This window comes from Lolium perenne, chromosome 1 (assembly GCF_019359855.2).
Source record: "Lolium perenne isolate Kyuss_39 chromosome 1, Kyuss_2.0, whole genome shotgun sequence".
Lineage (NCBI taxonomy): Eukaryota > Viridiplantae > Streptophyta > Magnoliopsida > Poales > Poaceae > Lolium > Lolium perenne.
The window spans coordinates 113522508-113594596 of NC_067244.2; positions in this window are offsets into that span (position 1 = coordinate 113522508).

Consider the following 72089-nt stretch of genomic DNA (forward strand, 5'->3'; position numbering starts at 1 on the left):
CGCCCGGGACGTGGTGCATCTCGAATTCTCGGGTTCGCCGGCCGAGTCAACGCAAATCCCCACCGCCGAGGGATGTAGGGCCCAGATGGCAGCCTCTCTGGCATTGTTTTTTTTTCGATCGCGCCATCTCGTTCAACGCTCTCCGATCGAGCCGTTTACGATGCAGGATCATGGGTCCCGCATGTCATCCTCTATGAACCAAAATTCTTTCTATTCTTGGATTTTTTTGACACCCTGATTTCTGGCTACTTCCTTTTTCTTTTGATCCCTTGCCGCCTTGGAAACGTTGACACCGCTGTTGCTAAATGGGACCCGCATGTCATCCTCTATGTGCAATCAACTTTCTTTTCTTGGAGTTTTTTTGTACCTCATATTTGGTCACTTGCCTTTTTCTTTCGATCCCCTGCCGCCTCTCAAACGGTGATACCGCTGCTGCTAAATGGGACCCGCATGTCATCCTCTATGTACTATAAAACTTTCTTTTCTTGGATTTTTTTTGGAACCTCATATTTGGTCACTTGCCTTTTTCTTTCGATCCTGTGCAGCCTCTCAAACGGTGATACCGCTGCTGCTAAATGGGACCCGCATGTCATCCTCTATGTACAATCAAGTTTATTTTCTTGAATTATTTTTGGCTCCTGATATTTGGTCACTTGCATTTTTCTTTCGATCTCATGCCACGTTGAGGACCCTGCAGGCTCATGGGACCCGCATGTCATCCTCTATGTACAATAAAATTTCTTTTCTTGGATTATTTTTGGCTCCTGATATTTGGTCACTTGCCTTTTTCTTTCGATCCCGTGCAGCCTCTCAAACGGTGATACCGCTGCTGCTAAATGGGACCCGCATGTCATCCTCTATGTACACTCAAGTTTCTTTTCTTGAATTACTTTTGGCTCCTGATATTTGGTCACTTGCCTTTTTCTTTTGATCTCATGCCACGTTTGAAACGTTGAGGAACCTGCTGGCTCATGGGACCCGCATGTCATCCTCTATGTGCTATAAAAGTTTATTTTCTTGGTTTTTTTTCACCCTCTGATTTTTGGCTATTTCCTTTTTCTTTTGATCCCCTGCCGCCTTGGAAACGTTGAGTAAGCTGCTGACTCATGGGACCCGCATGTCATCCTCTATGTACAATCAACTTTCTTTTTCTTTTGATCTCAAGCCGCATTTGAAACGTTGAGACCGCTGCTGCTAATTGGGACCCGCATGTCATCCTCTATGTACAATACAGTTCTTTTCTTGGATTATCTTTGGCTCCTGATATTTTGCCACTTGCCTTTTTCTTTCGATCTCATGCCGCCTTTGAAAAATTGAGTAAGCTGCTGGCTCATGGGTCCCGCATGTCATCCTCTACGAACAATAAAAGTTTCCTTTCTTGGAGTTATTTTGACCCCTAATTTCTGGCTATTTGCCTTTTTCTTTTGATCTCCTGCCCCCTTTGAAACGATGACGACGCAGCTGGCAGGTCGGTCCCACATGTCATCCTCTGTGAACAATAAAAGTTTCCTTTGATGGATTTATTTTGAACCCCTAATTAATTTCGGGATATTTCCTTTTTTTTTTCCTTTGATCCCCTGCCGCCTTGGAATCGTTGAGGATGCTGCTGCCTCATGAGTCCCGCATGTCATCCTCTCAGAACGGTAAATGTTTCTTTTCTTGGATTTTGTTTACCAAATGATTTTTGGCTAATTTTTTCTTTCGATCTCCTGCCGCCTTTAAAACGTTGAGGACGCTGCTGGCTCACGGGTCCCACATGTCAGCCTCTATGAACAATAAACGCTGAGGATGCTGCTGCCTCATGGGTCCCGCATGTCATCCTCTTAGAACGAAAATGTTTCTTTTCTTGGATTTTGTACCAACATATTTTTGGTTTATTTTTTCTTTCCATCCCCTGCCGCCTTTAAAACGTTGATGACGCTGCTGGCTCATGGGTCCCCGATGTCAGCCTCCCCGTACAAGAAACATATGATATCTTGATTATTTTGCAGACAATAAACAGTGTATTGCGCTCTGAGCTATATCAAACGAATAATTAAATCTTTATTTTTACATAAAAAAAACTTGTATGTTGAATCTCCTTGTTTTTTTGTCTTTGCGAAGCATAGGACTTTCCTATTTTTTTTAGAAAATTCGGAACTTTCCTGTTTTGGAGTGGGCTGAAATTGTACGAGTCAAAAGGCCCAGCAGGATAGTTCGAAGGCCCAGATGTCCAGATGCAGCCCAATTGAAATCTTTCTTCTTGGATTTTTTTCACCCCCTGATTTTTGGCTACTTCATTTTTCTTTTGGTTCTGTGTCGCCTTGGAAACGTTGAGACCGCTGCTGCAAAATGGGACCCGCATGTCATCCTCTACGTACAATAAAATTTCTTTTCTTGGATTATTTTTGGCTCCTGATATTTGGTCACTTTCCTTTTTCTTTCGATCTCATGCCACGTTTGAAACGTTGAGGAACCTGCAGGATCATGGGACCCGCATGGCATCCTCTATGTACTATAAAACTTTCTTTTCTTGAATTATTTTTGGCTCCTCATATTTGGTCACTTGCCTTTTTCTTTCGATCTCATGCCACGTTTCAAACGTTGAGGAACCTGCTGGCTCATGGGACCCGCATGTCATCCTCTATGTACTATAAAAGTTCATTTTTTTTTTCACCCTCTGATTTTTGGCCATTTCCTTTTTCTTTTGATCCCCTGCCGCCTTGGAAACGTTGAGTAAGCTGCTAGCTCATGGGACCCGCATGTCATCCTCTATGTCCATCAACTTTATTTTCTTGGATTTTTTTGACCCCCTAATTTCTGGCTACTTTCTTTTTGTTTTGATCTCAAGCCGCATTTGAAACGTTGGGACCGCTGCTGCAAAATGGGACCCGCATGTCATCCTCTATGTAAATAAAGTTTCTTTTCTTGGATTATCTTTGGCTCCTGATATTTTGTCACTTGCCTTTTTCTTTCGATCTCATGCCGCCTTTGAAACTTTAAGTAAGCTGCTGGCTCATGGGTCCCGCATGTCATCCTCTACGAACAATAAAAGTTTCCTTTCTTGGAGTTATTTTTTACCCCTAATTTACTGGCTACTTGCCTTTTTCTTTTGATCTCCGCCCCTTTGAAACGATGAGAACGCTGTTGGCGGTCGGTCCCACATGTCATCCTCTATGAACAATAAAACTTTCCTTTGATGGATTTATTTTGAACCCCTAATTAATTTTTGGATATTTCCTTTTTTCTTTTGATCCTCGTCGCCTTGGAATCGTTGAGGATCTTTGCTGCCTCATGGGTCCCGCATGTCATCCTCTCAGAACGATAAATGTTTATTTTCTTGGATTTTTGACCAACTGATTTTTGGTTTATTTTTTCTTTCCATCCCCTGCCGCCTTTAAAACGTTGACGACGCTGCTGGCTCATGGGTCCCAGATGTCAGCCTCCCGTACAAGAAACATGTGATATCTTGATTATTTCGCTCTGAGCTTTGCAAACGGATAAATTAAATCTTTATTTTTACATAAACAAACTTATATGTTGAATCTCCTTGTTTTTTGTTTTTGCGAAACATAGGACTTTCATGTTTTGTAGTGGGCTGAAATTGTACGAGTCAAAAGGCGTCCAAAGACGATAGTTCGAAGGCCCGAGATGGCAAGATGCAGCCCAATTGAAAAATATCTTTTCTTGGATTTTGTTTTGACCCCCGATTTACGGCTACTTCCTTTTTCTTTTGATCCCTTGCAGCCTTGGAAACGTTGAGGACGCTGCTGCTAAATGGGTCCCGCATGTCATCCTCTATGTACAATAAAATTTCTTTCTTCGATTATTTTCGGGTCCTGATATTTGGTCACTTGGCTTTTTCTTTCGATCTCATGCCGCCTTTGAAACGTTGAGGAAGCTGCTGGAGCATGGGTCCCGCATGTCATCCTCTATGAACAATAAAAGTTTCCTTTCTTGGAGTTATTTTTTACCCCTAATTTCTGGCTACTTCCTTTTTCTTTTGATCCCCTGCCGCCTTTGAAACGTTGAAGACTTTGCTGGATCATGGGTCCCACATGTCAGCCTCTATGAACAATAAACATTTCCTTTCTTGGAGTTATTTTGTACCCCTAATTTCTGGCTATTTGCCTTTTTTTTTTCTTTCGATCCCCAGTCGCCTTCTAAACGTAGAGGACGCTGCTGGCTCGTGGGTCCCAGATGTCAGCCTCCATGGACAATAAACCTCTCCTTTGTTGGATTTATTTTTAACCCTAATATATTGGCTATTTCCTTTTATTTTGATCCACTGCCGCCTTGGAAACATTGAGTAAGCTGCTGACACATGGGGCCCGCATGTCATCCTCTATGTACAATCAACGTGCAAGATCTTCGAGCGAAAGAGCTTGTATTAGTGGGACTCATATGTCAACCTCTATGTACAATAAAAGTTTCATTTCTTGGATTATTTTGAGCTCCTGATATTTGGTCACTTTCCTTTTTCTTTCGATCTCAAGCCGCCTCTGAAACATTGAGTAAGGTGCTGGCTCATGGGACCCACATGTCATCCTTTATGTACAATAAAGTTTCTTTTCTTGGATTTTTTTACACCTGATTTTTGGTCACTTGCCTTGACGCTGCTGGCTCATGGGTCCCACATGTCAGCATCTATGAACAATAAACCTTTCCTTTGTTGGATTTATTGTTTACCCCTAATTTCTGGCTATTTGCCTTTTTCTTTTGATCCCCAGCGGCCTTTGAAAACGTTGAGGAACCTGCTGGCTCATGTGACCCGCATGTCATCCTCTATGTACTATAAAATTTCTTTTCTTGGTTTTTTTTCACCCTCTGATTTTTGGCTATTTCCTTTTTCTTTTGATCCTCGCCGCCTTAGAAACGTTGAGTAAGCTGCTGACTCATGGGACCCGCATGTCATCCTCTATGTACAATCAACTTTCTTTTTTTGGAGTTTTTTTACCCCCTAATTTCTGGCTACTTTCTTTTTCTTTTGATCTCAAACCGCATTTGAAACGCTGAAACCGCTGCTGCAAAATGGGACCCGCATGTCATCCTCTATGTACAATAAGTTTCATTTCTTGAATTATTTTTGGCTCCTGATATTTAGTCACTTGCCTTTTTCTTTCGATCTCATGCCGCCTTTGAAACGTTGAGTAAGCTGCTGGCTCATGGGTCCCGCATGTCATCCTCTACGAACAATAAAAGTTTCATTTCTTGGAGTTATTGACCCCTAATTTCTGGCTACTTCCTTTTTTCTTTTGATCCACTGCCTCCTTTGAAACGTTGAGGATTCTGCAGACTAATACAAGCTTTTTCTCTCCAAGATCTTGCAAGTTGATAGATTAAATCATAGAATTATTAGGATATGTTTTAAATTTCAAATCCACTTTATGAATTATTAAAAATACCGTTATCCATGTGGGTATGGAGCGATCAAGGATTTTCATATTGGGCATGAGCAGTTTCAAAAATTGGAACCCAATAATTCAAAATAAATAAAACAACTTTTATGTATAATCTCTGCGTTTTTTTTTTGCCATTCATAGGATCTGTGTTTCATTAGAAAAGGGCCGAAATTGCATGAGCAGAAAGGCCCATTTGTAGTTATTGGGCTTCGACAGCCGGAGCAAGTAGGCCGATAGCAATTACCATGTAGATGGCCGTTGGCAACCCAAAGTGAAATATTGGGCCCAACAGGGGAAGACTGAACAGTACTATTTTCTAATTGGAAGGTGGTACATGGCGTAATCCTGCCAAAAAAAAGATGGACACGGGTTGCTGAAATTTGCCCATCTGCGCCTAATATCGCCGCTGCGGCTCCGCTTCCGCCGCCACCGCCATGCCTCGTCTCGCGTCGAGCTCGCGGTACTGCCGCGTCTCGGGCACGGGGTACCACGGCGTCCGCGCGCGCCCCAAAGGTACGTATTACGCGGAGATACGTGACGGCGGCGAGCGCATCGGCCTCGGCACCTACGAGACCGCGCATGAGGCTGCGCGCGCGTACGACGCCGTGGCGTGGCGGCTCGGGCGCCCGCAATCGTCAATGAATTTCCATGACGTGTGGACGCGCCAGCAGGCCGAGGATCTCGCGCCGCCGCCGTACATCGTTAGACAGGAGGAACAGCGCCGCCGCCGTGAGACGGAGCGCCGTTTGCGCATCTCCGAGCGGGACGAGCGCGCGGCGCGCGAGTGGGTGGCCCGCTTCCCCGAGGACGTTGCCGCCGAGAACGAGCACTTCCGCAGACGGAGGGCGGAGAAGGCGACGAGGCGGGCTGCGAAGAAGGAGGACCGCGCACGACGGAGGGCGGAGAAGGCGACGAAGCGGGCCTTCATCGAAGCGCAGCTCGCCGGGCCGACCACCATTGGCGAGGACGACCCCCGTTGGATTGACCTCTTCTCGTCGGATCCGGTGTCGGGCACGACACCGGACTCGTCAGATGTCCGAGTTTTAGTTTAGTTTTATCGCACTACTTTGTAAAAATATGAACTACGGAGTATCTATCAAGCTAATTTTATCCTATTTTATGTCTATTTCTAGTCTTTGTTTGATCTTCTGTTTTACTGCACTCTATTTTTCATTATATTCTGTTTTTGGCGCTGCATTTATAGCGCCTCTGAAAATACGCTGTTTCAGCCCTGCATTTGGCCGCCATAGTTTGCAGCTTCCGGTGAAGCTATTGCCGGCTCCATGCGCAGCATCAGCCCACAGCGCCAAAATATAGAGCCACTGCTGGAGTTGCTGTAATATGTTTGTCAGCAGGAGCTTACCTAATTAGTGAAAAAGATGTTCAGCGTGGGATTCGAAAAAAAGATCTTCATGTTTTTTTTCCTAGCGATCCTAGTTCGGACTTTTGATTGTGTTGGCTAGTGCATGTAGCTTGACACCTGTATTATGTGATCCTGATATGAGGATAAGAACACCTTCAGCTTGCATTGCTAATGGTGTCTACTGCAGCAGTGGCGTACCTTCAATGGAGACTGATGCAAGAGAGTTGGTACTGGTGAGCCTGCACTTGACATCATCGTGCCACCTGAAGTAGGTGGTGTATTGGGATTAGACTGATAAGCATAGCACCTTGCAAAGAACAAGATGATGCTAGTGTTGGTTAACGTGATTTTACGCCAAAAGTCATGTATGCTCAACAGGTGCCGTACCTAGTTTGGATATTGTGTTGTTACCCTTTTGTGGTTTGGTGTTTGTCCAACAGAGAAAGCTACTCTTTTCCCGTGTAAGTGTTATTATGTGAACAAAAGTTGTATGTAAATATATATCGGTCAGAGAACCAAGATTGCATATTCTTGCCTGGTTATAACACATAAATCATAATCTATACCTAATAATAAAGTACGAAGTGTTTCCGTCGTTTGGTACGGTTTGGTTCGTCCGTCTTTGGTCGTCGCTAATCTTTGTTTCGTCAATCGGCCCAGAATCCGTTCGGGTTACGATCCGATCTGCCGTGGACCATCCATATACAAAGCCCTGGCCTAAGCAGGCACGTCTGTAGTATGCCCGCTCCGGCTGCAGAGTAATCCATCGCGAAATCCTCCCCGGAAATAAAAGCCACACGCCTCAAGCCGCAGGAACGCAGGCGAACCTCGATCGCTCAACAATCCAAGAAGGAGCACATAGCATCGCATCCTATTGGGCTTCTGTGCCGACAAAGCAAAGCTAGAATTCGCATTGCCTACGTGGTCTAACATGGCATTGCGATTGGGGACATATAAGCGATCGAGCAATCCAGCCAAAGCAATTGGGAGATATGGGGCGGACGCACAGGACGGTCGTTGTCCATGGAAGGCACCAGCTAGACATCCTCGGCTACAACACAAGGCGGAAGTTCGGCGCCGACAACACCGTCAAATCGTGCAACTTCGACGACGGCGGTTTCACCTGGTGTCTCGCGGCTTTGACACGAGCCTGACAAAAGCACGAGGCTTAACCTGATGGCAATCTCCTTAGAGCGTTGCTCTCGCGTTGTGCCAAGGCGACCTGGTGGCGGCGGTGGGGTCGTGAGCTGGATGGCAGCGGTGCCGATCACGAGGGCCTAGCAGCCTCTCGTGCGGTGCAGATCGAGCAGGGCAAGTTCGGCTCGTCGGTGGAGAGCGGTTTCAGGAAATCAGCTACTGAACAGATTCGACAAATCAGGACACACGAGGAGGAACCAGCTCAACCGGGCATTATATTCAACTTGAGATACGGCCAAGGTGATGTTAAGAGATTGCTTCTGCTAGCGACGCGTTTTGCTGATCGGAACTGATCGGAATCTTTGTAAATTGTCCGTGGTCTAAAGTACTACAGGTCTTCGGCGGAAAGCAATCATCTAGAATTATTATCGCAATCCATATAAGCTGGCTAGCCATCCCTAACTTTGCCTTTGCCTGCTGGTCCTTGACAGGAAGTATTCATCAAGTAGCATACTCAATCAATTCATCAGCTAGCTAGCCAACCAGCTTTGTACATCGGCAGGCTCCTTCATACATACTTGTGAATATACTAATTTTGAACTCTGACGTGTTTTATTAAATTGCTGATTTTGTGTTGTTCAATGAACTAAGATTTCACTACATGTCGTTCTCGAATAATCTTCTTTGCCGAAAGGTGTAAGGTTTTACATGTGTAAGTAGGAATTGCGTTGATGCTTTGTTCAAAAAACATGACAAAGCAAGTGTCATATATCATTTATTCATCAATGAACATATTCCGACAAAGGAGGTATATGATGGTATGTTCAAGACCTCAACACTTAAAATTCAGAACGTTCAAGGTGATTTGAATTTGAAATCTTCCGAATAGGTAGATATTTCTTCCTTCATAAGTAGATATTCCATACTACTCAATTTCCATTCTCATTTGTTTCCAAGGCAGCAGACTCAGGGCGAGACGGCGGGTTTCCGGCTAGGTGGGAAGTTGGGGGCGGACTCAGGGCGAGACAGCGGGTTTCTGGCTAGGTGGGAAGAGGGGGGCGGACTCACACGAGATTGCAGGTTCCAGCCAGGTTGATGGAACGGGGATAGACTCACAGCGAGACAATATTGCTCATAGCACTGGCAAGTTTATAGTAATTGATTGTTGATATATAATTCAACATCATACAACTTGGATACAGGTCTAGAAACTTAGCATTTTGTGGTGTGGTAAAAATGCATCATTTTGAGTGGACATGTTCATAAAATATAATCTACAAGTACATGGCCAATAACCTTGCTTTTCCGCAGCAACGCGCGGGCATTGTCCTAGTAACAATTAAAGAGAAAAGGAACATTTGCCTTTGCAATGTGATTGTGCCAAGTAGATTAGACAACCAACTACAAACATTACAGGTCAACAGCCAAACGCATGCGAAAGTCCTAAGGTAAGCTCCATAATACATGTTGAAACCAAAAGCCTAGAAACCATAAGAAAGGTAGCTCCACATCACAGTTCCACGACAGCAGCATACTGATCATAAAACATATATCAAGTCAGGACAGCTGCACCACTGGGTAAGCATCCATGGGGTCTGGCTCAAGAGCAAAAACTGTGTGAATGCTGCAAAATGTGGCTCTTGCCTCACCCCACCCATACATCTTATCATGGAACCTTACCAAATCAGCATGAATCATCTTGACATAAACATAGCTCCTCTCTCCATGCTAATGGGATTGAACAATGCGCCAGTTGCAGTGCTTCAGCTTGTCAAACAGTATGCAGGAGATGACGAAGCATGCTGGCTGGTCTTTTGTAGTGACAATGGCTTGGAGTAGCTGGTCCTGTGAACCACCCAACTGGATCTTTAGAGCTTGAAGGACAGTCCGTGCCATATAAGCTACCGTTGCTGACTCCAGCTCGGGTTCAGGTGAATGACAGCTGACATCTTGTCCTCGAGATGCAGATCCTTCTTGATCAGATTCAGCGGAATCATCACCACTACTTACAGGTGCATCAGGTTCTACAGAAGGCACATCAGGTACATGCTCCAGTTCATAGGAGTTGGGTGGGACAGCACCGTTTGCTGAAATCTCTACAATACCAGCTCCAGGTAGACCACCAGTCTCTACAGAGGGTAAACCACCAATATCCACTTCAGAGGATTCTCGTGGCATGACACCTTTCGCTAGAGGCTCTACCCTACCAGCTCGTGTCCACCACTAGTCGATCTTGTGGGCATAGTCATCACGGGTTCTACCAATACAAAACCTCCTTCGGGTGGCGTGGCAACTTCGGGTGCAGGATCATCAGTAGCAACTCCAGCATCAGCACCAGTTACATCGGTCTTGACAATAGGTAAACCGTCTTGCTCCAGTTCAGAGAATTCCCGTGGCACGACACCGTTCACTAGAGGCTCTACACTAGCAGCTCCAGCTGCACCACCAGTTTCTACAGCAGGGGGTAAACCCAATCCACAACCTTCTTCATGTGGCACGATGATGCCAGGTATAGGCTCATCAGTACTGTGTCCACTCGCATCGGTCTCCATAGACAAGTAAACAAGGTGGCATCGGAGGTTTAAAAGGCGGCATGCCATTTCACCTTTGTCATCAGACAATATAGAGTTTTCTTCAACTCTATGTTTCTGCAATAATAAGCACATGAACAGAAATTAGACCAGAGCATCTAGCCATCTAACAGGGGCAGCGGCAAAACAAGCGTCGGTCCATATGTTTACCTTGTCATCTGGGATATCAGAACACACAGATTTAGAAGTCATTTCACATAGCATCCGCTTTTTCGTTCCTTCCCCTACGTCCATCTGGAATAAGTAATACTATTGATCACATAAAACTAATTAATCAAATATATGCATATGTTGAGAAGTTTGCATGGCAAATTGTGGATTCTGCTTTTATCACCTACGAATCTTCGTTCTATATATTTACCTTGTCATCTGGGATATCAGAAGTCACAGAATGAGAAGTCATCTCACTAAGTATCGGTTTTTTCGCTCTTTCCCCTCCATCCATCTGCAATAAGAAGTACTATTGATCACATAAAGCTAATTCATTGAATATATGCATATGTTGAGAAGTTTGCACAACAAATTGTGGATTCTACTTCCAATCACCAAGTAATCTTGTGAGAAATGCATGATCAAGATATGTTTCTCCCTCTTGATCGACATCTGCATCTCCATTAAGACTAATCATCATGCGATGGTGCTCTTCAGAAGAGCGCATACACTTCCAATCACCAGACAAGCAAAAAATTGTTGATTCTAGTAATGCTTAATCAGCAGTGGCCATGGAACGACCACAGATCGACCAAGCAAAAAAAAATCATCAGCCTACTGACCACCAGACAAAACAAACTAGGCCCATACATGGCCTCACAAATCATCATCAAACGTCGATCAAACTAGCAAGTTTGAACATGGATTACTAATTTATTTTCTGATAAAGTGAGTATATTAATATCGAAAGATATTGATTATACTGAGCCTCTGCAACAACGCAATACCTTACTGGTAGTACGGATGCACATGGATTCCTAATACTCCCTCTGTTCGGTTTTAATTAGTCGACGCGAGGGAGAGAAGAAAATGAACTGTCGATGCTTTCAACTAGAGTCAATTAAATACGAACGGAAGAAGTACGTAGTAGTATTGACAAATATACGGATCTAGTCTAAAAACAAATTGGCATGTAAATCCTAGTAGTCTACTAAACTAGGATCAATACCCTAGATTAGGGTTGCAAGCGGCGTCCGCGAATCGTCCCACAAAGCAGAAAATTAGAGCAAATAGTGGTTGAGATTAGAGCAGATTTAAAGCACTCGCACTGAAACTAGCTAGCCCGCTACCCACCCCGCTTGACACCCTGCCATAGTTGTGAATCTACACCAAATATTCAAACAAGGATGAGCAACCGCCAATAAAATTTTATCCGCACATCATCATCTCTACCATACACAAGGGTATGGTGATTTCACATACAGCCATTGTTGCCGCGGGACGAGGATGAGTGATGCGCCGCGGAGAAGGTGCCTCACGCCTATGTCGCCGCCGCCGTCGAAGAGGAAGTCGAAGCCGCGCGATTGTGGTCCGTCGCCGATATGGAGGTGGAGCTACTAGGGAAGAGGTGGAGGTGGAGGTGGAGATGGAGATGGAGTGATGGTTTGTACTAGTGGCGGCCGGTGAGGTAGTTATAAATACAGACTCTCTCTCTTTTTTGGCAAGGAATGCAGCTTCTCTTGGAAGGCAACGAGGCAACGCACTCCAGATTTCGTATATTACTATAATATAATATGGGCGGAGAAATTTAAACGCATCTGTGTTGTGTTGTCAAATGAATCACCAGGATTTGCTTTTAGTACTCCAGATTTGGGCGACCCAAGGAAGTAGAGATAGTAATGTACACCATCTAGCTGCACGCTATCAAATCAAATAAATGGTCATGCCATTTACTTTTAAGATGGTGCAGCAGTTATTCTGACCAAAGAAACATGCACGTCTGCTGATTATTTTGATAGTACTACTACGGAGTAGGAGTAATATTTCTGATGGGTATACATTTACCGTCCGCTAGCAAAGATTGTTTGGCACATTGTTCTTATGGATTTCAACATCACACCCCTTAATAATATTAGTAATCAATGTTTGGGCAATTAATTGAGTGTGTTAATAAAAAATTAAAACCCACAAATCCAACTGTACTATTTTTAGGGCCATATGAAGGACAAGGAATGATTTTAAATGCCATATGGAGTACCTCCAACCATGTGAAATATGGTTCTGTCATGCAGGTGATACCCATGGCTTCGCATTGGATCCGTATGTTGTCCTACATACAGTCAACTATGAAGTACCACGATTTGGTTTTTGGGTGCAACCGGCTAGAGAATGATGCACGGGTTTGTACAGCCAGTACAATTCACATTAAGATTTTCTGATAGGATGTTGATGTGTATATGTAAGAATCATACACTAGAATGTCTTCTATGTTTAGATGGCTGATCTACGTTTATACTTTCTGTGAACCATGAGGTTAAGACCTTTGTACTGTAATAAAGATTGCTAAATAACAGTATATATGTATGCCTCTAGGGACACTGAAACAGCCAAACAACCATGCATGTGTATAGACCGTATTTGATCAAATTACAAGAAGCACCTGGGTTCATGCAAATAACATCAATTTATCACCTAAGTACATTAGCTATAAATAGTTAAATAGGAGTCAAGACCAACTGAGCTAGCTAGTAGTATGATCCTACTATTACATAAATATCCCTAACTCTGATTGTCTTTGTTCCAGTCCAGCGCATTGGTGTAGCTTGGGATGAACCAAAACCACGTATGCCAGTTGGCCGCTGGACCGCTGCTTGAGAAAGAGATGCTTTGGTGGTCTTCGCCATTTAGAATGAAGCGGAAAATTTCTTGATGTGATGTGTCAAACTGAGAGCCAATGGCCTGAGGCGTGGTGTAGATGCAGTTTCTTCTTGTCAAATATCCTGGGGGAAATGTTGCACCACCCACTGGCATGAAAATCGGATAGTTCAACCCAAGGAACATAGAATAGTCTCCAAGATTAGTAACGCTTTCCCACGGGTTGGCTGGAAGTAACCGACTAGTGTCATTTGAGAATACCATGCAGGTATACCCCGAATAGCTGTGAACAGCGCGACCGCAATGGACAGAAGGGATACTATCATAATAAGTTGGAGCACCGTCAGCGTCAAAATCCATTGCGCCACGTGCATAGACCAGGAGAAGTCTAGAACGATCTTGAGATCTTGCCAGCCACCACGTACGACTATTAAAGTCAAAATCATCATCGATATCAAATCCAGCCGTCCACGGAATGAATGGAGCAGGGAGCACTATAGGACCTTGAAAAAGGAAAGAACACGTCACATGAAAATATATTTCATGATTTATCTACTAGTGATATTGATTTGATATTGTAGATGCCAATACTAGTACTTTATAAAATCTTGGTCGAACATAAGATGGTTTCAAATATATTTCGAACATCTTGGTAAAACTTCATATGGATTTAAAACATGTTCCCCAAAATATTGGTCCAAATTTTAGATGGTTTGAATATAGTACTCCTTATTCTCTAGAACCGGGGGAATATAAACAAATGAAAGTCTTTATCAATATTGCATGGCACCTTTATTGATTCTATTTCTACTCTACCTTAAATTTTCCAGGGAGTAATAATAAAGAAACTTAATTACTAGGGGGCCTTTTTCCTACGGAACAACATGCACATTAGACCATACTAAAATTCCTATAGATGTTAAATTCTATAAGTATATATGTCCATACCACAAGAGGGTTATGGTGTGCGCCTATGGAATTCCTTTAAGCCAAAAGATGCCAAGACAGTTCAGCAAATAAAAGGTGAAATGCTATATAAGTTACGTATATGAAAAAGATAGGGAGAAAATGTTACCAAATTGATTAGGATCCCATGCATAAACATTTCCATTCTCAGTAACGGCGAACACAAGTTGTTTATGTATAATTGCATCGCAAAGATATGGCGTCGTTCTCAAACTGGTTTTCAAGAATTATCCATGTACCAGGATATTCGCCATTGAGGTAGGCACTTGCAAAGTCGTAAATAGCGTCAAGTGAGACAACTGCATACGACCGAGCAGCTGTAGTAACTTGGCAAAAAGCTATATTCTGCAGTTGAATAGCATCACCACGATACTTGAATATAAGTGGATTGCGTGTGGTTTCAAACTTCTTCCTCAAAGATGGAAGCTTAATCTTGCGATGAGTGTAGACATTGAGGAGGTTCCACTTGCCTTTGGGGCCAACCATGGCGATCCAATCTCCATTGGCGCCTGCCCGCTCCTCATCCTTACCGTGTGGCATTAGGCAATCATAGGAGAACCTGTCCAGCGGCACTAGTTTGCACTTGCTGTGCACCGGCAAATCCACCTTGAACTCCCATGGTTTCTCCGCCGGGTCACAACAGAGAACACACGGAAGGCCAAACGGCTGAGAAGCAGGCAGAGTGGTACTGTATTTGGCTGACTGAAGAATACTTTTGGAGGAACCGACTAGGGACGCGGCGGTGATGGCGTCGCACTGGCTGATGAGCACTTCAAGGGGGCCTTCCGTAAACACCTTGTGAAACAGCCCAGATCCACAGACCCTGCTCGATTTCGACATCGCAATGAGGCAGGTGGTACAATGGGGTTGGGATTTTCTTGGGAGATTTACTGATTCGAACTTTGGGAGAGAGATGGCGATCAATGGCGGCAGGTGGGGGTTTGAGTTGGAGAATAGAGGCTCTCAAACTGGGCACTGCTGGATAGGACGGGAAAGCGCCATGGCGGAGACGCAGGCGCGTGCTATGGAAGCTGGGCGGAGTGGGGATAGACGACGGAGGTGAACCGAGACGCTCCTCCTCTTATGCATATACTGCCTACTGCAGTTTCGAGGAGAGTGTGAATGTGTTCAAAAAAAGAGGAGAGTGTGAATGTGTTCAAAAAAAGAGGAGAGTGTGAATGTGTTCAAAAAAAGAGGAGAGTGTGACTGTGACCCGACACCCGAGTAGGAGCAGACGGACTATAGGAGTAGCCCCATCATTGCAGTCCATTAATCGTGCTTCCCACAATAAATAAGTGAAACGTCCCAGGCTTGTGTTGTCTAATCAAATCGATGGCCATGTCAGTATTATGGTGAACAAATAAAACAAATACACCAACCTCGTTCTTTTTGTAACGTACACCAACCTAGCAAGGCATCAACCTTCTCGCCATCAACTAGGACTCCGTGGCTCCGTCCCACCAAAGTTGTCTCAACTTTGTAAAAAAAAAATACATCTATCCATCTAAATTTTAACAAAGGTGAGACACTTTTTGTGGGACCGAGGGAGTACAAAAAAACTTTACTACTCCATGCTAGTATCGGCCACTTTTCGAAAAGTAATTCAAATTTCAACTGAAGGCGTGCTATTTTATGGTCCTGAAAATTGCCAAAAAAAAATACAACCAAAAAATGCAACAGATCCATGTTAAGGGGGTACACCCTACGCAGTATACATTAAGAAACTTCGAAACTTCAGCGACCTTGTAAGAATGCCCATGACAGTGCAGTTTTACAAATTAGGAAGAGACGAAATATGAATTCAACCAAAGAAATCTAAACGAATCCTTAGACAATAGCATAGTTAACACGTTCAGAAAAAAATGATGACTCCAAAAGAACAACATTAGCAATAAATACTCCATTTTAGTTTGAACTTGCAGTCACATACATATACTAGTAGTACTGCCAAAATACTATAATACTCCGAGCTGCATTCTAGCACTCCAACTAGCTAGCTAATAGTTCTGGAGTAGTAGTACTACTATACAAGTCCAAAATACATCCGAACGAACCCTACTTCGAACTAAACTACTCCCTCCGATCTTCGAGTAACTACATTGCAGTATGACTAAACGAAGATTATTGTATAACCTTCTTGTTGATGCAAACGCAGATAGGCAACACACGCTGCCCTCCATTCTGCTTGGCGTAACGGGGCGGCACCGCCAGGAAAGAAGTGAGCTGCTGCAACATGATCGAGCTAGGCGTCGGGGAGCTCGTCGGCTCGATTACCGCCATCAAGGTGTCCGTCGAGAGGTCACTGATCCCAGCCGGCGCCGGCGCCGGCGGACCAATCACCAGCAGCTGCGCCTTGTACATCGGAAACAAGCACGCGGCCGACCTGATGCACACACAGGACACAATGGTGGTCGGGCCGAGCGCGCCAACGGTGATGGCGAACACGCTACCGTCTTCTTCCCCACTGCCGATGAACAGGTGTCCCCGCGGTTGTACCGGAACACGAACTATGCACCAGGCGGGTATGCCATACTGGAACGTAAACACTGGGATGGAGTGGGATGCTTGGAGGTGTACCAGGAGCTCCCGCGGCGGGCCGGTGAAGCTGCAGCCGGTATTGATGGCCTCTGTGCAGCCGCACGGACCATGCGGGCACGCGATATAGTGCTTGTAGGACTCCGTGGAGGCGACCAAGCACTGGCAGCCGACGCACTTGGCCATTGCCCCAGATCGATTCGGCGGCGGCAATCTTGCCCCAGATCGATTCAACGGCGGCAACCTCGCCGGTTGCTCGCACTTCTTGCACGGGTTCGGCGCAAGCTCGCCGACGCAGCACCGATAGCCCATATGACCGCCCTTGCACTGCACGAACAACGTACGTGGCATCAGTTGTCATTAAAATTTCTCACAGGTGAACCTAAGAATGAAATCGGAAGGGAGCGACCTTGGATATGGGGGGTTTGAAGGGCAGCAGGCAGAGGGGGCACAAGAAGAGGGCCTCCTCCATCTTCAGAGAAGAGTGATCGGGAAAACGAGAACGGGATGGGTTCTTTTTTTTATACATGCCTTGGAGTGGAGTATGGATACTACTACTTATAGGAAGAACTTCCTTGCTAAGAATCGGCGTCGGCCGTACGCAACCATAGATGCACCAGCGGCTCTGCAGTTTGTCAAAATAAAAGGACAGAGCTGCAGTGACTTGAAGTCTCCAAATCTCATTGTGACTTGGTGCCACCATCTACCAACCATTTGAGATCCAACGTTCCAAACTATCTCTTATTTCGAACCTAAAAACAAAAATTATTAAGAAAATTATGAAAATAATCCAGTAAAATGTAGATGCCTTGTTCTAAAATCTGTGAATATTTCATCCCACTCGGACGACTAGCTTGTGATTAAAGAGCTTTTTACGTATACGAGCACAAGTTTAAACTAAATACTCCCTCTGATTCATATTAATTGACTTCAATATGGATGTATCTAGAACTAAAATGTGTCTAGTACATCCATATTAGAGTCAATTAATATGAACCGGAGGGAGTATATATTTGCTCACAAACCTTTGATTCAAATCGAATGAAACTTCACCAAAATATAAATCGAAATATGCACGATTAACTGGAAGTTCTTGAAATATTTCTGAGCAATTATAATAATTATTTAGTTTAAATTCTAAGTCGATCGCATACATTGGATCTGAGATGGATGGTGGATGGTGGGACCAAGTCACTGTGAGACTTGGAAGTATCAAGTCAGTGAAGCTCTATCCCAAAATAAAAGCTTCGTGAAGGGGGCAGTTTGGTTCAAAAAAGAAGACAATGCCAAGCAGTTGTCAAACAGTACCCATATAGTCAAATGTACTCCCTCTGATTCAAATGAATTGACTCAACTTTGTCTAGATATATATGGATGTATCAAGTCACTGAAGCTCTATCCCTAACTAAAAGCTTCATGAAGGGGAAGTTTGGTTCGAAAAATACAGTGCCAAGCAGCTGTCAAATAGTACCATAACGTCAAATGTACTCCCTCCGATTCAAACGAAATGACTCAACTTTGTATTTTGCATGTTAAAGGTTTTTCGTAAAACTTGGTCAATCTTAACATAGTTTGCCTTTCTAAAAAAAGATATAAGCCCTAAGGCTCCTTTGATTCATAGGATGGGAAAACCATAGAAATATGAAAAACATAGGATTGAGATTTAATGGCTAGTTGAATCATATAGGAAGATGAGTTGTGTTTGATTGTGCCAAAGGAAATTTTCCATGAGGTATGACCTAATGTTTTATTCTTATAGGATTTGCACTGCAAGATTCCTGTAGGATATGTTCCTATGAATCAAACAACTAGTGTGGGGAAAATTCACATGTGATCTAAATCCTACATAATTCCTATACAAATCCTATATATGAATTTTAGTTGTTAGGTCACTTAAAATGACTTCACTTGAAGGGTTACATTTTTGTTTTTTCTGAATTAGTAGTGATGCCTAACCATATATATACGTAAACCAAGAGAATCAGCATAAACTTATGTATATTAATAGTAAGCGCATATATGAATGTTTTTTTATCTACAAACCCAGGGTCATATATATGTACATAGAAACATGCATATATGCTAGTTTTTGTACCTTGGTGTGTTCCTCTTTTGGGCTATCTTTTTTGTTCACCGGTTCACAACCAACGCCCTAGATTAATTTGGCACTTAGAAAATAACATTTTCTTTTTGGCGCACTAACACAAATAGTAGTAGCACGGTCAACACTGTAGAGAAGTACAAAATAAATGTGTGTGGGAAAAATTGACTTAAAGTGACCATTACAATGAGAAAAAGGGTAGAACCAAGCATTGCACAGGGAAAAAGCAGTGTAGTGCCCAGAAGAAAAAAAAACAAGTTGGGCTATACTCCCTCCATCCTGAAATAATGGGTGTAGAGTTAAAATTTGTCCATAAAAGAGTGTACTTCTCGTTTTGCAATGCACTTCAAAATTTGTCCACAAAAGAGTGGTACTCCTAGTAAAAAATATTTCTTTCTCATCACGAGGGATATAGTTTCTTCACGACTAGTACGTACTACCTCCATCACAAAGCTTAAGGGTTCCTTTGATTCAAAGGATTTGCATAGGAATTGTGTAGGATTTGGTTCCTATGGGAAAATTTCCTATACATGTTGTTTGATTCATAGGAACATATCCTATAGGAAAAAATCCTATAGGAATCTTGTAGTGTAATTCCTATAGGAAAAAAGCATCAGCTCATGCCTCATGGAAAAATTCCTTTGCTACAATCAAACAAACTTCATCTTCCTATAGGATTCAATTAGACATGCCATTCCAATCCTAAACCTTTCCTATTCCTATGCTTTTCCTATCTTTTAAATCAAAGGAGCCCTAAGTCTTTTTTTAAGAGTCAAAGCAAGTAAAGGTTGACGAAAATTTAGAACAATCTATCAACTAATATAATATTTTGTAGATGCCATACCAAAAAAAATCATTGTCTATGTATTGATATTAATTTTGTATTTTGCATGATAATGATTTTTGGTAAAATCTTAGTTTACCTTGACATAGTTTGAGCTTCTAAAAATAATATTAGCCTTACGCTTTGGGATGGAGGTAGTAGTATTTAGCATAATATGGTTTTCTTATTTACTACATGCATTTAGCTCATTGGAGGTGGAAAAGTTGAAGAGGAAAGTGATGGTCGATGACAGTTTCCCAATGTAATAATAAAATCCTTAATATGCCTTGAAAACCCACACGTACGCTCTTTCTAGGACAGAGGTAGTATGAGGTAATGCACCCACGCGCTGTCATCTGCCCGTTCGTGCTATGTCTCCCAAATCTTGAAATATTGTCAGTTATCCATTTCACGTCCACACTTCTCCCTCTCTCCACGGACTAGGAAAAAACCCTCTCTTCGCTTCCCCTTCCCATTCCACCGATGGAGAGCCCAACCGACGCCGTCAACGCTGCGAAAGCGAAAGCCGCGCGGCTGGCCTTAGCTGCAGAGGAGGCGTCCAGAGCCGCGACCGCAGCACGCATGGCCGCAACGGCGGCGATCATCGCCGCAGCGGATGCCAAAGACGAAGCGGAGGCCATTGCCGAAGGTCGGGCCATCGGTCGCTCATCGGCATCTGATGCTGTTGGTAGATGGGTCCACTCTCTTGGGAAGCATCCCCTAGATGACGAGGACGAGGTTGAACTCATCTTTGAACCGCCGCCGCCGACCTTCGACAAGAATATCGTCGACGAGGGGGAGGAAGTATGTTCCGATTCACCTCTCTCCCTTATTCAACATAGCCCTGTATCGATTTGCGCTATGGTCTCTCCCTCTTTTTTTTGCGCTATAGCATTTTGAATTAGCGTCAGAATCTTTTTAGATTCATATTCAGTAGTTGCAACTGCTACATATTTGCTTCACATCCGATTCACCTCTCTCCCTTATTCAACATAGCCCTGTATCGATTTGCTCTATGGTCTCTCCCTCTCTTTTTTGCGCTATAGGGTTTTGAATTAGCGTCAGAATCTTTTTAGATTCATATTCATTATTAGTTGCAACTGCTACATATTTGCTTCACCTGTTTATTTGGCATGTATCAGGTTGCTACTGATGAGGTTGACAGCGATGTCGAGTCGCGTCATAGGAAGGCCAGGGCCACTCTCAACAAGCTTAAGGCGGGAAGTTCGACAAGTATTGGAGTGAACCCTGGACTGGTGCCAGGAACAGCTGCCCCTTCTGCACAAAGAGCATAAAGGTTGACTTTCAAAGCGTCCTGCAGCATGCCGAAGCCGGTGGGTCCGGCTGTCTCAAAGTTGGGGAAACTGTTAACCGATCCGGCTTCATAGCCAACCACATGGCCTATGGGCTATTCCTAAGGAAGAAATTGAACCAAGCTATCGAGACCGGTCGTGTGCCTCCTCCCAAGCCCAAGCCACCAAAGATTAAAGGTATGGGCAGCAAGAAGCAGAAGAAGCGGGACCGGGAGGAGGCGACAGGAAGAAGATGGTAAATATACTCCGTAACTGCTGTGCATGTTTGTCTCTCCTACTGCTTCAAAAGCAGCATCTTTTGTTGAACTCTGTTTATGTTTGCTGCTCAACAGCGTTTGTGGTGAACCTATTAGCTTAATTAGGGGTTGTTGAACTATATATGTCTGTGTTGAACCTTGCTTAATTAGGTTGTGTTGAACTCTGTTTGTGTTGGCGTGGGAAGGGGGCATGATGCTACCCTGAATTTGCGGGACCCCCAAAAAACTTGCAAATACGAGTGATGCATCCAAAAGGAACAAACTTTTACATGGTAGACCCCAGTCTGAAAGCAAGAAATGCGATCGGGTCCTTAACAGCCACCGCCCGGATTGATCGGGGATTTTGCCTGCCTACCTCATGTGACTTGTGCTCACTGAAGTTTGGGACCTCATGCATGGGCACCACACGTAAGTGACAGACCTGTTGGTGTAAAAACTCGGGTGATTATTATACTGCATTAGTACAAAGTTTCCTATGGATTCAAGGGTTGGAAAGCCAAGCTAACTCATTTTCATGACTAAGAAGGAGCCAGGCTTACTTTTTCATTTTCATGTTTTAACTTGTTTAAATCTTGGTCAAACAAAGGATTTGACCAGGATTCAAATGGGCATAAAAATTCAAAAAAAAATCACATAAGCTTCTTATGTCATCTAGTAAGCATTACAGTTGATCAACGAAGTCTAGACATATTCAAACCAGAAAAATCATGTATATACCCCTAACCCTAAACTCGTCTTATGAAGTCAAGCATGAAGAAAAGTGGTTTTGGGTTTCAAACATTGGAAATTAAAAAAACTCCCAAAAGCTTCATTTTGGAGTGACTAAGAAGAATCCAGGCTTACCTTTTCATTTTCATGTTTTAAACTGGTTTAAATCTTGGTCAAACCTAGGATTTGACCAAGATTCAAATGGACATAACAAATTCAAAAAAATCAAAACCAAAACACATAGTCTTTTGATGTCATATAGTAAGCATTCAAGTTGATAAACAAAGTCTAGACATATTTAAACAAGAAAAATCATGTATATACTTGGCCCCTAACCCTAAACTCTGTCTTATGAAGTCAAGCATTAAGAGAAGTGGTTTTGGGTTTCAAACATGGAAATTTAAAAAACCTCCCAAAAGCTTCATTTTGGAGTGACTAAGAAGAATTCAGGCTTACTTTTCATTTTCATGTGTTAAACTGGTTTAAATCTTGGTCAAACCTAGGATTTGACCAAGATTCAGATGGGCATAACAAATTCAAAAAAAAAACATAGTCTTTTGATGTCATATAATAAGCGTTCAAGTTGATAAACAAGGTCTAGACATATTCAAATCAGAAAAATCATGTATCTACCCCCTACCCCTAAACTTTGTCTTATGAAGTAAAGCACGAAGAGATGTCATTTTGGGTTTCGGACATGGAAATTTAAAAAACCTCCCAAAAGCTTCATTTTGGAGTGAATAAGAAGGATCCATACTTACTTTTCATTTTCATGTTTTAAACTTGTTTAAATATTGGTCAAACCTGCTAGGATTTGACCAAGATTCAAATGGGCATAAAAATTTAAAAAAAAAAGAAATAAAAATTAAACCGAAAACCACTTATCTTCGTGCTTGACTTCATTAGACAGAATTTAGGGTTTGGGGTATATACATGATTTTTATTGTTTAAATATGTCTAGACTCCGTTGATCAACATGAATGCTTACTATAACTTAAGAAGCTTATGTGTTTTGGTTTTTCATTTTTTGAATTCTTTATTGAATTTTTATGCCCATTTGAATCTTGGTCAAATCCTAGGTTTGACCAAGAATTAAACAAGTCAAGAACATGAAAATGAAAAAGTAAGCCTGGATCCTTCTTGTTCACTCCAAAAATGAAGCTTTTGGGAGGGTTTTTGAATTTTCCATGTTTGAAACCCAAAACCATTCCTCTTATATGCTTGACTTCATATGACAGAGTTTAGCCTTAGGGGGTAGATACATGATTTTTCTGGTTTGAATATGTCTAGACCTTGTTTATCAACTTGAATGCTTACTATAAACCAAAAATTCATGTATCTACCCCTAACCCTAAACTATGCACGAAGAGAAGTGGTTTTGGGTTTCAAACCTGGATATTTCAAAAACCCTCCCAAAAGCTTCATTTTGGAGTGAATAAGAAGGATCAAGACTTAATTTTTCATTTTCATGTTTTAATCTTGTTTAAATCTTGGTCAAACCTAGGATTTGACCAAGATTCAAATGGGCATAATTTAAAAAAATGGAAAATCAAGGCACATAGTCTTCTTATGTCATATAGTAAGCATTCAATTAAGTTGATAAACAAGCTCTAGACATATTCAAACCAGAAAAATCATGTATCTACCCCTATATATCCCTAAACCCTGACTTATGAAGTCAAGCATGAAGAGAAGTGGTTTTTGGTTTCAATCATGGAAATTTCAAAAACCCTCCCAAGAGCTTCATTTTGGAGTGACTAATTAAGAAGCATACATGCTTACCTTTTCATATTCATGTTTTAAACTTGTTCAAATCTAGGTCAACAAACCTAGGATTTGTTGACGAAGAATCAAATGGGTATAAAAAAATAAAACCAAGGTCTGCTCATGTCATATAGTGAGCATTCAATTAAATTGATAAACAAGGTCTAGACATATTAAAACTAGCAGGAAAATCATGTATCTATATACCCCCTAACCCTAAACTATGTCTTATGAAGTCAAGCATGCATGAAGAGAAGTGGTTTTTGGTTTTCAAGAGCATGGAAATTTCAAAACCCCTCCCAAGAGCTACATATTGGAGTGACTAAGAAGGATAGATGCTTAATTTTTCATATTCATGTTTTAAAATTGATTAAATCATGGTCAAACCTAGGATTTGACCAAGATTCAAATGGGCATAAAAATTCAAAAAAAAATGAAAAACCAATGCACATAGTCATCTTATGTCATCTAGTAATTAAGTATTCAATTAAGTTGATAAACAATGTCTAGACATATTCAAACCAGAAAATTTATGTATCAAGCTACCCCTAACCCCAAACTCTATCTTATGAAGTCTAGCATGAAGAGAAGTACGTGGTTTTTTGGTTTCAAACATGGAAATTTCAAATACCCTCTCAAGAACGAGCTTCATTTTGGAGTGACTACGAAGGATACATGCTTAATTATTCATATTCATGTTTTAAACTTGTTTAAATCATGGTCAAACCTAGGATTTGGCCAAGATTCAAATGGGCATAAAAATTAAAATAAACAATAAAATGAAAAACCAATATATGCACATAGTCATCTTATGTCATCTAGTAAGCATTCAATTAAGTTGATAAACAAGGTCTAGACATATTCAAACAAGAAAATTCATGTATCAAGCTACCCCTATCCCCAAACTCTATCTTATAAAGTCAAGCATGAAGAGAAGTACGCGGTTTTTTGGTTTCAAACATGGAAATTTCAAAAACCCTCTCAAGAGCTTCATTTTGGAGTGACTAAGAATGATACATGCTTAATTTTTCATATTCATGTTTTAAACTTGTTTAAATCATGGTCAAACCTAGGATTTGACCAAGATTCAAATGGGCATAAAAATTCAAAATAAATCAAAATAAATGAAAAACCAAGGCACATAGTCTTCTTATGTCATATAGTAAGCATTCAATTAAGTTGATAAACAATGTCTAGACATATTCAAACCAAAAAAATCAAGTATCTAGCTACCCCTAACCCTAAACTCTGTCTTATGAAGTCAAGCATGCATGAAGAGAAGTGGTTTTTGGTTTCAAACATGGAAATTTCAAAAACCCTCCCAAAGAGCTTCATTTTGGAGTGACTAAGAAGGATCCATAGGAAACTATGTACTAATACAGTATAATGATCACCCGAGTTATTAGAGCAACAAGTCTATCACGTGCGTAAGGTCCCACACTTCAGTGAGCACAAGTCACGTACGCTAGGTAGGCAAACTCCCAGCCATCTTCTTTGCCAGGTCGTTTCTAGCTCAGCTCGTAGGCCATGGTGTGCAGGATCTGTAGCCATGGAGATTTGGTCGCGCCAAGTGGTTCGTCCCCGGCTGGGACGAGGATCAATCCGGACAGTGGCTGTTAAGGACCCGATCGCATTTCTTGCTTTCAGCATGGGGTCTACCATGTAAATCTTAGGGATTTAGACGTAATTTCCTGTTAATTTTGTGTCCTGCTGTAAACTGCGCTCTGATGCGTATTGGAAATCTGGGTCCTTCAGGATCGTTCGGTTGTCCCTTAAAAAAACTCTCTCATTCTCGGCCTTTCTCGCTCGCTCGCACGAGTCGCACCCCCTGCGCACTGACAACCCTGCACAACAGTCAATATCACCAGAAAAAGGATAGACACCATAAATAAGTGGGGCCCCGTGACTACTCTCCCTTCGTCTCCTCCCGTGTGATCCCTCTTCCTCTGACTCCCGACCTTGCGGAAAAGAGAAATGAAATGAAAGAGTTTCACTGGACGGGCAAACACATGTGCTGCCTAGTAATAATAATAAAAATAACGTAAAAAAATCGACCTACGAATCTATTATTAAATAAGCTAAACTAGGGTTTTGCCCAGTACTACGGATCAATTTCTGAAAATCCAACTACGGGGTTCGATTTGGCCTGCTAATATAAAATTATATAATCCGAACTAGTATTCCTCTAAAAAATCATTTTGGTATGCATCGTTTGGTACTTTTCATAGCTAGAGTGCTTACTCCCTCCATTAGCAAATAGTCTTCGTATGTCATATAGTAAGCATTCAAGTTGATAAACAAGGTTTAGACATATTCAACCAGAAAAATCATGTATCTACCCCCTATCCCTAAACTCTGACTTATGAAGTCAAGCATCAAGAGATGTGGTTTTTGGTTTCAAACATGGAAATTTCAAAAACCCTCCCAAGAGCTACAATTTGGAGTGGCTAAGAAGGATAGATGCTTAATTTTTCATATTTATGTTTTAAACTTGTTTAAATCATGGTCAAGCCTAGGATTTGACCAAGATTCAAATGGGCATAAAATTAAAAAAACAATAAAATGAAAAACCAATGCACATAGTCTTCTTATGTCATATATATAGTAAGCATTCAATTAAGTTGATAACAAGGTCTAGACATATTCAAACGAGAAAAGTCATGTATCAAGCTACCCCTAACCCCAAACTCTGTCTTATGAAGTCAAGCATGAAGAGAAGTACGTGGTTTTTTGGTTTCAAACATGGAAATTTCAAAAACCCTCTCAAGAGCTTCATTTTGTAGTGACTACGAAGGATACATGCTTAATTTTCATATTCATGTTTTAAACTTGTTTAAATCATGGTAAACCTAGGATTTGACCAAGATTCAAATGGGCATAATTTAAAAAAAATGAAAAATCAAGGCACATGGTCTTCTTATGTCATATAGTAAGCATTCAATTAAGTTGATAAACAAGGTCTAGACATATTCAAACCAGAGAAATCATGTATCTACCCCCTAACCCTAAACTCTGTCTCATGAAGTCAAGCATGAAGATATGTGGTTTTTGGCCGGTTTCAAACATGGAAATTTCAAAAACCCTCCCAAGAGCTTCATTTTGGAGTGACTAAGAAGGATATATGCTTAATTTTTCATATTCATGTTTTCAACTTGTTTAAATCATGGTCAAACTTAGGATTTGACCAAGATTCAAATGGGCATGAAATTAAAAAAAACAATAAAATGAAAAACCAATGCACATAGTCTTCTTATGTCATATATATAGTAAGCATTCAATTAAGTTGATAACAAGGTCTAGACATATTCAAACGAGAAAAATCATGTATCAAGCTACCCCTAACCCCAAACTCTATCTTATGAAGTCAAGCATGAAGAGAAGTACGTGGTTTTTTGGTTTCAAACATGGAAATTTCAAAAACCCTCTCAAGAGCTTCATTTTGGAGTGACTATGAAGGATACATGCTTAATTTTCATATTCATGTTTTAAACTTGTTTAAATCATGGTCAAACCTAGGATTTGACCAAGATTCAAATGGGCATAATTTAAAAAAAATGAAAAATCAAGACACATAGTCTTTTATGTCATATAGTAAGCATTCAATTAAGTTGATAAACAAGGTCTAGACATATCAAACCAGAAAAATCATGTATCTACCCCCTATATATCCGTAAACCCTGACTTATGAAGTCAAGCATGAAGAGAAGAAGTGATTTTTGGTTTCAAACATGGAAATTTCAAAAACCCTCCCAAGAGCTTCAGTTTGGAGTGACTAATTAAGAAGCGAACCTGCTTACTTTTTTCATATTCATGTTTTAAACTTGTTCAAATCTAGGTCAACAAACCTAGGATTTGACGAAGAATCAAATGGGTATAAAAAAATTAAAACCAAGGTCTGCTCATGTCATATATAGTAAGCATTCAATTAGATTGATAAACAAGGTCTAGACATATTTAAACTAGCAGGAAATCATGTATCTACCCCTAACCCTAAACTATGTCTTATGAAGTCAAGCATGCATGAAGAGAAGTGGTTTTTGGTTTTCAAGCATGGAAATTTCAAAAACCCTCCCAAGAGCTACATATTGGACTGACTAAGAAGGATATATGCTTAATTTTTCATATTCATGTTTTAAACTTGATTAAATCATGGTCAAGCCTAGGATTTGACCAAGATTCAAATGGGCATAAAAATTCAAAAAAAATGAAAAACCAATGCACATAGTCATCTTATGTCATCTAGTAATTAAGTATTCAATTAAGTTGATAAACAATGTCTAGACATATTCAAACCGGAAAATTTATGTATCAAGCTACCCCTAACCCCAAACTCTATCTTATGAAGTCTAGCATGAAGAGAAGTACGTGGTTTTTTGGTTTCAATCATGAAAATTTCAAAAACCCTCTAAAGATCGAGCTTCATTTTGGAGTGACTACGAAGGATACATGCTTAATTTTTCATATTCATGTTTTAAACTTGTTTAAATCATGGTCAAACCTAGGATTTTACCAAGATTCAAATGGGCATAAAAATTAAAAAAAAACAATAAAATGAAAAACCAATGCACATAGTCATCTTATGTCATCTAGTAAGCATTCAATTAAGTTGATAAACAAGGTCTAGACATATTCAAACCAGAAAATTCATGTATCAAGCTACCCCGGCCTATCCCCAAACTCTGTCTTATGAAGTCAAGCATGAAGAGAAGTACGCGGTTTTTTGGTTTCAAACATGGAAATTTCGAAAACCCTCCCAAAAGCTACATTTTGGAGTGACTAAGAATGATACATGCTTAATTTTTCATATTCATGTTTTAAACTTGTTTAAATCATGGTCAAACCTGGGATTTGACCAAGATTCAAATGGGCATAAAAATTCAAAATAAATGAAAAACCAAGGCACATAGTCTTCTTATGTCATATAGTAAGCATTCAATTAAGTTGATAAACAATGTCTAGACATATTCAAACCAGAAAAATCAAGTATCTAGCTACCCCTAACCGTAAACTCTGTCTTATGAAGTCAAGGCATGCATGAAGAGAAGTGGTTTTTGGTTTCAAACATGGAAATTTCAAAAACCCTACCAAGATCTACATTTTGGAGTGACTAAGAAGGATATATGCTTATTTTTTCATATTCATGTTTTAAACTTGTTTAAATCATGGCCAAACCTAGGATTTGACCAAGATTCAAATGGGCATAAAAATTCAGTTAAAACAAAAAATGGAAAATCAAGGCACATAGTATTCTTATGTCACATAGTAAGCATTCAATTAAGTTGATAGGCAAGGTCTAGATATATTCAAACCAGAGAAATCATGTGTCTACCCCCTAACCCTAAACTCTGTCTCATGAAGTCAAGCATGAAGATATGTGGTTTTTGGCCGGTTTCAAACATGGAAATTTCAAAAACCCTCCCAAGAGCTTCATTTTGGAGTGACTAAGAAGGATATATGCTTAATTTTCATATTCATGTTTTCAACTTGTTTAAATCATGGTCAAACCTAGGATTTGACCAAGATTCAAATGGGCTTAAAAATTAAAAAAAACAATAAAATGAAAAACCAATGCACATAGTCATCTTATGTCATCTAGTAAGCATTCAATTAAGTTGATAAACAAGGTCTAGACATATTCAAACCAGAAAATTCATGTATCAAGCTACCCTTATCCCGAAACTCTGTCTTATGAAGTCAAGCATGAAGAGAAGTACGTGGTTTTTTGGTTTCAAACATGGAAATTTCAAAAACCCTCTCAAGAGCTTCATTTTGGAGTGACTACGAAGGATACATGTTTAATTTTTCATATTCATGTTTTAAACTTGTTTAAATCATGGTCAAACCTAGGATTTGACCAAGATTCAAATGGAAAAATTTAAAAAAATGAAAAATCAAGGCACATAGTCTTCTTATGTCATATAGTAAGCATTCAATTAAGTTGATAAACAAGGTCTAGACATATTCAAACCAGAGAAATCATGTATCTACCCCCTAACCCTAAACTCTGTCTCATGAAGTCAAGCGCATGAAGATATGTGGTTTTTGGTTTCAAACATGGAAATTTCAAAAACCCTCCCAAGAGTTTCATTTCGAAGTGATTAATTAAGAACCATACATGCATGCTTAGTTTTTCATATTCATGTTTTAAACTTATTCAAATCTTGGTGAAACCTAGGATTTGACCAAGATTCAAATGGTTTATAAAAATTCAAAAAAAGGTCTTCTTATGTTATATAGTAGGCATTCAATTAAGTTGATAAATAAGGTCTAGACATATTCAAACCAGAAAAATCATGTATCTACCCCCTAACCCTAAACTCTGTCTTATGAAGTCAAGCATGAAGAGAAGTGGTTTTGGGTTTCAAACATGGAAATTTCAAAAACCTCCCTAAACTTCATTTTAGAGTGACTAAGAATACAAGCTTCCCTTTTTTCATTTTCATGTTTTAAACTTGTTTAAATTATCTTGGTCAAATCTAGGATTTGACAAGATTCAAATGGGCAAACATATGATAAGTTATGCAAAAATCATTTTGGTATGCATCGTTTGGTACTTTTCATAGCTAGAGTGCTTACTCCCTCCGTTAGCAAATAGTCTTCGTATGTCATATAGTAAGCATTCAAGTTGATAAACAAGGTTTAGACATATTCAACCAGAAAAATCATGTATCTGCCCCCTATCCCTAAACTCTGACTTATGAAGTCAAGCATCAAGAGATATGGTTTTTGGTTTCAAACATGGAAATTTCATTTCTAAGTGCGGGCAAACCAGCCTTTAGCTTAACATATTTCTAAGTACAGTACAAGGTTTCAGAAAAATTGAGTGGGGGCGGCTGCCCCCCTTGGCTATAGTCTGGATCCGCCCATGCTATAGTTTGAGGCCATTTGGATGACGTCGAAAAAATTCTTTGATTAGAAATGGGGTTGTTCGAACCCCGTAGTTGGATTTTTGAACCTTGATCTCGTAGTCTTGGAAAAACCCTAGTTTAACCTATTTAATTATAGATTCGTAGGTCGATTTTTCGACGTACCTTTTTATTATTACTCTACTATGCAGCACATATGTGTTTGCCCGTCGAGTGAAACTCGGAAGGAGAGAAGAAGGAGGGAGAGCATTATGGTGTCTCCCCTTTTCGGGCGATGATGTTGACTGTTGTGCAGGGTTTGTCAGTGAGCAGGAGGTGCGAGCGAGCGAGCGAGTCGAGCGAGGCCGAGAATGAGAGATTTTTTTTTTGTGAGAGGGACAACCGAAGGATCCTGAAGGACCCAGAGACTTCCAATACGCATCCTGATGCGTCTTCTCTTGACACAGAAAATGGCTGGGAGTTTGCGTACCTATTGCACGTGACTTGTGCTCACTGAAGTGTGGGACCTCACGCATGGGCACCACACGTAAGTGACAGAACTGTTGGTGTAAAAACCTCGGTTGATTATTATAGTGCATTAGAACAAAGTTTCCTATGGATTCAAGGGTAGGAAATCCATGTTAACTCATTTACATGACATTATTTTTTCCATGAAGCAAAGTTAACACATCTATCAATTGGTACATTTTGGAGTGACTAAGAAGGATCCATGCTTACCTTTTCGTTTTCACGTGTTAAACTTGTTTAAATCTTGGTCAAACCTAGGATTTGACAGAGATTCAAATGGGCGGAAAATTCAAAAATAAAAATAGAAAAATGAAAAACCAAAGCACATACGTAGTTTTCTTATGTCATATAGTAAGCATTCAAGTTGATAAACAAGGTCTACACATATTCAAACCATACAAATCATGTATCTACCCCTAACCCTAAACTCTATCTTATGAAGTCAAGCATGAAGAGAAGTGGTTTTGGGTTTCAAACATGGAAATTTCAAAAACCTCCCAAAAACTTCATTTAGAGTGACTAAGAAGGATAAATGCTTCCCTTTTCATTTTCATGTTTTAAACTTGTTTAAATCTTGGTCAAACCTAGGATCTGACCAAGATTCAAATGGGCATCAAAAATAAAAAAAATCAGAAAAATGAAAAACCAAAGCACACAGTCTTCTTATGTCATATAGTAAGCATTAAAGTTGATAAACAAGGTCTAGACGTATTCAAACCAGACAAATCATGTATCTACCCCTAACCCTAAACTCTGTCTTATGAAGTCAAGCATGAAGAGAAGTTGTTTTGGGTTTCAAACATGGAAATTTCAAAAACCCTCCCCAGAGCTACATTTTGGAGTGACTAAGAAGGATAAATGCTTGATTTTTCATATTCATGATTTAAACTTGTTCAAATCTTGGTCAAACATAGGATTTGACCAAGATTCAAATGGGCATAAAAATTCAGAAAAAACAATAAAATGAAAAACCAATGCACATAGTCATCTTATGTCATCTAGTAAGCATTCAATTAAGTTGATAAACAAGGTCTAGACATATTCAAACCAGAAAAATCATGTATCAACAAGCTACCCCTAACCCCAAACTCTGTCTTATGAAGACAAGCATGAAGAGAAGTGTTTTTTGGTTTCAAGCATGGAAATTTCAAAACCCCTCCCAAGACCTACATATTGGAGTGACTAAGAAGGATATATGCTTAATTTTTCATATTCATGTTTTAAACTTGATTAAATCATGGTCGAACCTAGGATTTGACCAAGATTCAAATGGGCATAAATATTCAAAAAAAAATGAAAAACCAATGCACATAGTCATCTTATGTCATCTAGTAATTAAGTATTCAATTAAGTTGATAAACAATGTCTAGACATATTCAAACCAGAAAATTTATGTATCAAGCTACCCCTAACCCCAAACTCTATCTAGCTTATGAAGTCTAGCATGAAGAGAAGTACGTGGTTTTTTGGTTTCAAACATGGAAAATTCAAAAACCCTCTCAAGATCGAGCTTCATTTTGGAGTGACTACGAAGGATACATGCTTAATTTTTCATATTCATGTTTTAAACTTGTTTAAATCATGGTCAAACCTAGGATTTGACCAAGATTCAAATGGGCATAAAAATTAAAAAAAAACAATAAAATGAAAAACCAATGCACATAGTCATCTTATGTCATCTAGTAAGCATTCAATTAAGTTGATAAACAAGGTCTAGACATATTCAAACCAGAAAATTCATGTATCAAGCTACCCCTGTCCCCAAACTCTGTCTTATGAAGTCAAGCATGAAGAGAAGTACGCGGTTTTTTGGTTTCAAACATGGGAATTTCAAAAACCCTCTCAAGAGCTTCATTTTGGAGTGACTAAGAATGATACATGCTTAATTTTTCATATTCATGTTTTAAACTTGTTTAAATCATGGTCAAACCTAGGATTTGACCAAGATTCAAATGGGCATAAAAATTCAAAATAAATGAAAAACCAAGGCACATAGTCTTCTTATGTCATATAGTAAGCATTCAATTAAGTTGATAAACAATGTCTAGACATATTCAAACCAGAAAAATCAAGTATCTAGCTACCCCTAACCCTAAACTCTGTCTTATGAAGTCAAGCATACATGAAGAGAAGTGGTTTTTGGTTTCAAACATGGTTATTTCAAAAACCCTACCAAGATCTACATTTTGGAGTGACTAAGAATGATATATGCTTATTTTTTCATATTCATGTTTTAAACTTGTTTAAATCATGGCCAAACCTAGGATTTGACCAAGATTCAAATGGGCATAAAAATTCAGAAAAAACAAAAAATGGAAAATCAAGGCACATAGTATTCTTATATCACATAGTAAGCATTCAATTAAGTTGATAGACAAGGTCTAGATATATTCAAACCAGAGAAATCATGTGTCTACCCCCTAACCCTAAACTCTGTCTCATGAAGTCAAGCACGAAGATATGTGGTTTTTGGCCGGTTTCAAACATGGAATTTCAAAAACCCTCCCAAGAGCTTCATTTTGGAGTGACTAAGAAGGATATATGCTTAATTTTCATATTCATGTTTTCAACTTGTTTAAATCATGGTCAAACCTAGGATTTGACCAAGATTCAAATGGGCTTAAAAATTTTAAAAAAACAATAAAATGAAAAACCAATGCACATAGTCATCTTATGTCATCTAGTAAGCATTCAATTAAGTTGATAAACAAGGTCTAGACATATTCAAACCAGAAAATTCATGTATCAAGCTATCCTTATCCCGAAACTCTGTCTTATGAAGTCAAGCATGAAGAGAAGTACGCGGTTTTTTGGTTTCAAACATGGAAATTACAAAAACCCTCTCAAGAGCTTCATTTTGGAGTGACTACGAAGGATACATGTTTAATTTTTCATATTCATGTTTTAAACTTGTTTAAATCATGGTCAAACCTAGGATTTGACCAAGATTCAAATGGCAAAATTTAAAAAAAAATGAAAAATCAAGGCACATAGTCTTCTTATGTGATATAGTAAGCATTCAATTAAGTTGATAAACAAGGTCTAGACATATTCAAACCAGAGAAATCATGTATCTACCCCCTAACCCTAAACTCTGTCTCATGAAGTCAAGCGCATGAAGATATGTGGTTTTTGGTTTCAAACATGGAAATTTCAAAAACCCTCCCAAGAGCTTCATTTCGAAGTGATTAATTAAGAACCATACATGCATGCTTAGTTTTTCATATTCATGTTTTAAACTTATTCAAATCTTGGTGAAACCTAGGATTTGACCAAGATTCAAATGGTTTATAAAAATTCAAGAAAAAAGGTCTTCTTATGTTATATAGTAGGCATTCAATTAAGTTGATAAATAAGGTCTAGACATATTCAAACCAGAAAAATCATGTATCTACCCCCTAACCCTAAACTTTGTCTTATGAAGTCAAGCATGAAGAGAAGTGGTTTTGGGTTTCAAACATGGAAATTTCAAAAACCTCCCCAAACTTCATTTTAGAGTGACTAAGAATACAAGCTTCCCTTTTTTCATTTTCATGTTTTAAACTTGTTTCAATTATCTTGGTCAAATCTAGGATTTGACAAGATTCAAATGGGCAAACATATGATAAGTGATGCAAAAATCATTTTGGTATGCATCGTTTGGTACTTTTCATAGCTAGAGTGCTTACTCCCTCCGTTAGCAAATAGTCTTCGTATGTCATATAGTAAGCATTCAAGTTGATAAACAAGGTTTAGACATATTCAACCAGAAAAATCATGTATCTACCCCCTATCCCTAAACTCTGACTTATGAAGTCAAGCATCAAGAGATATGGTTTTTGGTTTCAAACATGGAAATTTCATTTCTAAGTGCGGGCAAACCAGCCTTTAGCTTAACATATTTCTAAGTACAGTACAAGGTTTTAGAAAAATTGAGTGGGAGCGGCTGCCCCCCTTGGCTATAGTCTGGATCCGCCCATGCTATAGTTTGAGGCCATTTGGATGACGTCGAAAAAATTCTTTGATTAGAAATGGGGTTGTTCGAACCCCGTAGTTGGATTTTTTTGAACCTTGATCTGTAGTACTGGGAAAAACCCTAGTTTAACATATTTAATTATAGATTCGTAGGTCGATTTTTCTACGTACCTTTTTATTATTACTCTACTATGCAGCACATATGTGTTTGCCCGTCGAGTGAAACTCGGAAGGAGAGAAGAAGGAGGGAGAGCATTATGGTGTCTCCCCTTTTTCGGGCGATGATGTTGACTGTTGTGCAGAGTTTGTCAGTGAGCAGGAGGTGCGAGCGAGCGAGCGAGTCGAGCGAGGCCGAGAATGAGAGATTTTTTTTTTGTGAGAGGGACAACCGAAGGATCCTGAAGGACCCAGAGACTTCCAATACGCATCCTGATGCGTCTTCTCTTGACAAAGAAAATGGCTGGGAGTTTGCGTACCTATTGCACGTGACTTGTGCTCACTGAAGTGTGGGACCTCCCGCATGGGCACCACATGTAAGTGACAGAACTGTTGGTGTAAAAACCTCGGTTGATTATTATAGTGCATTAGAACAAAGTTTCCTATGGATTCAAGGGTAGGAAATCCAAGTTAACTCATTTACATGACATTATTTTTTCCATGAAGCAAAGTTAACACATCTATCAATTGGTACATTTTGGAGTGACTAAGAAGGATCCATGCTTACCTTTTCGTTTTCACGTGTTAAACTTGTTTAAATCTTGGTCAAACCTAGGATTTGACAGAGATTCAAATGGGCGGAAAATTCAAAAATAAAAACAGAAAAATGAAAAACCAAAGCACATACGTAGTTTTCTTATGTCATATAGTAAGCATTCAAGTTGATAAACAAGGTCTACACATATTCAAACCATACAAATCATGTATCTACCCCTAACCCTAAACTCTGTCTTATGAAGTCAAGCATGAAGAGAAGTGGTTTTGGGTTTCAAACATGGAAATTTCAAAAACCTCCCAAAAACTTCATTTAGAGTGACTAAGAAGGATAAATGCTTCCCTTTTCATTTTCATGTTTTAAACTTATTTAAATCTTGGTCAAACCTAGGATCTGACCAAGATTCAAATGGGCATCAAAAATAAAAAAAAATCAGAAAAATGAAAAACCAAAGCACACAGTCTTCTTATGTCATATAGTAAGCATTAAAGTTGATAAACAAGGTCTAGACGTATTCAAACCAGACAAATCATGTATCTACCCCTAACCCTAAACTCTGTCTTATGAAGTCAAGCATGAAGAGAAGTTGTTTTGGGTTTCAAACATGGAAATTTCAAAAACCCTCCCAGAGCTACATTTTGGAGTGACTAAGAAGGATAAATGCTTAATTTTTCATATTCATGATTTAAACTTGTTCAAATCTTGGTCAAACATAGGATTTGACCAAGATTCAAATGGGCATAAAAATTCAGAAAAAACAATAAAATGAAAAACCAATGCACATAGTCATCTTATGTCATCTAGTAAGCATTCAATTAAGTTGATAAACAAGGTCTAGACATATTCAAACCAGAAAATTCATGTATCAAGCTACCCCTGTCCCCAAACTCTGTCTTATGAAGTCAAGCATGAAGAGAAGTACGCGGTTTTTTGGTTTCAAACATGGAAATTTCAAAAACCCTCTCAAGAGCTTCATTTTGGAGTGACTAAGAATGATACATGCTTAATTTTTCATATTCATGTTTTAAACTTGTTTAAATCATGGTCAAACCTAGGATTTGACCAAGATTCAAATGGGCATAAAAATTCAAAATAAATCAAAATAAATGAAAAACCAAGGCACATAGTCTTCTTATGTCATATAGTAAGCATTCAATTAAGTTGATAAACAATGTCTAGACATATTCAAACCAGAAAAATCAAGTATCTAGCTACCCCTAACCCTAAACTCTGTCTTATGAAGTCAAGCATGCATGAAGAGAAGTGGTTTTTGGTTTCAAACATGGAAATTTCAAAAACCCTACCAAGATCTACATTTTGGAGTGACTAAGAAGGATATATGCTTATTTTTTCATATTCTTGTTTTAACCTTGTTTAAATCATGGCCAAACCTAGGATTTGACCAAGATTCAAATGGGCATAAAAATTCAGAAAAAACAAAAAATGGAAAATCAAGGCACATAGTATTCTTATGTCACATAGTAAGCATTCAATTAAGTTGATAGACAAGGTCTAAATATATTCAAACCAGAGAAATCATGTGTCTACCCCCTAACCCTAAACTCTGTCTCATGAAGTCAAGCATGAAGATATGTGGTTTTTGGCCAGTTTCAAACATGGAAAATTCAAAAACCCTCCCAAGAGCTTCATTTTGGAGTGACTAAGAAGGATATATGCTTAATTTTCATATTCATGTTTTCAACTTGTTTAAATCATGGTCAAACCTAGGATTTGACCAAGATTCAAATGGGCTTAAAAATTAAAAAAAACAATAAAATGAAAAACCAATGCACATAGTCATCTTATGTCATCTAGTAAGCATTCAATTAAGTTGATAAACAAGGTCTAGACATATTCAAACCAGAAAATTCATGTATCAAGCTACCCTTATCCCAAAACTCTGTCTTATGAAGTCAAGCATGAAGAGAAGTACGCGGTTTTTTGGTTTCAAACATGGAAATTTCAAAAACCCTCTCAAGAGCTTCATTTTGGAGTGACTACGAAGGATACATGTTTAATTTTTCATATTCATGTTTTAAACTTGTTTAAATCATGGTCAAACCTAGGATTTGACCAAGATTCAAATGGCAAAATTAAAAAAAATGAAAAATCAAGGCACATAGTCTTCTTATGTCATATAGTAAGCATTCAATTAAGTTGATAAACAAGGTCTAGACATATTCAAACCAGAGAAATCATGTATCTACCCCCTAACCCTAAACTCTGTCTCATGAAGTCAAGCACATGAAGATATGTGGTTTTTGGTTTCAAACATGGAAATTTCAAAAACCCTCCCAAGAGCTTCATTTCGAAGTGATTAATTAAGAACCATACATGCATGCTTAGTTTTTCATATTCATGTTTTAAACTTATTCAAATCTTGGTGAAACCTAGGATTTGACCAAGATTCAAATGGTTCATAAAAATTCAAAAAAAAGGTCTTCTTATGTTATATAGTAGGCATTCAATTAAGTTGATAAATAAGGTCTAGACATATTCAAACCAGAAAAAACATGTATCTACCCCCTAACCCTAAACACTGTCTTATGAAGTCAAGCATGAAGAGAAGTGGTTTTGGGTTTCAAACATGGAAATTTCAAAAACCTCCCAAAACCTTCATTTTGGAGTGACTAAGATGGATCCAGGCCGGCTTACCTTTTCATTTTCATGTTTTAAACTTGTTCAAATCTTGGTCAAACTTATGATTTGACCAAATTCAAATGGGCATAAAAATTGGGAGGAATGGTACATGAATTACAATTCTAGAAAACACAAGGTAACTTAAATACTTGGATGCCCCAAAGATGTGTGGAAGCCCAAAACAATGGCAAAACATGTGCAGACGCAGCATCCAATTCAAGTAGAACACATACCAGGCACCAATAGTTTGACCTAAATTTGAAATCAAAGAGAAGGTGGTTAGAAAAAATTGAAATTGGCAACGCAAAGCATGAAATCATGAATTTGTGATGCACTATAGCTATGAAAAGTATAAAACAATGCATACCAAAATGATTTTTTTAGAGGAATACTAGTTCAACTTATTTAATTTTATATTAGTAGCCCGAAATCGAACCAGTAGTTGGATATTTTTGAACTTGATCTGTAGTAGTGGGCAAAACCCTAGATTAACCTATTTAATCATAGATTCGTAGGTCGATTTTTCTACTTTTATATTATTACTATGCAGCACACGTGTGTTTTCCCGTCGAGTGAAACTCGGAGGAAGAGGGATCACTCGGAAGGAGAGAAGAAGGGAGAGAATTATGGTGTCTGGCCTTTTTCGGGTGATGATGTTGACTGTTCTGCAGGTTTTGTCAGTGAGCAGGAGGTGCGAGCGAGCGAGCGAGTCGAGCGAGGCCGAGAATGAGAGTTTTTTTTTGTGAGAGGGACAACCGAATCCTGAAGGACCCAGAGACTTCCAGTACGCATCCTGATGAGTTTGCGTACCTACCGCACTTGGCTTGTGCTCATCAAGTGTGGGACCTCACGCATGGGCACCACACGTAAGTGACAGACTGTTGGTTTAAAAACTCGGTTGATTATTATACTACTCCTATGGATTCAAGGGTAGGAAAGCCAAGTTAACTCATTTACATGACATTATTTTTTCCATGAAGCCAAGTTAACTCATATATCAATTGGTACATTTTGGAGTGACTAAGAAGGATCCAGACTTACTTTTTCAATTTCATGTTTTAAACATGTTTAAATCGTGGTCAAACCTATGATTTGACCAAGATTCAAATGGGCATAAAAATTCAAAAAAATCAAAAAAAAACACGTCGTCTTCTTATGTCATATAGTAAGCATTCAAGGTGATAAACAAGGTCTGACATATTCAAACCAGAGAAATCGATCATATATCTACCCCTAACCCTAAACTTTGTCTTCTGAAGTGTCGATCAAGCACGAAGAGAAGTCGTTTTGGGTTTCAAACATGGAAATTTCAAAAACTTCCCAAAAGCTTCACTTTGGAGTGACTAAGAAGGATCGATGCATGCTTACCTTTTCATTTTCATGTTTTATACTTGTTTAAATCTTGGTCAAACCTAGGATTTGACCAAGATTCAAAATGTGCATCAAAATTCAAAAAAAAAATAGAAAAATTAAAAACCAAATTAAAGCACAAAGTTTTCTTATGTCATATAGTAAGCATTAAAGTTGATAAACAAGGTCTAGACACATATTCAAACAAGACAAATCATGTATCTATACCCCTAACCCCTAAACTCTATCTTATGAAGTCAACATCATGAAGAGAAGTGGTTTTGGGTTTCAAACATGGAAATTTCGAAAACCTCCCAAAAGCTTCATTTTAGAGTGACTAATATAAGAAGGATACATGCTTACCACCTTTTCATTTTCATATTTTAAACTTGTTTAAATCTGTGTCAAATTACACCTATGATTTGACCAAAAGATTCAAATGGGCATAAAATTTTTAAAAAAAATTAGAAAAATGAAAAACAAAAGCATAAAGTCTTATTATGTCATATAGTAAGCATTCAAGTTGATAAACAAGGTTTGGACATATTCAAGCCTAGGCAAATCATGTATCTACCCCCTAGCCCCTAAACTCTATCTTATGAAGTCAAGCATGAAGAGAAGTGGTTTTGGGTTTCAAACATGAAAATTTCAAGAACATCCCAAAAATTTCATTTTAGAGTGACTAAGAATGATACATGCGTAATTTTTCATATTCATGTTTTAAACTTGTTTAAATCATGGTCAAACCTAGGATTTGACCAAGATTCAAATAGGCATAAAAATTCAAAATAAATCAAAATAAATGAAAAACCAAGGCACATAGTCTTCTTATGTCATATAGTAAGCATTCAATTAAGTTGATAAACAATGTCTAGACATATTCAAAAAAGAAAAATCAAGTATCTAGCTACCCCTAACCCTAAACTCTGTCTTATGAAGTCAAGCATGCATGAAGAGAAGTGGTTTTTGGTTTCAAACATGGAAATTTCAAAAACCCTACCAAGATCTACATTTTGGAGTGACTAAGAAGGATATATGCTTATTTTTTCATATTCATGTTTTAAACTTGTTTAAATCATGGCCAAACCTAGGATTTGACCAAGATTCAAATGGGCATAAAAATTCAGAAAAAATAAAAAATGGAAAATCAAGGCACATAGTATTCTTATGTCATATAGTAAGCATTCAATTAAGTTGATAAAGAAGGTGTAGACATATTCAAACCAGAAAAATCATGTATAAGCTACCCCTAACCCCTAACTCTGTCTTATGAAGTCAAGCATGAAGATAAGTACGTGGTTTTTTGGTTTCAAACATGGAAATTTTAAAAACCCTCTCAAGATCGATCGAGCTTCATTTTGGAGTGACTACGAAGGATACATGCTTACTTTTTCATATTCAGGTTTTAAACTTGTTTAAATCATGGTCAAACCTAGGATTTGACCAAGATTCAAATGGGCATAAAATAAAAAATATATCTAGACCTTGTTTATGAACTTTTGGGAGGTTTTTGAAATTTCCATGTTTGAAACCCAAAACCACTTCTCTTCATGCTTAACTACACAAGACAGAGTTTAGGGGTAGGGGTAGATACATGATTTTTCTTGTTTGAATATGTCTAGGCCTTGTTTATCAACTTAAATGCTTACTATATGACATAAGAAAACTATGTGCTTTTGTTTTTCAATTTTCTGATTTTTTTGGAATTTTGATGCAAATTTGAATCTTGTAAAATCTTAGGTTTGACTAAGATTTAAACAAGTATAAACATGAAAATGAAAAGGGAAGAATGTATCCTTCTTAGTCACTCTAAAATGATGTTTTTGGGAGTTTTTTGAAATTTCCATGTTCGAAAACCAAAACCATGCACTTCTCTTCATGCTTGACTTCATAAGACAGAGTTTAGGGCCGGGGTTAGGGGGTAGATACATGATTTGTCCAGTTTGAATATGTCTAGACCTTGTTTATCAATGTTAATGTTTACTATATGACATAAGAAGACTATGTGCTTTGGTTTTTCATTTTTCTGTTTATTTTATTTTATGCCCATTTGAATCTTGGTCAAATCCTAGATTTGACCAGGATTTAAACAAGTTTAAAACATGAAAATGAAAACGTAAGCCTTGATCCTTCTTAGTCACTCTAAAATGAAGCTTTTGGGATGTTCTTGAAATTTCCATGTTTGAAACCCAAAACGACTTCTCTTCATGGTAGACTTCATAAGATCGACAGGGGGTAGATACATGATTTGTCTGGTTTGGATATATCTAGACCTTGTTTATCAACTTGAATGCTTACGATATGACACAAGAAGACTATGTGCTTTTGTTTTTCATTTTTCTGATTTTTTTTTTAAATGAAGCTTTTTTTATATTTCCATGTTTGAAACCCAAAACCACTTCTCTTCATGCTTGACTTCATAAGACAGAGTTTAGGGGTTAGGGGTATAGATACATGATTTGTCTAGTTTGAATATTTATAGACCTTGTTTATCAACTTGAATGCTTACTATATGACATAAGAAAATTATGTGCCTTGGTTTTTCATTTTTCTGATTTTTTTAAATTTTGATGCCCATTTGAATCTTGGTCAAATCCTAGGATTGACCAAGATTTAAACGTACAAGTTTAAAACATGAAAATGAAAAGGGGAGCATGTATCCTTCTTTGTCACTCTAAAATGAAGTTTTTGGGAGGTTTTTGAAATTTCCATGTTTGAAACCCAAAACCACTTCTCTTCATGCTTGACTTCATAAGACATAGTTTAGGGGTTAGAGGGTAGATACATTATTTGTATGGTTTGAATATGTCTAGACCTTGTTTATCAACTGTAATGCTTACTATATGACATAACAAGACTATGTGCTTTGGTTTTTCATTTTTTTGTTTTTTTTTGAATTTTCTGCCCATTTGAATCTTGATCAAATCCTAGGTTTGACCAAGATTTAGACAAGTTTAACACGTGAAAACGAATAAGTAAGCTTGATAATCCCATTTGTTGACTCATTTAACTAGTTAATCCCATTTGTTGAGTATCTGTTGACCATCCACTTGAGGTGAAACTGAGTACGGAGTATATTGCACTAGCCAGTATTAGTACTCAAGGGGAAAACTGAGCACACAAAAAATGCTAAATTTCCAGGGTTAGACTCGAGTACGCGTGTTGAGGTGCAGAAGTGGAAGACGTGCAATTGTTGACGCGTAGACGCGGGTTGCGGTGCAGAAGTCGAAGACGTGCAATCGTGGACTCGTGTCGCGTTGCAGAAGTGTAATGTCCCAGGTTTAGAGACGATCGAGGGGTAGATTTTAGAAAGGGATGTGCATTGCATTGTAATTTACGGGGAAATTTCGCGCTTTTAAACAAAAACTGCATCGAAGGGGGACAAGTTTCTCTCTCGACACCTTACAGGGTTAGGGTTTCGAGAGTGCGACAAACCTGTTCCTTATTCAACTAAACTAGGGTTTTTAGAAGAGAGTGGAGAGTTTGCATCACAAACTTAAGTTGCATGATTGAATTCTAAACTAAGTTGTATGATTGAATTCAATCCAAATTTGAATTTGAAATTCAAATTCAAACATCAAATGATTATCACCTAATTCAAACTTGAGATAATTTCATAAACAATTATCAATAATCAAGATTATAAGTAATACAACAATTATGTAAAGCTCATTAAGGAAAATGGGAGCTTTATTGATAATCACACATTATACATTGTCAATTACAATATTCAGAATTGAAATAAATGAATTATTACAACACATTACACAAATTGGGATAAATAGAAAAAGAAGATAAAAGAAAAGTACAAGTATGAATCTGTCCTAAATACTACAATGTGAATATCATCTAATCTTGAGCTTGAAGATCATCATGTCCATTTGATCATCATTTTGAACCTGCACATAAACACAACAAACACAAGTTATGCCAAGTGGCATAGCCACTTGGCAGGTTAGAAACTAAATGAAAAGGGAGGGGATATGATCAAAGCTGCCGAGCTGATCCATCTCTCAGCCAAGACACAAGCCAGATACCAAGCATGTGCACACACACATAGCCTAGCAGCTCACCAGGCCTTGTGCATGCAGCACACACACACATCACAGAGAAGAGTCAGCAAAACAGCCAGGCAGTGTTGTCGACCAGAGAAGCAAGGGCCAGGCATATAAAACCTTTTCCACAGTAAACCCTAGCTCATTCATCGACAAAGCAGCAGGGTAAGTCACCAGATAGCAAGAACAGCTCAAGAACAGGTGAACAGCTAGAGCTGTCTCACCTATTCCCAAATCACCAGAAATTAACCAAGCATCAAGCTTGCAAGGAGGAGCAGGGCAAGCCAAGAAATCAACCAGCAGCTGAACCTCTACACCAACACCCATTTCTAGGAGCTGGAGTGAGGTATACCAATAAATCATGAGCAAGCAAGGTTTTGATCATATAAATCCATCTTATGCACAAGCCACAGAAGCAAAGTGGATAGAAACCCTATATGTGAGTCATCATATGGCTACTAGCCAAATTGGTGCAAGTAAACAAGAGGAAAACCAATAGGAAGGCACCCTGGGAACATTGGCTATGCCAAACCAGTGGCATAATCAAAGAAATCCAACAAGGGATGATCCTATCTAGCTAGCCAGATTCACTTAGCACCTATGGCCACTACACCATCAGACAGATAGACTATCAAGTGTCTATTCATGTTTGTCAACATCAAAAGCATCTGGCAAACAAATATGGTCAAGCCAGTGAGCAACTATTCACCACAGCAAGCCACAGAGAAAGGGGAGCTACCATGACAGCACCAAAGGGCTGTCAGGGCCACCTCAACCCACAGCCAACACTTCCAGCCATCACATCATCACCCAAGAGGGTTCAGTATGAGCTAGGGTACCCAACCAGGGGTTGGCATCCCTCTAGCTACATCAAATCCATCCATATGATCATTACTGCTAAACAGTTCACATCATTTATCCATCTAATAAAGCAGGGAAATACAGATAAATGAAACAGACAAGTAATCAAAGCACCAACATCTTGCCAGTGACCCAATGGATCACTGCAAGCATCAGTTGATGCTTGAGCAAGCATCAACACACACCAACACATGTATGTGTGTCACACAGACACAAGGATAAGCATCAGAAAGGCACATGCAGTAGGATGGTAAGCAATCAACATGCACCTGATGATCACTGGATCATCAGAGCCTGCCAAATTATGCAAGTGCTTGTCAGAGACAAGCCTGGCATCAATTCATGAACTATATAAATGAAATAGCCACAATTAAGAAATAGTTGCACCACAATGAAATCTGTAACTGTATCCAGTAACACATTATCAAGAGGGGAAAACTATCTAGCCAACCATCATGCTCAGTTGAGCATTCTCCTGAATTAGAACACAATGAACCAGCCCAGAGGCACTGGCACTTGCAAATATGCAAGAATTGCACACTGTAACCAAGCCAGGGAATCTTACATGAATACACTTGAATTCTAGCAAGCATAGCAACCAGAATAGAGGCACAGAGCAGGAATTTTGTAAAAATAGCAAGCACTGGCATGGCCAGGGTAACAATGGCCAATGCCAGTAGGGCCAGTAGCAAGAATAGCAGCAGTAGCACACGCGCATCCACAACAAGCACAAGCAACAGAGCACATAGGGGGAGAGCAGCAGCACAAGCAATGGCCATGGCCAGTAGAGCACGGCACAGCATATGCACAAGGAAAAGCAGGCCAGTGGCCAGAGCTAGACTAGAAGGGAAGGAGAAGAGGAAGAACAGGTAGTAGAGAAGGAGGGAGGCGGTGAGCACTTACAGGCGTAGCGAGGAGAAGCACGACCATGGCGGCCATGGCGGCACACGCCAGAGCGCGGCGGCGCCAAGCCAAGCCAGGCCATGGCGGCACCACGGCACCACCCGCACCACAGCGGCGAAGCCAGGGCGGAGTCCAAGCACCAGGAGCGCCAGGAACGGCGGGATCGAGCGGATCCCGTAACCCTAGCACCAGAAGGGGTCGAGGCCGAGAGCAGCAGGTCGCCCGCGTCAGATCGACGCGGATAGGATTGACCGCCGTCGTGGGGCGCGTCGATTGCGCACCATGGCGGGGGCCAGGTCCGGCGAATCTCGCCGGAATCGAGCGGCGACGGCGGAGGCGACGCGAGTCGCCAGAGCGGGCTAGGGTTAGGGTTCGGTCGCGCGTGAGAGGGAGAGAGAGAAGTGGGGCTGGTCGAGCCGGACCAGGCCGGTCAGTTCGACCTAACCCACTGGGTTGCACCGACAGGTGGGCCCAGGGGCATTTTTGCCATTTCACAATTTAATTAAATTACATAAACTTTGGTAAATCACAATAAATATTTAAATAACTCTAAAAAAATAATTAAAAATATGAAAATTGATCAGCATAAAATTCTCTACCTGAATAAAATATCAAAGGGAATTTTTGAAGACAACTAAGAAGAAGTCTTAATTTGATGATTTAAATAATCATTTAAATCACTCATATTATTTTCAATAATGAAAATTAGTTCAATAATGCCTTTGGACTATAAAAACACCTTGACAACATTTCAAGGTTGTATTTTACCCTAAACAGAGTATCCCTAAATTGTTCTTAGTATTAACCTTCCACATAAAATAATAAAACACCAGAAAGGGGGGGACAACCCTAAAAACTGAATCATGCATAATTGCTTCTTTAACCATTGCCCTTATCGGACAATGATGCTATTTTTTCAGCAACAGAGGACAAGGGTCAGTCCACACCATCCAACTGCAACACTTTGCAGTGTTCAGGCAAGTTCATCACTTGCTCATGTCATTTGAGTATATCTATCAAATTACTTGCAAAGTATGATGGTTATCACTATTGCATAAAAATCAAAACCACTACTTTCATAACTATGAATATGACTATGTGGTGGGCAATGGAACCATGGATTGTGTTGATATGGTGGAGGTTCCATTGCAAGGGTTATATCCATTTAGGATTAAACAACAAATGTCGCCAGTGATTCTTGTGCCGTAATACCCGTGTTAACCATAAGATCCGGAGTGGGACGGAGTAGTCAAAAGTGTTTCCACCTCTCGTTCATCAACGGATGCGCTTTACCGTAGACACTTGTATCTGTCAAGGCAAGCGGTTGGCTGGGGAAGCCTTAAGTCCCCACGGCATAGTCCGTAGACACTTGTCGCTCGAAGTGCAAGCGGTTGGCTGGGGAAGCCTTAAGTCCCCACGGTATTGTGGTCTATGTTGGGTTGCAGCTACCGGCGAAGGAGTTTGGTTCGATCCCAAACTGTCATCGTGGTCAGGGTCCACCCGTGAGTGGGAATAATGGGACCGGCGAGGACCCAGGGTCGGGGCATGCAACAAAGGGTGGGTGTTCGAGGTAGCGGAGGAACATGATTGGCTAGACCTTATACCGGGCCTCACACCGAAGGAAGTGTGGACGGGAAAGCTGCCCGGTTGGCACCAAGGTTAAGATCTCTTATGGGTAAAGCAACACACCTCTGCAGAGTGTAAAGAACTGTGACCTGTCACTCCCTGTTCCGGGATAAGGAACTGCGAACGCGGCCGGAAAGGAGCTCCATGAAGTTCTAGTAAACCGGTGAAGGCTGACGGACATAGCTCTTTGGAATAAAAGCAATCTCTTGAAGAAATGTTTATCAAAACTTGCGTTGGTATTAGACTTTCTGGTCTAATATTGTAGCTAGAGCATTAAACACCTCTTATCTATAATGAACTTGTTGAGTACGCTCGTACTCATACCACTCTTAAATCCCATGCTTAGATTGTCTGCAGATAAATGCGGAGGAGGACTACGACCACAATGAAGGAGCCGAGATCATCGGCTATGAAGAACCAGACCTCTCTGGAGGTATAGAAGGCGTAGACTACCTCATCGTCTACGGATCCGGGGAGGCTTCCGGAGGAGATCAAGCCTAGAGATATCCAGTAGTAGTAGTAACCGAGCAGCCCGAACTCTTAGTATTTAGCTGCTCGAGGAAATAAATGTATAACTTAATGAGACTCTTATATTGTAAGCTAAGTTGGGTTCGCCTCGAACCCAGGAGTATTCCTCTTAGGACCCAAGAGGAGCTCCGAGATGACATGTGTATGATAGTTGTAATAATAAATGAATGAGTTATGGACCTGCTATGTTCTATTGTACTACTCTGAGGGATGTAATATTTGCGGAATGGTACTTCGTGAATGTTATATCAACGACTGGCATACTACAACATGCAGTGGTATGCAGGGTCACCACAAGAAGCCCAAGACGTGCAGACGATCAATGGTGGACGCGTAGGACGCGGGTTGCATTAACCACCCCTCGCCTTTATAGACGCCTCCTCGCACTCTCTCTGTCTCTCTCACTAGCTCATGCAACGCCTCCTCTCACGTCCCATCATCATCTTCTCCAAAGAGAAAAACCCTCTCCCTCTCTGCCGGCGAGATGATGAGCAAGGAGAATGCGAATCCCATCGTCCATGACGCCGTCGGCTCCAAGCGCGACGCCTCCCTCTTCGATGCCGTCCCCTCAACGGCCGTCGCCGCCGCCGGTGGCGGTCGGATCCCGCCGGGGTGGGACCCCTATGAGGAGGTGCCGTACATCCCGCCTCCGAACCCCTACGACACCTGCATGGACGACCCATGGAACGAGGTAACTATGGTTTGCTCCCTTTTTTTGTTCCCCATTCCTCTTTGAACCCTATTTTTGCTGGTTCCCTAGTAACTATTAGTGCCGATCTGTAGATGGATGAGTATTGGGTTAATATTTGCGCCGATTTTATTCCATTTTGCTTTGACCCCTTCTTGATTTCGTTGAAGATTTGGAGTTCGGCCGTTTGGTTAATTTATGTAAGTAATAATGAGATCTCAATCAGTTAATTTATCCAAGTAATCATGGGATCTCAATCAGTTATTTTATGCACGAATCAAAAGATATCAACCGTTTAATTTTGCAAATAATCTGGAATCTGTTTCTTTGCCTATGATCAATCGTTGGGCACAATTTTTACAGAGTGGGTTCAACGAACCATTGATGTGTACAAATCTGTTGTGCATGAGCTTTGGTTCGCTAACACCATCCCTGTAGACATATAATCGTCTCCACTCTAACTGAGGCTGGCTCTGTTTTTCCTTACTTTGTTATCATGCACGTTAGACATCGTTGCAACTCCTTCACTCAAGTTCCAGTTTGATATGGATCAGGTGTCTGGCAGCGACGTCGGCAGCGACGACGAGGACCATCACACCAAGACTCGCCAAGGGTGTCTACAGGTGCCCCTTCTGCACTAGGAGACTCGGCGGCACTGACTTCAACTGCCTCCTCACGCATGCCGAGAACATCGGCAACATCTTCCCCAAGGTCGGCACGTCGGTGAACCCCTACTCCTTCCGCGCCAAGCACAAGGCGCTCGGCATGCACCTCCGCAGCGTCCAGCGGGTGGAGATCTCCGCCGGGCGCATGCCTCCACTCAAGCCCAAGGCTCCCAAGGGGAGCAACAAGTGGAGGCAGAGGCAGATGGGGTAGGCGGAGTCCTGGACGTGTGCTGTTGCTGCTGCAAAGCAGCTTCTATTTTGTTGTTAGCTAGGGATCCCTTGTTGTTATGTTGTTAGTATGATGGTGTTGTGAAGAACCTCGAACCTGTTACTATGTTGGCTGCTGTGTATGCGGCTTATTATCTAGGGAGGGATCCCTATTCTACTATATTTTGTTGGCCCTACTATGTTTTCTAGATTTACTATGACTGTGTATTTGGCGTACATTACCCTGGAGATTTGCTTCTAGATTTAACTACATACGTATGGACCAGAGGGAGTACTAGATTTGCTGCCATATTGGGCAAACAACGAGGGCCAAAAGGCACAAATAATTGAAGAAAGACAGAAATGCAAGCTTCTCTAGATTTGATACTAATTTGGTTGAAAAAGACAAAGAGACATAGGGGGAAAAGGTGCTCTTTTTTTTGAGAGAGAGGGGAAAAGGTGCTCTTAAAAATGCCAATTCGCGCCGAGAGAGACAGAACCCAGCTCCTGCTCACGTACAACCAAACGCGGTCTCGTCCTGTCCCACGCGGTCCCTTTCTACTAGCCCCACACGTCAGCACGGAACGGTCAACTAAACGGGAATCCTCCCGTCTGAGCTCCTTCTACGGGTTACAAATAAGGGCTTGCGATAACTGAGGAAAAACATAAGGCAATCTTATTGACTAATATAGCTACTTAATTAATAAAAGGATTAGTTACAACGTGCTTAGTTTGCCCATTTATTAAGGTATAAGACTGGCAGGAGAGAAAGTAATCGCTAGTTTTCTCATTTTTCCCATGCATGCTCGCACGATTAAAGCACCTTCCGCACGCGCTGGACTCCTCGTTTCCTTAAACCTCCTCGTTTCTCGGGATAGACCAACAGTTTTTCAGGATCTTGGGTTAATGTGGCCCTCATGCTCCTGGTCCTGTTTAAAGTTCAGAGCGAGGGAGTAAATTAAACATGGCATCTCGTGCATGAAGCTTGACAGATCGATCAAGTTGGCTAGAATAGCAATACAATGCTGCTCATTAGGCTAGCCATAGTGGTAAGTATCATGCATATGATACTACTACATGATACTATCTCTATAGCGGGTACTATCATGGAGTAGTATCATAGTCATGTTATATTTATTGTTTTTTAGAATCTCAATGCAAATTTGTGTACAAGATTTGTTTAGCATTAACTTTTCTCGTTATTTGCGCTATGATATGGTATCTACCTATGTTACTCTAATCTTCTCTCTCCTCTTTAATTAGCTGCCACATCAGCATTTTTGTGGGACTAATCTGCATGATACTAGTTATGATACTAGCACTTTGACTAGCCTTAGGCAAATGCATGCCATGTACGATAGTATACATCCAGACATGTTAAGGAAATCGGTAATCGTTAACTGCTCGGCCGGCTTGGGAGTAGCGATTAATCGGAACTCAGACGATTAACTGATTTAATCGGTCGGCTATTAATCGGTGCAACCTACACAAATTAGCACTTAAAACAATTTATATAAGAAAAATGAAAAACCAAAGCACACAGTCTTCTTATGTCATATAGTAAGCATTAAAGTTGATAAACAAGGTCTAGACGTATTCAAACCAGACAAATCATGTATCTACCCCTAACCCTAAACTCTGTCTTATGAAGTCAAGCATGAAGAGAAGTTGTTTTGGGTTTCAAACATGGAAATTTCAAAAACCCTCCCCAGAGCTACATTTTGGAGTGACTAAGAAGGATAAATGCTTAATTTTTCATATTCATGATTTAAACTTGTTCAAATCTTGGTCAAACATAGGATTTGACCAAGATTCAAATGGGCATAAAAATTCAGAAAAAACAATAAAATGAAAAACCAATGCACATAGTCATCTTATGTCATCTAGTAAGCATTCAATTAAGTTGATAAACAAGGTCTAGACATATTCAAACCAGAAAAATCATGTATCAACAAGCTACCCCTAACCCCAAACTCTCTCTTATGAAGACAAGCATGAAGAGAAGTGTTTTTTGGTTTCAAACATGGAAATTTCAAAAACCCTCCCAAGAGCTACATATTGGAGTGACTAAGAAGGATAGATGCTTAATTTTTCATATTCATGTTTTAAACTTGATTAAATCATGGTCAAACCTAGGATTTGACCAAGATTCAAATGGGCATAAAAATTCAAAAAAAATGAAAAACCAATGCACATAGTCATCTTATGTCATCTAGTAATTAAGCATTCAATTAAGTTGATAAACAATGTCTAGACATATTCAAACCAGAAAATTTATGTATCAAGCTACCCCTAACCCCAAACTCTATCTTATGAAGTCTAGCATGAAGAGAAGTACGTGGTTTTTTGGTTCAAACATGGAAATTTCAAAAACCCTCTCAAGATCGAGCTTCATTTTGGAGTGACTACGAAGGATATATGCTTAATTTTTCATATTCATTTTTTAAACTTGTTTAAATCATGGTCAAACCTAGGATTTGACCAAGATTCAAATGGGCATAAAAATAAAAATAAACAATAAAATGAAAAACCAATGCACATAGTCATCTGATGTCATCTACTAAGCATTCAATTAAGTTGATAAACAAGGTCTAGACATATTCAAACCAGAAAATTCATGTATCAAGCTACCCCTATCCCTAAACTCTGTCTTATGAAGTCAAGCATGGAGAGAAGTACGCAGTTTTTTGGTTTCAAACATGGAAATTTCAAAAACCCTCTCAAGAGCTTCATTTTGTAGTGACTACGAAGGATACATGCTTAATTTTTCATATTCATGTTTTAAACTTGTTTAAATCATGGTCAAACCTAGGATTTGGCCAAGATTCAAATGGGAAAAATTGAAAAAAATGAAAAATCAAGGCACATAGTCTTCTTATGTCATATAGTAAGCATTCAATTAAGTTGATAAACAAGGTCTAGACATATTCAAACCAGAGAAATCATGTATCTACCCCCTAACCCTAAACTCCATCTCATGAAGTCAAGCGCATGCATGAAGATATGTCATTTTTGGTTTCAGACATTGAAATTTCAAAAACCCTCCCAAGAGCTTCATTTCGAAGTGATTAATTAAGAAGCATACATGCATGCTTACTTTTTCATATTCATGTTTTAAACATATTCAAATCTTGGTGAAACCTAGGATTTGACCAAGATTCAAATGGGTACAAAAATTAAAAAAAAAACAAAAAAGGTCTTCTTATGTTATATAGTAGGCATTCAATTAAGTTGATAAACAAGATCTAGACATATTCAAACAAGAAAAATCATGCATGTATCTACCCCCTAACCCTAAACTCTGTTTCATGAAGTCAAGCATGAAGATATGTGGTTTTTGGTTTCGAATATGGAAATTCAAAAACCCTCCCAAGAGCTTCATTTTGAAGTGACTAAGAAGCATGCATGCTTAATTTTTCATATTCATGTTTTTAACTTATTCAAATCTTGGTGTAACCAAGGATTTGACCAAGATTCAAATGGGTATAAAAATTCAAAAAAAACAAGGTATTCTTATCTTATATAGTAAGCATTCAATTAAGTTGATAAACAAGGTCTACACATATTCAAACCAGGAAAATCATGTATCTACCCCCTAACCCTAAACTCTGTCTTATATATGAAGTCAAGCATGCATGAAGATAAGTGGTTTTTGGTTTCAAGCATGGAAATTTCAAAAACCCTCCCAAGAGCTTCATTTTGGAGTGACTAAGAAGCATACTTACGTGCTTACTTTTTCATATTCATGTTTTAAACTTGTTCAAATCTTGGTTAAACCTATGATTTGACCAAGATTCAAATGGGTATAAAAATGAAAACCAAGGTCTTCTTATGTCATATAGTAAGCATTCAATTAAGTTGATAAACAAGGTCTACACATATTCAAACCAGAAAAATCATGTATCAAGCTACCCCTAACCCCTAACTCTGTCTTATGAAGTCAAGCATGAAGATAAGTACGTGATTTTTTGGGTTCAAACATGGAAATTTCAAAAACCCTCTCAAGATCGAGCTTCATTTTGGAGTGACTACGAAGGATACATGCTTACTTTTTCATATTCAGGTTTTAAACTTGTTTAAATCATGGTCAAACCTAGGATTTGACCAAGATTCAAATGGGCATAATTTAAAAAAACAAAAAATGAAAAACCAAGGCACATAGTCTTCTTATGTTATATAGTAAGCATTCAATTAAGTTGATAAACAAGGTCTAGACATATTCAAACCAGAGAAATCATGTATCTACCCCCTAACCCTAAACTCTGTCTCATGAAGTCAAGCATGATGATATGTGGTTTTTGGTTTCAAACATGGAAATTTCAAAAACCCTCCCAATAGCTTCATTTTGAAGTGATTAATTAAGAAGCATACATGCATGCTTACTTTTTCATATTCATGTTTTAAACTTATTCAAATCTTGGTGAAACCTAGGATTTGACCAAGATTCAAATCCGTATAAAAATTAAAAAATAAAATAAAAAACAAGGTCTTCTTATGTTATATAGTAATCATTCAATTGAGTTGATAAATAAGGTCTAGACATATTCAAACCAAAAAAATCATGTATCTACCCCTAACCCTAAGCATGTATCTCGTTGTTTGCGCTATGATACAATATCTACCTATGTTACACTAATCTCCTCTCTCCTACTTAATTAGCTGCCACATCAGCAGTTTTGTGGGACCAATGTGTATGATACCAGCTATGATACTAGCACTATCATGTGGGTACCTAAATCTCGAGTCAAAGTTTGACACGAAACCGATGTGAACTTTATTAATGGTGGAAGGGAGTAACAATCATAAGCACATTATTATTATTGATTGAACAACATTTTATTTGATGTGCCATAAGAAGTTCAGAAACTCCTAGCCCCTGGAGGTGGCGTTTTGGCACACACGTGCATATGCACCCATTATTGAAAATAATGAAAAAACAATTATATAAATGTTAAAAAAATCTGACATAATTTTTTTGGTATACATTGTGACATCCTATGTTCGTTCATAAGTTTTTGTGGAAAAACAACATTTTGTGTGGTGTGTACAAAAAAGGCAAAAAATGTGCTGTACGTAGTCGTGTTACAGCATCAAAATTTGTCTTTTTTACAGGAAAATTTTAGTTTAGAATTTTTTGACACTTTGAAATGTGGATTCACATAATGGATTCCTCTACCTCGACCCCCTTGGATTCCTGAACAGACTTACAGTACTACTAGTAGGGCCTACTATTTTTTATTATTATTACCTACTGCAGCCAAAATTTAATCTCATCGAGTGGTAAAATTCCCCGCCAACGCCCAAATATCTCGCGCCGCAAAGTTTCAGATCTGCGAATATTTTTTCCCCTCAAAAGAAGGACTGCGAAATTCCCTTTTTCTCCTCTATCGCCCAGCTTCGCCCTAGTTTCGCCCGCAAGCCCTCAGAGAAATCGCCCCTCTTACCTACCTCCCACCTTCAGGGCCGCCGCACCGGAAAATCACCGCCGCACTTCGCCGTTCAAGCTGCCACGGCTTCAAACCTCGAGGCTGCCCTATCCGCTTGATCCGAACCTACTCCGGCGTCCACTGCACCGTATCTCTTTCGCCGACTCTATCGACCACCGCACCTGACCAGCTTCGCCGACACCGACGTCCCCGTGCACTGCACATCATCTGCTTCACCGACCTTCTACTTCGGCCGGCGCGCTGAACACTTCATCGACCGCCCAGCATGTCCTTCTCCGACCCCCCAAGATCTGCTTCCCCGGCACCCACCGCAACAGCAGTCCCCTCGCCGACCTCCACGTCACCCGTAAGAACGCGGAACACGTCTAAACGCCGCCCAGAAATAGGTAACCAGACATCCCTGCGCGTTTTGTTCTGTTAGGAGTATTGCAGCTGACTGTATTTCTGAATTCTTGCTATATTTTTAACTTACAAGTGCTTTCGTTGGTAACCACCTCATCCTTTAGATTTAAACACGACGTATAAGTATTTTTTCCCTGACCTAACCCACCCATTTGCTGAAACTCTACATGGTATCAGAGCCTAGGTTTCCTTCCTGCTAGTGCTAGCCGCCCCAAACAGTACCATACAAGTTCTTCCTTTGACCACAAAAACCACCGTTGAGATGTAGAAATCCCGGCGGCGGGAGGCCGGATCAGGTGCTCTGCGTGGGTTGCGGCTATCACACACAGCGATGTGAGTTGTGTGAGATCGGCGGCTGCTCGCGCGGGGACAAAGAAGAGGGTGAAAATCGTTTTGGTTTAGAAAGGAGAGAAGAGGAAGTTAATCCGTGGCAGAGAGATCTGGATCCGTTTGAGGGGGAGATGTTGGAGGCGTGCGGAGTGGGCCGAGCCTTTGAGCGCAGGGCGGAGCCGGAGGTTGGTGCTGGACATTGACCAGCGCGAGCCGGTCGATGTGGCCAGGTGCGGTCTGCCAGGTTGGCCAGGGCGCGCAAACGAGGCGCCATCCGAATGGAAGTGAGGAGAAAATGGAGATGTGAGGTTGTGAGGATATGTTGTGATGGAGTTGATGAGGCTGCGGTTGAGTCGTGACGGAGTTGATGAGGCTGCGGTTTAGTAGTGATGGTGATGGTTGTGGATATGTCCAGGGGAAAGGCATGCGTGCCTGAGGTGAGACTGGTTGAGGCCTGACCGGGGGATAGGCATGGGTGCTTGAGGAGTGGATGGTTGAGGCAGGAGTTGGCTGGGGGTTTGTGGGAGAGATGGAAGAGGTCAGTGGCCGGGCAGTGGAGAAGAGAGGCTGAGGACATTGAGGCGAGTGTGGATGGTTCTGCGGAACTTGTGTGGTGAGGCAGCCGGGGTTGTTGAGGACGTGTATGGTTAGGAGTTGTGCCTATCCCAGATGGTTGAAGCTGGATGTCTTCGCTGCTGATGAAGAGATGAATCGAGATGACAAGATGATGGAAAGTGCAATGCTGTCATCTATCCTAGGAGTTATGCTGAAAGTTCATTACTCGTCGTTGTCATATGTGTCATGTTGTTGTTGCAAGATGGCCATGGTTGTTTACCCATGATCATCTTGAGGGGGTGTGTTGGACCATGAGTGAGTTTAGTAGTAGCGTTGTAGTAATATTGTATCCAGTGTGAGGCCCATAGAGGCCCATGTCCAGTGGTATTGTAACCCTAACTCAGATGATATAAATACAGAGTGTGGTGGTCTGAGTGATTTAACCCACCCATTCGCTGAAACTCTACAAAACATGAGCCACCAATCATGAACCGTTGAATGCTCTACATGTCCACGATTGACAACAACAAAGCCTTTATTCCCAAACAAGTTGGGGTAGGCTATACAAGTCCACCATTGACACGATTACAATTTCTCACTATTTGGCCGTAGGCTACTGCTCTAGTTACATCATGTTTGATATCTTTCTGCGATCCTGTATTACATGTTTATGCACGTCATAATGCTTGTACTACTGTTTGGTATCAATTTAATTATAGCAAATCCTTGACTCAGAATCGTTTGTTGTTATTACACGTGCAAAGCAGGCACATCTTACACTCGAAACGTAGAGTAAAGCTCGCCTATAATAATGTAAGTACTGCTGTTTTTTGTATATTGCTTAATGCAAACTTCTATATCTTGGATCTTGTTTACATTTACAATTGGCCTCTCCTTCATGCGAGGAGAAACAGTGAGGCACTGTGTTCTTCCGTCCAAGTACATGATGAGGTCCGTGTGACTCAAAAAAAGCTCACGTAAGTTCCTGTTTTTTTTGGAATGTTAATTTACCTCCTGCGTAGTTCAATTGCATCATTTTTCCGTATGTTGCACTACCTAAGTTTCCTAATGGAATCTAATAAAATATAAACAATTACCATATGGAACATTGCACACGCCTTTGACCCATCGGCATCCGGCATGCCTGGGTATAAGTTACATGATTTGGCTATGTTAAACAAGTCCTGAAATTCTATTATGTTAATTTTTTGTCTCGTTGCTTCATTGAGTTTGCTGTTGTTCCATGGCTAGTGCATGAAGTTTGATAGAAATGATCCTAGCTGAAATGATGCACTTCGTGTTTTTTTATTGCTTTATTCCTAACCTAGCTTCCTATTCTACTTGAAACATGATTGCTTTATTCCTAACCTAGCTTCCTATTCTACTTGAAACATGATTGCTTTATTCCTAACCTAGCTTCCTATTCTACTTGAAACATGATTGCTTTATTCCTAACCTAGCTTCCTATTCTACTTGAAACATTGTGAAAAAATAGTTATATTACTTGTTTAAATGTCTAGCTTTGTTTTTCTCGAGTCCCATTGACATGATGTGGTATATCCATATTCAAATGATCTGGCTGTTTATATAATACGCTCCATGTTCAATTGCTTCATTCATTTTCTAGTAATCTACTAGTAAGTAGCACGTGCTTTGCACGTCACGACATATATAATTTTAAAATATATTTCCATATTTTATTTGATGTTGATAATTATTATTTTTTGCTAAAATTACTCACAAAGCCTAAAGTTTGGCTTTTGAAAAACTAATACACCCTAAAAGAAGTAATGGAAGGAGTAATATGTGAGTTCACTACAATTAAGTTTTTTAGTCAGTATGAAATAGAAGTATACCCTAATACGAAAGTGACAAAACTTTTTCATGGACACCCCATTAGGATTATGTATATTTTTGTGATTAGAGTCGAGAATTTTTAAGGATCTATCTTACCTTTTGCGGCATGCATATTGCACGGCAAGACTATCTAATTTATATATTTCTACTCCGTACCATATTTTTTGAAATTTAAAATACATTATCCAATATCTATGTATAAATTTACTACCTCAATACTTTTTATGTGACCCACACATGGCCACCGTTAGATTTTATATCAAAACTGGTTTGTCATGGGAAAAAAAGTTAGACCTTAATATGAGTAAATACGAAATATTAGTACTAAATTAATATATAATATTTTATCAGCCTTGGTTGGTGGACCAATGAACTTCGTATCTTCGAGCTTGAAGATGGTTCTTGTAACATAGTAATTGCTATTTGTTTTCCTAGCACAGAATTATATATCAATATCTTCACATAACCATGTACGATGAAGATGATATTTTTCATAACACAGTGCCAATGTAGACGATGGCTTGTGCTTCTATAAACTCCCTAAACAAAAATGTTTTCTTGAGTAAAACAAAAGAACGGCTGAGATTAAATGATACATGTTTGGTATTAGGGGTGAGATGGCTGAGATTAAATGATACCATGATACTCTTTCGGGGGATTACAATATTTTAAATTTTGATGGTATATGAAAGCTAAAGCCTTAGATTTTGTTGGCAAGTGAATGTTGTCATTGGCCCTGTTATGAATTTTGCATTTCTATTGCCACTACTTGTACTGACATCTCGCTTCATTCGTGTTTAATTCGGTCCCGTTGGTACTCGAACCCGGGTGGGCTGGCTGTGCACTCGCAAGCCTTGCCACTGAGCTAGCACTCAGTTCTCAGATTAAGCAATGCCTCGTTATGCTTAATTTAAATGTTATGGCACTTCATACAAGCCATACAATTAATTGTTGCATTGACCTTCTACGTTGTCGAAGGCACTATCTGAGTCATTCTTAAATCAATCATACATTATTTTCCTAATTGTATCCAATCCAACATGCACATGTTTTGACTTGTATTTGGCTATTTGCTAGATTTCTTCTGCGTAGGTGACCTGGCTTCGTTATTGGGCACATGATGTCTAGTTGCTTGGTTCATTGTATACATCATCACCATGATCTAGTTTGGTTTGTTCTAAGAGGCATGTGGCTTAACTGGTTTCTTTGTTATATCTGCCCATGGTTCTTTCAAAATTATGTCAATAGTGCTGTTTGTTTGCCGTGTATTGTATTGCATTTTAACTTGTTTCGTCTTAGTTTCAGCCTGCAAACAAAGCTGTAATGTCAGTAGGGACAACCCATTTATCAAGTGTTGCGATCATTTCACAGAGCAACAGTGACAGTGGCATGTGCTCTCATTGGTCCACTGAGTCCAAAGACACCAACCGTTCAGAAGAAATAGATGTACGAGGCTCTATTTTGGATTGCTTGCTATGTTATATCAGCTCAATGATGCTCTTGAAATTGGAGGTCTTTTATTGCATCATATGATGTTGTAACTTGTTTTATCTAAATTTCAGGCTTCAAATAAAGCTACAAAGCCAGAAGCAAGGGCCAATGCCTCAAGTATTGATGTTTCACAAAGCAGCAGTGAGAGTGCATATTGCTCGCATAGGCCCATGGTATCTATTGCTCAACTTAATCCGGCACAAAGAGATTTGGGGGATGCACTCCAAGAGGCAGTTGATATATTTGGGCGGGAAAACAAAGATACTGATGAAATAATTGCCAACACACGCCAAGAGATACATGAATTGAAAAATAGGCAAACTTTGACAGAAAATGTTCTAAAGAATCTCCTATGCACTTGTCATGGTAAGCCAGTTGTGATGTGTCTGGGAATTGAAGGTGTCTAAATAAACTTTGATTCTGTTGTTCAGTCAAGTGGACTGCTGATGCCAATGCTGTAATTACTTACTGCTCAAAATTTCGTTCAAAATTTCATGGTCTGTAATAATTGCAAATTTTGTTGTTGTACTAAAATTAGATATGTTCCATGTGGCTGCTGTATTTTGTGTGAAATAATATCCTGTTGTGTACTTCAATTAAACCATAAATCATCGCATGCTGAAAATTTGAATACGAGTGCACGTGTGAACTGTTTTCTGCTCGTAATGCAATAAAGGTTGTTTCTTCGAAGACTATGAACATGGTAGCCCATTAATAATACCTTAATAATTATGCCTGCTAGCAAGATAGATGGTCCTTATTATAGTCAGGCATGCCAACTTGTATGATTAAAAGTCGTTCCTACACATTAAATCTACCATCTGCATTTTTCTTTGTAATAACTTTTCTTTTTACACAACTCAAAACTTGTCATGCTAATATGAAATTCGAGATGGCAAAACATGGGAAAGATAAAGATATCACCAAAAACTCTTTCCTGCGAAATGCTGGGTTTTGAAGCCCAAGTCCAAGTCTTTCTCTGCTCAAGTTTTGGAGGAACAACTCCAAGTAGAACGAGTTGCAACAGCTATGCTAAGAACAAAAGTTGACATGTTGAGATCGAGATTAGAAGCATGTGATGCCCTACTGCACGAGGCCAATCAAGTTCGTTATAATCTCCCAAAGACTAAGAAAATGCCATAGATAATTGGAGATGAACACTACATAGTGAGTACATTGGTCTTGTGAAATGTTTCCTTAGATTATGGCACCTTTCCTACTTTTGTTGGTGGATGCATTTATCTGCGGTTGGGATCAACTTGGTAGTTGTTCCTGTGGATGTTATATAAATTAATTGCATAGCCTTTTTCAATCAGTTCGAACTTAAATGGTATCATAGCCAAGGTCTCAAGTTTGAATTGTCGAACGTGTGGTTTAATTTAATCTCAGTCGGGCGGCAAAATCTCCCACCAATCCTGAAATATTTCAAACGCATTTTTGAATTGGATTAAGAAGATAGATGATGATCATGGTAGTAACCGGTATTTAATGTGATGATGATTTGATTTTGCACTCGGCCATGAACAGAGGTACTAGTACGGTCTCACAATTTTTTATCATTATAGTTGGACCTTAGCCAAATTCAAAATCTCATAGCGGCAAAACTTCCCGCCCACAAAATACAAAAATTTCACACGCTTCCAAATTCCCATTCTACCCCTGTGGAGATGACAGCAAAGTCGGTTGGTGGGGGGGTCTGCCCGTCATTTTTTGGATCACCACCTCCCTAGCCCGGAAACCCTCCCAAAAAAAATTCATTTCCCTCAGACCACCCACCGGAACTTCCCAAGTCCCTCTCTCCCACCTCCACGACCACCGCACCGGAACATCCCCGCCGGACTTCCTGGCCTACCCGAGGCCTCGCGATCCTCGTCTTCCGGCTGCCCGCCGGAGCCGCTTCATCGACGCCGTCATCAACCGGACCGGATCATCCCCGCCGAACCTCGAAACCATATGCTCATCCAGCTAGTCTACCGCAGCCGCTTCAGCTGCGGTATCGTCCACCCCACCGGAGCCGCTTCGCCGGATCCGTCGTCCACCGCATCGGATCTTGCTCACCGACACCACTGTGCATGAACCGGATCTGCTTCACCGGCACCGTGCATGATCTAAACTCTTCTCTTGTCGCTTTTCTATTGCTTGCCTGCAAGTTCTTGTTTAATCTTGGGGAACTTTGTTTGTGCTAACGACGCGCCGTTACGTTTTTGTAGATGAGATGAGTAACCATGAAGTGTAATGGCCGTCTCTCCAACCCCAAGTAGCACATGTTGCGTACTTCATCACCGGATCTATCAACCCAGTGAAGATCTCTTTGTGACTCCCACAGAGTGCTTCTCCTAATGTAAGTCCCTTGTTTTAGCGCCATGTTCGGGTTCGGATGCTTGTTTGTGCGAAGCTCTTTTAGTTCATTCCTAGCTATGACCGTAACACCTTGCTATTTTCTAGTTCATTGCTAACTTTAAGCGATTGAACATTTTGGTTTGCATTCCCTGCTCGTAGATGTAGCCATCATAACTTCTATCTTGCTCGATCGTTGTTACAAAAATTATAGGTATTATAGTAACATCCTGCTATTATTTAGTTCATGGCCAATTTTAAGTAATTGCACATGTTGGTTCGCATTCCTGCTCTATAGCTTTTGGCATCGTAACTTCTATATTTGGTTTACATTGCTGCTCTGTAGATCTAGCCATCATAACTTTATCTTGCTCGGTCGTTGTTACAAAAATTATGGCCTGCTACTATGTTGTTTGTGCCAATTTTTTACTCCATGAACATGTTGGCTTGCATTCCCCGTACTACAGGTGATGCCATTGTTTTGTATCTACTTCATTGTAAGCTAACAAAGTAAGGACTTAGTTTGGCATGCTATCACTACGCTATCTAGCCCGTAGTACAAATAAACTTGTCATATTACTAGATAATAATTTTGCGTGCCATCTTGTTCTTCAAAAGCTGCATTATTGACTTGTTTCTCGACTTGGCATGACGCTCACATATGGAATGCTGAACATATTGGTTTGCATTCCCTCTTATACATGTTCAGGTGATCCCACTATATTCTCAGATCTGCTCCATCCTAAGCTCCAGCATTAACTATCCTCTATGTGTTGCTCATTACAAGTTTATATCCCAAACATCTTGATTTGCATCCCCTTCACTATAAGTTGGGGAGTATTATTTAGTTCACGGCCAAAATGAAGTAATTGCACTTGGCACATGTTGGTTCACATTCCCTCCTCTTTAGCTTTTGCCATCGTAACTTCTATTTTTGGTTTACATTCCTGCTTTCGTAGATGTAGCCATCATAACTTCATCTTGCTCGATCGTTGTTACAAAATTTATAGCCTGCTACTATGTTGTTCGTGCCAATTTTGTACTCCCGAACATGTTGGTTTGCATGGGACTCGGCGTAGTAAGTCTATTGTTTCATTCTAACATGCTCTGTTATATTGGCTGTTGGTATGCGGCATGCACTCTTTGTTTGCTTATTGTGCGCATTACAATGATCTTGTTATAACGACGAAATGATGAGTTCCAAATTCTTTGGCAAACAATATTGTAGTGTCTTTGCCTTTCCATTGTTGCTGTCTTAACTTGTAATGTCTTTGTTTCAGATATAGGTGCTGCATGGACAACTTAAAAGATTGCTGGATCGCTTCATTGTATTGCTAGGTTTAATTACCATTCAATTTCTCTGGGTTCTGTAATATTTTTTCAAAGCCGTGCAAATTGATGTAATATTTAGTTAGTTTTTATAGTTCTTTCGCATTTTTTCTTTGTTGCTTGTGGTAAGTGAGGCTATCCAATGTAAATCATTGCTGCGTAAATATTGTGATATCTAAAACACGAATTCCCATCCCTTAAACGGCCCAATTAACCGAAATCACATATGTGTCGGCCCGCAAAATCCTAAAGCGCCTATTATGCCGGCATATAAACAGCAACTAAACGGGCTGGCCCACTTACTTATTGGGCCAGCCCACTTGATTTATGGAGGACCCCACACACTAATTGGGCCGGCCCACTTACTATAAGGTGGACCCCACAAACTATTGGGCCGGCCCACTAACTAGTTGGGCCAGCCCAATTGCTTTTGTGGTGGACCCCACATACTAAATGGGCCGGCCCTTTAAGAGGAAAGTGGGACCCACCTGTGCTTTTGGCCCGGCCCACTATCTTGTTGGGCCGGCCCACTTGCTATATGGTGGACCCTACGTTCTAAATGGGCCGGCCAGGAAAGTGGGACCCACCTGTGCTTTTGGCCCGGCCCACTATCTTGTTGGGCCGGCCCACTTGCTACATGGTGAACCCCACATACTAAATGGGCCAGCCCTGTAAGAGGAAAGTGGGACCCACCTATGATTTTGGCCCGGCCCACTAGCGTGTTGGGCCGGCCCACTTGCTATATGGTGGACCCCACATACTAAATGGGTCGGCCCTTTAACAGGAAAGTGGGTCCCACCTGTGCTTTTGGCCCGGCCCGCTATCTTGTTGGGCCGGCCCACTTGCTATATGGTGGACCCCACATACTAAATGTGCCGGCCCTTTAACAGGAAAGTGGGACCCACCTGTGCTTTTGGGCCGGCCCATTTGATCTAATGTGGACCCCACGCACTAAATGGGCCGACCCGATTAGCAGGAAAGTGGGACCCACCTGCTAATTGGGCCGGCCCAATAACTTCTTGGGCCGGCCCACTTGCTTTAAGGTGGACCCCACTTTGTAAATGGGCCAGCCCGATAACATGAAAGTGGGTCCCACATGTTTTGTGGGCCGGCCTTTTTGCCTGTTGACCGGTCAAACGAGTGCATTCGGCCCGGCCCACATGCTTAGTGGGCCGGCCCATTAATGTTTTGACCAGTCAACCTTAGAGGTTAGGCCCGGCCCACATAACTAATGGACCAGCCCAGCTATATAGTTGACCGGTCAAACTAAGTCAGCTGGCCCGGCCCGCAAACTTAATGGGCCGGCCCGCTTAAGACGTGGCAGGCCTCGTGTGGGCCTACCATATACCACGGGGTTTCAGCGGTTAACGCCGTTAATCGCGCTAATCTGTCTCGCACGTGGCAGTTTGCATGACGTCAGCAGTCAACGGGCTCCCGGAAACACTTCTGCAACGGTCCGATTTTCCGTGGCGGAAGGGCACCCAAGCACGACGGACCGAAAAATACGTGGTAGGACTTTGCCTGACGCAGTTTCGACAACAGAACCCATATCGTCGGGTTAGGCCCATAGGCGACGAAAAACACCCCTTAGCGGACGATTTTGAGACGTTGCCTATCAGAACTTTTCTTGTAGTGGCTCTGCTGCGTCCTTTCTATTCCTGAAGTTGTGCTGTAAGGAGTTCTTTTTTGTACCTTAAATGCTATGAGTAAAAGATGCCGCCACCTCGAATGAATCTCGGGGACTGCCTCTACCGAAAATTGCATGTAATATGTTTATTTTTTCAGTTTACCGGTTGCTTGGTGAACGTTTTTTTCTTTCCGGTTTAGTAACGTGCTAAACCTACCGGAGTCTTCGACTTTGCTGCTGTCCGCAGACCGGCTTCATGGCAAGCAAGATAAACCGGTAGGAACTAAGCACGTGAAACACGAAAAGAGGGAGTGGGAGCAAACAATCCGGAAAAAGTTTAACTAACCCCGGTCATACCGGTTTTTTGTGAAATTTTTTGAATTATTTCTAAGTTCAAGAAAATGCTTGCTTGGCAAAAGAACTTTGTGACTCATACGCGAAAACACCCAGAGAGGTAGGCAGAGGCAAAGCAAAAGAACCAAGTGTGCATCGGATTGGATGCCGAAACAATTCTGGAATCTTCACAGTGCAAGATAAAAAGCAAACAATATGCACAATGCTAAAATATCATACGAACTTAACTTGGTAACTTACCGGTATAAAAGACACCGGCATAAAAGTTGTAGCACATCCAAAAGAAACGCTAAGTTTTATATTACATCTTAAACCCCGACATTCCGGGGTAAAATTTGACGAGCATTTTTTTAAGGCAGCAGGTGTGGTAAACACATGACAAGAGACATTCAGATAGCAGGAGGCTGCGCGCCGGCCTCAGGAGCTTCCGGAGGAGCGTCGCCTTCTTCCGGAGCGGCAGCACCTTCTTCGGCTCCTTCATCCTCCTCACCCTCGATGTCTTCTCCCTCGTCGTCACTGATTTCGTCCTTGACGTCGGGGGGAGGAGGGATGAAGGTGCGCACATGGGCAAACTCTGCTATCAGGTAGGCGCGGTCCTGGCGCTTGGCGGTGCGGACTGGATCTGTGTCTGTGGGCGAGTCGCCGCGAAGGCTGTGGAAAGCGTCCAGATCCAAGTCATCGTACCAAGAGCACGCGATGCGTAGCGCCGCATCTGCTCCGGCACGGGCCGCCGAACACTTCCACTCACGGATCCGCTGGCCTGCGTCCTTCAGGCGGTCGGCGGTAAGCGTAATGTTGGCGGGCACCGCTTCCCCAGGCCATAGCACCTTGAAGATCTGGATAGCAACATCCGGAAGATCAGCAAGATGTCGGTCCACAGAGTGCATGTGCTGGACCCGGGCGGAGAGTGCGACCAGATAGTCGTAGCCATCCCAGGGCGCATCCGGATTGGGCATCGCATGCTCGGCCCTGCGCTCCGCTACCTTCGCAACTGCGTGCGCTTGAGAATCTGGGAAGATCCCTATAAAGTAAGAAAAAGAAAGAAAATGCAACTAGTGTAAGAACATACCGGTAACAAGTTTAAGCTTGTAAGCAAGAGAGAAAGGAAGAACCGCTTACTGAGGGCGAGGGCGTCGATCTGCATCACCAGCTAATCGTATTCGGTTTGATCGGTGGTGAGCGTGGCGATCCGGTCCTGCGCCGCTTTCCGCGCAACGGTCTCCTCCTCCAGCTCCGCCCGCAGCACAGCGTTAGCATCGGTATACTCCTTCAGCGATTCATCAAGTTTGGCCTCCGCCGCACCCTGGGCCTCCTTGAGCTCCCGCGCGTGCCGAAGTTCAGCTTGCATGAGCTGATCCTTCAGGACGGCGTTGGTGGTCTCCTGAGTGTCCAGCGCTTGGCGGTGCTCGGAGACGAGCTGCTCCTTTTCAGCTTAAATCCGGAAAAGATATGCTAGCAAAAGAGAATCCGGTAGATTAAAAAGATGCAAGACAAGCGAAAAGAGTAGATGGTACCTTTGAGCGCGGAGAGCTAGGCGGTGAGGTCCTCGAAGGAGGCTTCTGGAAGAGCTGAGGTGCAAAAACGTTATAAGTGCTGAAAAAGAAAAAGCATCCGGTAACAAGAAGCCGGAGGAGCAAGGGCCAACCTTGGTGTAAGAGCAAAATTCATACCCCAAGTTTTGTGTGTTTGATGACAACACTTGAGTAATCTCACCGTGTGCCTTGAGTATCATTGTTAGATTTGCAAGTACACGGTGACCTCGCTGGACGCGTCAAGACCGGAAGACTGAAGCTTAGTTGATAGGTTTTCTGGTTTTGTGTGTGTTTAGCGAGGTAACAAAGTTGGAGAGAAAAAGGGAAGAAAACCAGATTTAGCCAGGCCGGTACTACCGGTATCTGTAGCGGTAGTACCGCTACCCCTATAGGTACCGCTGTCAGTACCGCTCTGAGTCTGTACTGAGTTGCCCTCCAGAAACTCGCTGCGGTACCTCTGCAGTACCTGGAGCGGTAGTACCGCTCACGAGTGGTAGTACCGCTCAAGGTACCACTTAGGTACCGTAACCGAGTTACGGCAGTACCGCCCTGGTACCGCTTCGAGTCCAGTAAGGTCTGGACCCTATTGCGGTACCACGAGCGGTACCTAGTGCGGTAGTACCGCTCTGTGTCCTTTGACCATATCTGGATCGAATTCGAACTCAGAGCGGTAGTACCGCTTACCCCAAAGCGGTAGTACCGCTTAGGCCAAATCTGGGCATAACGGTTGGATTTGGAGGAGCCTATTTAAGGGCCCCTTCTTCCCCAACATGATTTTATCTCTTCCCCTTCTCTCTCCTCCATTGTTGCTGAGCTTAATCCTTGAGGATCTCCTTCCCCCTCCAACCAATCTTGCCTTAACTTTGAGGATAGGTGGAGGAGACCCCGATCTATAGTTCTACCAAGAGAGATTTCACAAATACTAGCTATTCCTTAGTGGATCTTGGTGGTAGGGTTCCTTTGGTGGATCTTGGAGAAGAGTTCCTTTGGTGGAGCATTGGTAGGGTTCCTTTGGTGGATCTTGGAGAAGAGTTCCTTTGGTGGAGCATTGGAAGAGTTCCTATGGTGGAGCATTGGTGATGGGTTCCTATGGTGGAGCATTGGAGATGTGCAGCTATGGAGTCTAGCTTGGTGATGTACTAGATCCATAGGGTGTTGGGAGCATCCTTGTGTGTGTGGAGCTCGCCCCAACCTTGTGAAGGAATCACCGCCTCGACCGGTGCCTTAGTGGAAGAGGGAGAGCACCTCCGTGGAGCTCTCTCGAGGAAGAGGGTGGGGCCTTCCTTCGTGGTGTGGCCGCCTAGTCTCTTGTGTGAGACTAGCACCTCCTCAACGCAGACGTACTTCCTTTAGTGGAAGGAACTGCGGGAAACAAACCTCGACTCGCCTCGCGCCCCCCGGTTGTCTCGCTCCTTACTCTCGTTATCTTGTTGATTCCTTTACTTGTTACACATGCTCTAGCATCATTGTAGGATCACCCCCATTGCTAAAAGTCACACCTTTACCTTCCGTTGCATAAAACTTGAAAAAGACTAAAACTTGCCATAGCGCCATTCACCCCCCTCTCTTGTTCGCTACGATCCATTCAAGTGGTATCAGAGCAAGGTTTTCTTGCTCGGGCTTTACCGCCTAAGAAATGGCCGAACAAGAGACGGATAAGAATGGGTCACCTTCCCTTGTACCACCCGCTCCATCATCGCCCATCGATTCCACGACGGCTACGTTGGATGACCTCAAGAAATTGGAGTCATCCATCGTTGCCCAAATGAAGGCGATGATGATGGAGTTGGTTGTACAAAAACCCAACCCTCCACCAAAAGCAAGTGCCGAGGATCCGCCACCAAAAGCTAACCCCCTTCCTCTTGTTGATTTTGTCGCGGAAGCGACAAAAGATCCACAAAAGGAAGGGCATGGGGATACCGGTACTTCAACAAAAGGGAAGGATGATGACACACCGGTTGAGGAACATCAAGGGAGTTATCATGCGGTGCCACCACCAAATTATTACACCATCAACGTTCCGATACCGATGCCGCATATCTTGTCGCATGGTTCTCCACCGTTACTCGAGTCAAACAACTTTGAGAATTGGCAATTCTTAATGCGTTCACATGTGCGCAGCGCTTCTACCGAGCTTTGGCGTATCATTGAGGAGGGCTATTCACCACGAGATCCCAAGAAATTTACAAGAAGAGATGTGGTGGATGACCAACTCAACGCCACAGCCATCAACATGATTCACATGGCCATCACCCCCAAGGACCGCGCTCATATCTGCTCGCTCAAGACCGCCAAGGAAGCATGGGACAAACTTGAGAAGCTCTTCCTCGGCAATGCAAGCATCCAAAGCTCTCGTTTTGATGAAGTGAACAACATGGCCGACAATTTCGTCATGATTGAAGGAGAGACCCCCGAAGAGATGTATCGGCGCCTCATCACTCTTGCCGTACAAATGCAAGATCTTGGAGCAACGTTCGTGGATGACCATTGGATCAAGCGCAAGTTCTACAACGCTCTCTTCCCTTATGAGGAAGTGAAGTTAACGGCCATCCGCCAAAACGCCTCCTTCCGTGCTATGACATCCGATGAAGTCCTTAGCGAAGTCATCGCTTTGGACATCTCCAAGAAGAATGCGGAGGATCTTGTTGCTCGTGCCCACAACTCCCGCAAGCCCAATCTTGCATTGAAGATGAAGGTGCATGAAGCTAGTGAAAGCGATGAGGATCCCGTTGAGTGGGGTTCGGATGATCTCAAGCTCAACTACCATGAGCACATGGCTCTCGCCGCCAAGAAGTTTTGGGATGGAAACATGTCCCGAAACACAAGACCAAGAAGATCACGTGATTCTCCAAGAAGACCCTCCAAGAGCCCAAGAGAAGGGGCAAGGGGAAGAACATGCTACAATTGTGGTGACAAGAATCATTTTGTCGCGGATTGTATGTTTGAGAGAAGAGAAGATCATGGTGGAAAGCTTATCCCAAAGGATAGGTACAAGCCACTCTCCAAAGGATTCTCCAAGTTCTCCCCAAGGTCCGATGACGACAAGGTCTCCTCCAACAAGAAGCCTAGAGCCTTCATCATCCGTGAAGAGTACACCTCCGATGAAGATGGGGAGCATGAGGACAAGCGCTCCAACAAGGAAGGAGAGGGAGTGGCCGCCATCGCCATCTCCACTCCCTCTACCTCCATCTTCGACTCTCCAAATGAGAACCTCGTCACCAACAATGCACGGTGCCTCATGGCAAAGGTATCCACGGAGGTAAAATCCCCTTCCAAACCATCATCTTCGACTAATGCCTCATATATTGATGATGCCACTAGTCTCACCGTTAAACGTGAGATTATGGGTTTGGATTCCTTGGATTCTTTTCTCACTAACATGAAGGGGGACACCAAGATTCATGTTGGGGCTCTCTTAGCCCAACTTGGTGCGGCACAAGATCTTATCGAGAAGAGGGAGAAGTTGGAAAGGGAAGCGGCCTTTGAGCTTGCCAATCTCAAGGAGGAGCTTGATGATGAAAGGAATCTTCGCATGTCTCTTGAAGCTAGTGTCATTGTTCTTGAAGACAAGAATGAAGCTATTGTTTCACGTCTCACCAAGGATCGAGACCATGCTCTTGAGTTGGTTGGTGACCTCAATAAGAAGATGATTTTGCTCGAGGAAGCCAACAAAGCAAAAGACGATGAAGACCCCGATTCTTCCCATGATGAGCTTGTGGATCAAGTTACTTCCTTGAGGAGGCACAATGCCCTCCTCTTGGAAGTCAATGCTCTTCAAGAAGAAGCCTTGGATGAGTACTACCGCTTGTTCAAAGAGAAGACCTCATGTTGCAACCATGAAGAAGAAATTGCCGCTCTTGAGATCACCAAGGCCAAGCTATTGAGTTTGAGTAGCAAGCAAGAAGAGTCGTTGGTGGAGTGTCTCCGCGTGAGCAAGGAGAAGGATACGTGTTGTGATCATGAGGAGCAAATAGCCGCCTTGAAGAGAAGGGAAGCCAAGCTCATGGAGATCAACTCCATGCAAGAAGAAACATTGAAGGAGTACTTTCCTTTGAGCAAGGACCGTGCATGTTGCACTCATGAAAGCGACATTGCCAAGATGGAAAATGACAAGCGCTTGCTCATGAAGTTGAACGCTCTCCAAGAAGAAGCTTTGATGGAACACTTCCGGGTGAACAAGGCAAAGGAGGTCCAAGTGTTTGATATTTGCCATCCACACCCGGAGCATGAAGATGAAGTCAATCGCTTGAAGGCCAAGGTTGATAGACTCCAAGTTCAAGCCAAGTACTTGGAAGGAATCATTGAAGCAAAAGATGGAGCCAAAGAGGGCTCGTGCAATGAAGGAGGAGTGGCTACCAAGCCAAAGAGAAAGAGGAAGAGGAGGACCAAGAAGAAGATGGACAAGAAGAACATGGAGACCAACCGTGAAGGGAGCAATGCTAGCTCAAGAAGGGATGGAGTATCCAACTTCGCCTCGACGGGTTTCGCCGGCTCTAACAACCCTTCTCATGTTCTTTTTGTTGATTACTATGGACATATTTGTGCTCGCTTTATTAGTCCTCAAAAGGACAATGTTGATTGGACTATTTGGGTTCCCAAACCCCTTGTTACTAACATGCTAGGACCCATTGAAAAATGGGTACCTAAATCCAAGACTTGATTCCTTGTAGGACTATGCTTCCGGTGGCGCTAAATGGGTGGTTGATAGTGGAGCCACAAGTCATATGACCGGAAGCAAGGATATTGTTGTCGACCTCGTGCCTTCTCTCTCTACCGTTTCATATGGCGACAACACGTGCTCTAAGGTATTGGGTCTTGGCAAGGTGGTGGTAACACCCGACATCTCACTTGTGAATGTCCTCCTTGTCGAGACCCTTGGTTACAACTTACTCTCCGTTCATCAAATTTCTCGTATGGGACTATGCACATTCTTTGATGAACATATGGTGGTCCTCTTGTGGAGCAAGACACTCAATGTAGCTTTTGTTGGATATGTAGAGAACGGTTTGTATGTTGTCGATTTCTCCGGAAAGACAACGTCTTCCGCTCTTTGCTTATTCGCCAAAGGTGACAAGGGTTGGTTATGGCATCGCCGACTAGCCCATGTCAACATGAGGACTTTGCAAAGTCTCCACAAGGGTGGCCACATTCTCGAACTAAAAGAAGATGTCTCTTTTTGCAAGGATCGTGTTTGTAGGGCTTGCGTACAAGGAAAAATGCATGGAGCTCCTCACAAGGCCAAGACTATCATCTCTACCACAAGATGCTTGGAGCTCCTACATGTCGATCTCTTTGGTCCACCATCTCATGAAAGTCTTGGAGGAAAGAAGTATTGCCTCGTCATCATTGATGACTATTCACGCTATTGTTGGGTATTCTTCTTCAAGTGCAAGAGTGAGACTCAACGGACCATGATGGAGTTTGCCAACCAAGTTCAATGCAAGTACGACAACAAGATTCTCGCAATAAGGAGCGACAATGGAACGGAATTCAAGAACTACACATTGGATGACTTTCTCGGC